The sequence below is a fragment of the Macaca thibetana genome, chromosome 9, assembly GCF_024542745.1.
Source record: "Macaca thibetana thibetana isolate TM-01 chromosome 9, ASM2454274v1, whole genome shotgun sequence".
Classification (NCBI taxonomy): Eukaryota; Metazoa; Chordata; class Mammalia; order Primates; family Cercopithecidae; genus Macaca; species Macaca thibetana.
This window is the reverse complement of record NC_065586.1, coordinates 72,857,016-72,929,104: the sequence shown is the minus strand read 5'-3', so window position 1 is coordinate 72,929,104 and position 72,089 is coordinate 72,857,016. Positions and strand designations below refer to the sequence as shown.

The following is a 72,089-nucleotide window of genomic DNA, read 5'->3' as shown; positions in this document are numbered from 1 at the left end:
ATGTTGAAGGGAAGGCAATGTGATTTATTGCTATAGCCATCCCTATTGAAAACTTCCACTTTTGGGATCAGGACAGTGTCATGCTGTTCTAAGCTTGATGCATCCATCTTTCATGGCTGCTGTAACAAATTATCATAAACTTGATGGCTTTTAAAAAGCACAAATATATAATCTTTCTGTTCTGCAGGTCAGAAGTTTGAAATAAGTTTAAAGGGCTAACATCAGGGTGTCAGCAGGGCAGGTTTCTTTTGGAGGCTGTAGGGGAAAATCGGTTCCCAGACCTTCCAGCATCTGGATGTTGTTCTCACTCCTTGGCTCGTGGTCTCACATCATATCACACTTTCTCCCCCACTTCTGTCATCACACGGCCTTCTCTTCCGTAGTCAAATCTTTGCCTACCTCTTAGAGGAATACCTGTGATTGCATTTGGAGCCTATCTAAATAAGACAGGATAATCTCCACCATCTCAAAATCTTTTTAAGATTACTCTTTTACAAGATAATCATATCTGCAAAGTTCTAACACCACAGAAGGTAACATTCACAGGTTCTAGGAATTCGGATCTGGGTGTCTTTGGGGTTCATTATTCAGCTGAGCATACCTGGTATGTTAAAGGATGACATGAACTACCTCATTTTGACACATTTGAGCAGACCTTTTAGTGTTCAAGTCAGCTATGTTCCAACCCTAGAGCCAGATCCTATCAGTGTTCTTGCTCAAGGAAATTTCTAGAATCGCAGCACTGCAAGAGACCTCTGAGAATAAATCTAAGTTCCTCATCTTATAGCTAAGAAGGCTGAATATTTGCAAAATGCCATGCAGTGACTTGCCCGGGTTGTTCCACCAGACTAGAGTCCAGGTGTTTACACTCCAAGTCTCCTGGTCTCTCCTTGATTTCTTTAGAAAGCTTTGAATGTAACTGTTACTTAATAAATGTCCATAAGGTTCTAAGTAAGCAAATGTTCTCTCTTTTGTGGAAAGACTGTGGCAAAACATTCCTCTAAAAGGCAGTACAGCTGGAAATGCACCTGTCAGAGGGTAGAACAACCAAAATGTATGTGTGTTATAGTATTGTGTATTTTTGTTTGAATCCATGAGCTTTGTTCCATAGCTTTGGAAATTTTTCATAGCCTTTTCCAAGCTCGGCTGGCATTGCTGGCAGGATGGAACTTGTCAAGACACATTGATCTTTGGGAGAAAGGAGGAAATAAACCCATGATCCTGCAGTAGGTGGGCACCCTACCTCAATCAGATTCACCTGGAGGGCTTTTTCCTCTGCCATTATACCTTATGGCAGTGGTCTCAAGATGAGATGACTGGAGCAGAAGCATTATCTGAAACTTGTTAAAAATGCAAATTATTGGGTCTCACTCCAAACTGGATTAGAAGTCTGGGGTTAGAGCCCAGCAATCCATGTTTCAGCAGGCCCTCCAGGTGACTCTGCTGTAAGCTAAAGTGTGAGAACAACTTCCTTAAAGTAATGCCAGTTTTCTCTGGGTGAAGAGGGGTGGTGGGCAGAAGGAAAGAGTGAGAACACAGCTGGCTTCCCGAGTAGAGAAGGACTGTGGAAATGATTATGGCTGAGGATGTTTTCTTTTCAGGAAACTCTATGACCGACTGGACAAAAAGCATTGTCCAGTCAAATGCTTGACTGGACAGCTCAAAATAAAAGGATGGAGGCATGCACATAATACTGTGTAATGCATTCAGGGAAACTCAAGAGTGTGGGTTGCGGTGACAACAAGGAGAACAATTCCAACCAGTATGACGGAGAGACTTGCACTATAGAGAAAAAAAAAGATCTCACTTCCCAGTAAGCCAGAGACCTTAAAAATAAAAATTTTTTAAAAAGTTATCGCTTTGAACAAAAGAGTAGGGAAAGAGAGATCGATTACCAGCAGCAAAATCATTAAAAGAGAAACTGGCAATCTATTGGGTAACAGCAAGAGAAAGTTGTTAAACTGGTTTAAAAAATGAAAGAATTTAGGAGCTTTCTGTTGGAGACTGCCCTGAGTTTGATTTATTATGGTGGGGTGTGAAGTGCAGTGACAAAAGGATTTCTTTCTCCTCTTAGGTCAAGGTGTGAAATATGGAGATAGGATACAGCACTCTTCAAACTTGCCAGAAAGCAGAAATTCCTCCTTATGCCTGATAGGACAGAGATCTAGCACAGTGGTTCTCAAGTGGGGGCTATTTGTCCTCAAGGGCACATTTGGCGAAGTCTGGAGACAGTTTTGATTGTCACAGCCTTTAGGGTTGCAACTGGCATCTAACGAGCAGAGGCCAGGGATGCTGCTAAACATCCTATAATACACAGAGTTAATATTATTATCCTCCACAAGGATTATTCAGTTCCAACATAAAACTAAAAAACTTCCACACAACAGTGGAAATAAGAGCGAAGAGACAACCTACCAAATGGGAGAAACTATTTGCAAACAGTGCATCTGACAAGGGATTAATATCCAGAATATATTAAAAACTCAAGCAACTCAATAGCAAAAACACCAAATAATGTAATTAGAATGTGGATGGAAGACCCGAAGACATTTCTCAAAAGATGACATACAAAAGGCCAACAGGTATATGAGAAAATGCTTAATATCACTAATCATCCCAGGAAATGCAAATTAAAAACCACAAGATATCACCTCACCCCAGTTGGAAGGGCTATTATCAAAAGGAAAAAAGTAAATGCTGATGAGGATGTGGAGAAACAAAAGCACTTGCACACTGTTGGTAGAAATGCAAAGTAGTACAGCCATTACAGAAAATAGTAAGGGTTCTTCAAAGAGAACTACCATATCATCCAGCGGATCCCATTACTGGGCATTTATTGAAAGGAAATGAAATCAGTATGTCAAAGAGGTGTCCTCACTCTTGTATTTATTACAGCATTATCCACAATAGCCAAGATATGGAATCAACCTAAGTGGCCATCAGCAGATGAATGGATAAAGAAAATGTAGTATAAATGCACAATAGAATACTACTCTGCCATAAAAAATAAAATTCTATCATTTGTGGCAACATGGATGAACCTGGAGGACATCATGTTGAGTGAAAGCCAGATACAGAAAGAGAAATACTACATGATCTCATTCATTTGTGGAATCTAAAATATCTGATCTCACAGAAGTAGAAAATAGAACAGTGGTTACCAGTGGCTAAGGAGAGTAGGAGGAGGGTGGCAGGAAGAGAGACTGGTCAGCAGGCACGCAATTACGGTTAGATAGGAGGAATAAATTCTGGTGTCCTATTGCACAGTAGGGTGAAAATAATTAAGAATATTATATTGTATATTTCAAAATAGTGTGGTGGCTTATGCTTGTAATCCCAGCACTTCAGGAGGCCGAGGCAGGTGGATAACCTGAGGTCAGGAGTTCGAGACCAGCCTTACCAACATGGTGAAACCCCATCTCTACTAAAAATACAAAAGTTAGCTGGGCGTGTTGGCATGCGCCTGTAATCCCAGCTATTAGGGAGGCTGAGACAGGAGAATCGCTTGAACCCGGGAGGCAGAGGTTGCAGTGAGCTGAGATCATGCCATTGCACTCCAGCCTGGGTGACAGAGTGAGACTCCATCTCAAAAATAAAATTCAATTAAAACTAAAACAAGAAAATAGCTAGAAAAAAGGATTTTGAATGTTCTCACCACAAAGAAATAATAACTATTTGAGGTAACGAGTAAGCTAAATAGCCTGATTTGATCATTACACAATGTATACATGTATAGAAACATCATACTGTACTCCATAAATATGTGTCATTATTATGTGTCAATTAAAAATCAAATAAAACTTAAAAGAATTGCCTGTAGTCCCAACTACTCGGAAGACCGAGGCAGGAAAATCACTTGAGCCTAGGAGTTCGAGCCGCAGTAAGAAGTGATCGTGCTGCTGCACTCCAGCCTGGGCCACAAAGTGAAACCCTGTCTCAAAAATAAGTAAATGCATGAATACATAAATAAAGAATTATCCAGCTCCAAATATCCATAATGCCAAGGTCAGGAATCCCTGGTCAAGGGTAAAGCACCGAGCCAGCACCATCTCTGTCACATATTAAATATCATGAGGAAACTATTGACATGAATCTTAGCTTAATGCAGATGCTCCTTTACATACAATGGGGTTTCGTCACAATAAACTCACATAAGTGGAAAATATTGTAAGTAAAAAATGCACTTAATGTATTTGAGCTTTCAAAGATGATAGTTTAGCCTAGTCTTCCTTAAATATTCTCAGAACATTTACATTAACCTACAATTGGACAAAAGCATCTAACACAAAGCCTATTTTATAATAAAATGTTGACCTGCATGTATTGCTAGCCTAGGAAAAGATCAAAATTCAAAATTCAAAATACAATTTCTACTGAATGCATATTGCTTTTGCACCACTGTAAAATCGAAAAGTCGTAAGTCTAACAATAGTAGGTCAGGGACTGTTGGATATCAGTCTTAATGAAAACTTCATGTCTGCAGGCAGCAAAAGTTGTACTTTGGAGTATTGAGGCTGGGTTCAAGTGACTGAGGTGCACAATTTAAGTGATTGGGAGACCTGGGGATGGTGACAGAGACAGAGGTAGAGACTGATTGCTGGACACAAAAAAGAGAAAATCATAAACAGGTCAGATATGCAACCCCCAAGATTCTCCGGCTCAAGGACATTGGTGCCCTAACATCCAGTCGCCTTATCCCTGTTCTTCCCCGGTGTGTGGGCAATGGCTGCCTTCACCTCAGCAATTCCAGCCTTACGAGGGGTGGTAATAGAGGATGCATATAGCTTTGGGATGGGAAATGTACTATTTAGCCAACCATTCTGAACATCAAACACAAATTATAGCCATCCTGAATCACTAGTACGATTTCATCATTTAACTAGAAAAAGTAATACCTATTCATTGTAAAAGAAGCCTTGTAATAAACTTCTCCATAACATTGCCTGATGAAAGATACAAGAGGCTAGTATTTTGCACTTAATGTGTGCCAAGAATGCACTGTGTATTAAACATAAAGATCTACCTACTTCCTGTCCAGGATCGCCCCAGGCTACCAGCTGTTCAATTAAGAGAGATTTGAAAACAATTCACTAAAGGCATAGAAGAAATAAAAATGAGATCATACACATCTGATCTGATAAAAGATACCATCTCTCGTACCTTTTCCCCAAATTGTTCATATTTAAATATAATCCCCTCCCCACCGCCACATACACACACATTATTTTTGTTTACTTAAATAGATAGTGATGATGTAAAACTTCCTTTTCAGGTAAAATGTAAGTTCATTGGATTATTTTGTTGACTTTTACTGCTCTCTTAATTAGAGTTGAGTAACAATTCTACATCTGTCTTAATTGTTTTTTAACCCCTTAATTAAAAATTGCCTGGAATTTAATTAACTTCTAATTAATTCCTCCACTCTAACAAGCAAAGTGGTTGAGATAAAGAAATTTGGGGTATGGTTTTCAGTATTTAAACTGAAATTAAAGCAGTTGTAATTTTTTTTAAATGGATGATTTGACTAAATGAACTCAGTCCTCTATCAGGATGTTTTTTCCCAGGTCCTCACCTGGTCACCTAGAGCACTTGTAGTAATTTTGCTTCGGCCTCTGGGCACCATGAAGAATAAGCCTAGGCACTTCCCCTGTTTTTAAAAGGTTTTTAAAATTAGAAGTTGTCATATATTTATGTTGTCTGAAATAACAAGGGCTAAAATTCTGTCTGGATAAAAAAAAAAAATTACTTTGAGGCTTGTTAATTTTTTCCCGGTCACTGAATAATGGGTCATCATACTGAGGACGTTATTCTGACTGCGTTCGCACGTGGTTACCAGAGTCAGTGAAAGGAAGTCATGTGCCGAAGCCAGAGCAGAGGGAACTGGCCTACTCACAATTACTGCAATTACTGTTAATAATGTCAGAAAACAAAGATGTGATGTGTAACAAGATTTAGTGTTCCACTAAATGTAACTGGTCTTTTTTTTTTTTTCATCTTGTACACTCACATAGGCTTGCGCTTCTGTCTGCACACAATTTCTAAATCCTCCTTCTCCCAGCTACTTGAAGAGACCCATCCACATAGAAAGGATTAGGATTCTTATCAGAAAAGTACTTTCTCACAATTTCAATTGATAAAACAGACTTCCCTTCACTTCAAGCTCCTATTAGAAGTGTTGCCTTACTGTTAGCCTCATTCCTACTCATCCTTTGAAACTCAGTGCAGTCACTGTCGCTTCCTCTGGGAAGTCTTCCAGGATACTCCATCCCAGTTGAAGTGAGTTATTCTTCCACTGGCTCTCAGGCAACTTGTGTGTTCTTCTATCTCTTTTGTAATGAACCAATGACTAGATAACACCCTTCCCCTGCCTCCTGCTCCAGCCTATGAGTTCCTCACAATCATAAACTGAATTTTTATCTTTGTACAGTAGGTGCCTAGAACACAGCTTGCTATGTGCTAGGTACTCAATACATGTGTTATAAATTTTCATTGGCAGGCTTAGTGATAGGATAAAAAATTATACCTCAACTGTACAGTACAGGAATGCATGACTGTCAGAAACAGGAACTTCAGAGTAATATGTCTGGACAGTTGTTTCTGACAGGCAACATAGAAGGAAAGCAACCTATACGATTAGGAACCATCACACTAAATCATATCCAGAGGGCCGCCAAAGCTGAACCACCTCACCAGCTTTAAAACAAATTCATTCATTCATCCAACAAACATTAAGTTGTGTGTTAAAAGCCAGGTGCTGAGCTAGTTTGCAGGAACCCAGAAATTAAAGAGAGTGTCAGGGTTGCCAGGATCGTATACTTACATTGAAGTGAGATAAGAACCCAGTACAGGTGCCTGTGGAATGTGAGAGCATAATCATGGCGGTTACATGTTTTAGAGTCAAACCGTCTAGGTTCATGATTCACACCACTGATTATATCCACGTGACCTGGACTAGGTAGATACCCTCACTAGGCCTTGGGATTCTTATCTGTAAATGGAAATAGAGTAACTCCTACTTCATGATACTGTTCTAATTATTAAATTATACAATTCTTGCAAGGTGCTTATAACAATAACTGGGACATGGTAAATAATAAATGTCAATCCTTCTACTACCGATATATGCTAGTAGTAGCAAATATGGAAGGACATACTGCTGAATGAGTAGAGAGAGGACAAGGGACAGTGAGAGGTAGTATTTTTTAAAACTTTTATTTACTTGATACATTAAAAAAAAAAAAAACTCGTTAGCCTTATTAGAAAACAAAGGTTAAACAAAAATCACCTGTATTTTCAAATTAACATTTTGGTGTATTGTTCCGCAGTTTTTCATTTGCATATATAGAGATCATACTATGTATACTATTTGGTATCACATTTTCCCACTATGACTGTTAATAAATATGTATTTACATCACAAGAACTCCATGTATTCACTGCATAATTGCACGTGATTGTACTTGATCAGTTGCCTATCACAGTTATTTTTCTTTGTTCTACTAAAAGCAACACTGCCATGAACGTCTTTCTCTCTCTCTCTGCCAGTTATCTGATAATCAACTGATAATTTTGTTTATGTTTCTAAGAGGTGACAGATATACAGCAATGGTTAAACAGTTTTATTTCAATAGATACAATATTTGCATATTTCAAATATTGAAACAATATCAAAAATCACAATTAAGATATCTTGCTTTCATTCACCTTGCTTTCTATTTCCTCCCATAATTAGGTTCTTATGTAACTTTTTAGTGTTGTTATGCAAATAATAGCAAATGCCCACATATATTCTTATTTTCCCATTTCTTACACAAAAGCTAGCATACAATAATCACTGTTCTGCATCTTATTTTATTTCCACGTAACAATATATTGAAGATGATACCATTTTGGTACAGAAAAATTTCTCTCTCTCCCCCTCCTTCCTCCCTTGAACCTTAATTTTTAATAGTAGCACAGGATTGTTTTGAGAAACTTCCGTTTGTTTAACAAGTCCTTTATTGATGTCAGCTCCCTGCTCTAATTCCTAGAGTAGGTTTCGATAGATTTGAGTCTGCCCTGTCTACCCAACTATCCCCTTGTCACCTATTAATGGCAAGGACAGGAAGGTCAATAGCAAACTGCCTGGATTATTCCCAACCCAGGTAGACAGTGAGCGTCTTTCCCAAGTCTAGGTTCTTGATTTCTGGGGTTCCTTCCAATAGCAACATGAGTATGAGAGACACTTAGAATCACAGGCTTTATTAGTTTTCACTGACTCTGACCAAAAATAGTGGGAAAAACACAGGTGCACAGTATCAGAAAGGTCTCCCAAGTGCAGGATCAAGTTAATCCGGTATATACATGCAACATTTCCTTTTCCTTCATGATTTTGTTTACCGTTTGCAGCACAGACCCCCTCCCAACATCATCCCCTGACTTTCTTCCAAGGATATGGTGACTAGTCCAAAATCCCTAATTATTATTTATTTCATTTGCATGTAGGTTTTCTCATTATGGAATAATTACCGTAAAATCATGACCCCATTGCCAGGCCAACAAGAACTGGATACTAGACAATGAAACTTTAACTAACAGTTCTATTTCCTCTCCTTGTTCTGCTTCTCACTCTACAAGGCTACTCTGTCTCATATTCTGGCTGACCTTCTGTTTCTCTTGATGTTACTGAATTTATTGCCTCCATTCTTACCACCTAACTTGAAACTTTCTCCTCCACCAAGTCAGATTTTTGCTGAACCTTCTTACTCAACAGTAGGTAAAGTGAGTAGACATTCCAGACAGAGAGAGTGCAATGTGACATGTTTGAAGGATCACAAGTTATTAACAGTAGCACAGGATTATGTTTTGAGAAACTACAGCTTATTTAACAAGTACTTTACTGATGGCAGCTCAGTAAAGAAGATATAGTAAAGAACTAAAGAAGAAAGAAGAAGGTAGAATGGACATGCTGAATTAGGTGTGACTCAGGAGGAAAAATGGTCATCAAGACCAGCATTGAGATTTCTGCCATGAGTAAAAGTGGTAACAGTTACTAAGATGGACAGACTATATTGGTGGGGGCAGATATTGGAGGTTAAGATGCCAGTGGGAACTCCCACCCCTCTCCCTTGATACTCCTGGGCTCAGTTATACACTCCTGCTTTCAGTAGAAGTGGTATTTCCACTGAAGGCAGCTTCATCTAGCCAGTCATGGACAGAGGAGTGCTTTTCTGTGACCGGTACTGTCTCCTCCAGGACTCCTCACACTTCCTCAACACCTAGTCAGGGATGGACTTTAACTTTTCCCAGCATATGAAGCTGGAGAAGTCTAGTATGTAGTAAACCTAGAACTCAGAAGAGAGGTAAGGATTGCAAATATGCATTTAGACAGCATCATTATGGTGGAGAAGTCTAGTATGTAGTAAGCCTAGAACTCAGAAGAGAGGTATTGCAAATATGCATTTAGACAGCATCATTATGTAAGTGATAGCTGTAATCTTGGGGTTTGATGAGACCATGCAAGGAAGGAGAATAGAGTGAGAGGAGTGCCCAGGACAGAACCCTGGGACCTATGGTATAGAGAAAAGAAATTAGTCAGTGAAGGAAATTGGGAAGCAGAAGTCCATGGTAAAATGGTCGGGCATGGCAGCTCATGCCTGTAATCCAAGTACTTTGGGAGGCCGAGGCGAGTGGATCACTTGAGGCCAGGAGTTCGAGAACAGCCTTGCCAAAGTGGAGAAACCCTGTCTCTACTAAAAAATACAAAAAATTAGCTGGACGAGAACAGCCTGGCCAAAGTGGAGAAACCCTGTCTCTACTAAAAATACAAAAAATTAGCTGGACGTGGTGGCACATGCCTGTGGTACCAGCTACTTGGGAGGCTAAGGCATGAGAATCGCTTGAACCCTGGTGGTTCAAAAAAAAAAAAAAGTAAAGTAAGAGAAATCAATGATAAGAGAAAAACCACGAGAGAGGCTGGTAGTGGAAAGAATGCATCTATTAAAAAGAGTTTCAAGAGAAAAAGTTTTGGCAATAATATTGAATGTCTCATAGCAGTAGCATAAAATCATAAATACATGTATATATACACATATATATGTACAGAAAATGAGTACTTCTTGTCTGACTTTTCTGTGTGTATGAATAATGAACAAATAATTTTTATTTCTGTAGAAACTGATGAACTTAATTTTTTAAATTTCCTTTATAGCCTTACCTTCTATCTTCAATCTTTGTTAAATTGTCAATACATGCTTGTAATTGATTTGTAAGTAGCATTCTTATGCCACCCCCAGTCCAATTAATAACTATTTCAGTTTATTTCACACTGCAAAAAAAAATTTTTTTTCAGCTTTTTATAATCTTGAGTTTTACTTATTTATTTCCATTTGTTCAAATTTATGGAGTACATGTGAACTTTTGCTACAAATATATAATAAGCATAGTGATTAAGTCAGGATATTTAGGGTATCCATCATCCAAGCACAATACATTTTTGTTTAATTATAGCCACCCTACTCTACTATCAATTCATTCCTCTGTCAACTGTGTGTGTATCCTTGAACTCACTTCTCTTCATCTTCCCTTCTCTCCCTGGCTCACACTTCCCAGTCTCTTTTCTCTATCTTTCTACCTCCATGTGATGCAATGCACTATAAAATTATTTATTGGACCCTTACCAAGTGCCAGACCCTATCCTGGTCCCTGTGGATGCAAAGATAAACAGTCTCTGTCTCCAGGCTCACATAGTTTGCATTCTTATCTTCTTAAATTAAACAGCTAGAAGACGTGAGGAGACTGGGGAGAAATGCTGGATCAGATTGTAGCAAAGAAGAACTTTGCAGGTGAAGAGCAGAGAAAGCGAGTGGGGACAGACTAGTCTTAAGCAGTTGCTTCCCCACCCCTCCCCCTTGATACTCCTGGGCTCAGTTATACACTCCTGCTTTCAGTAGAAGCGGTATTTCCACTGAAGGCAGCTTCATCCAGCCAGTCATGGAGAGAGGAGTGCTTTTCTGTGACTGGTACTGTCTCCTCCAGGACTCCTCACACTTCCTCAACACCTAGTCAGGGATAGACTTTAGCTTTTCCCAGCAAATGAAGCAGGCACTACTTGTAGGACATAGGATGTCACAGGCTAAAACAAGCAGATACCTATTTATAAAGAAAAATAGCAAGTGATTATAGACTTCCTCAGAAGCAATGTTAGAAGAGACAGTGAATTCAAAACAAACTTAAAACATGTATTAAGAGAAAAAAAATACATATAGTAAAAAAAAGAAAATTAGTGTAGTGGAAGGTCAGACTGAGGAATTCTCAACAAAGGAAGAAAAGAAAAAAAGCTAAAGAAAATAAAAATGTAAAGCTAGGTGATAAGATAGAGTGTAATTGTTAACATCTGGGTAAAAAGAGTCACCAAAGTAGAGAAAAATAGAAATAGGGAGGAATAAATATTTAAAGAAATAATGAAGACAAACTCCTAAAATTAAAGAAAGATGAAAGACCTAGAATGAAATTATCTATAAAACCCAAAACAAAAGAAATAAGGGGAAAAAAACACTTCTCCTGGATCTACTAAGTGAAAAACTTAAATATCACATGAAAAAGAAATTCTAAAAGCTTACAGAAAAAGCAGATATGTTTTTTGAAAAAAGGAAAATGAGGGGCCGGCATGGTGGCTCACACCTGTAATCCCAGCACTTTGGGAGGCCAAGGCGGGCAGATCACTTGAGGCCAGGAGTTCAAGAACAGCCTGGGCAACATGGTGAAACCCCATCTCTACTAAAAATACAAAAAAAAAAAAAAAAAATTAGCTGGGCATGGTGCGCATGCCTGTAATCCCCTCTACTCTGAAGGTTGATTGGCACACGAGAATTGCTTGAACAGGAGAGGCCAAGGTTGCCTTGAGCCGAGATCGCGCCACTGCACTCCAGCCTGGCAACAGAGCGAGACTCTGTCTTAAAAGAAAAAAAAGGGAATAATGAATCAGGACCTAGAATTTTTTACACAGCTAAAATATAAGGATCTGGCAAAATATTTTCAAGCATAGAAGACCTCAAAAAACTTACCGTGCAAAATTCTACCCTGAGAACAATTATAGATAAAGCACTCAAGTAAAAGACAAGTCTAGAAAATATGAAAGATATATATGAAGTAAAGGTCTTCAAATACTGGGTAAAGTTTGCGGTGTTTAAAACTTCTACTTGAGTTTTCTATTACTGCTGTGACAAATTAACACAAACCCGGTGACTTAAAAACAACACCAGTGTATTACCTTTCAGTTCTGTGGGATCAAGTCCAATGCAAGTCTTACTGGGCTGAAATCAAGGAATGAGAATGGTATCGTTCCTTTCTGGAGATTCTAGGGCAGCAGTCCTCAACCTGTTTGGCACCAGAGACCGGTTTCATGCAAGACAATTTTTCCATGGATGGAGGTGGATGGGGGGTTGGTTTTGAGATGAAACGGTTCCACGCAAGATTCTCAAGCATTCCACCTCAGAGTCTCATAAGGAGCATGCAACCTAGATTCCTCGCATGCACAGTTCACAATAGGGTTCGTGCTCCTATGAGAATCTAATGCCAGCGCTGACGTGACAGAAGGTGGAGCTCAGGTGGTAATGCTCTCTCCCCACCGCTCACCTCCTGCTGTGCAGCCTGGTTCCTAACTGGCCACAGTGTGGCCTAGGGGGTTGGGGCCCCCTGCTTTAGGGGAGAATCCATTTCTTTGCCTTTTCCAGCTTCTAGAGGACTGTCCCATTCCTTGGCTCATGGCCCTGTTCTCCATTTGCAAAGTAGCAACTTTGATTCTTTCCAATCCTTCTTCAAAATGGTCACCTCTGGCTTTGACTCTCTGACCCCTTCTCCTACTTTTAAAGATGCTTGCCTGTAGTCCCAGCTACTCGGGAGGCTGAGGCAGGAGAATGGCGTGAACCCGGGAGGCGGAGCTTGCAGTGAGCCAAGATCCGGCCACTGCACTCCAGCCTGGACGACAGAGCGAGACTCCGTCTCAAAAAAAAAAAAAAAAAAAAAAAAAGATGCTTGTGATTAGATTGGGCCCACCTGGATAATTCAGGACACTCTCCCTATCCTCAAGGTCCTTAACCTTGATCACATTTGCAGAGACCTTTCTGCCATGTAAAGTGACATATTCGTAGGTCCCAGAGATTAGAATACAGTTATCTTTGAAAGGCTGTGATTCTGCCTACTGTATATCTGTAGAGTAGAGGGAGGGAGAGAGAAATATCTACAAATGCCCCAAATTTAATATTTTATATATTAAGGAATGTGAGGACCTGCCAAAATGGAAAGATATATAAAAAGAGGACTATAAAAGGAACACTGAAAAAGTGTTATGTATTTAAATAATAAACTATGATTATAGAAATAGTTACATATATTAATAATTACAATAAATTTAAGTGTACAAAACGTACTAATTAAAAGAGATGGTCACATTGTATAAAGGCAGAACTGAGGCCTAAAAACCTTACTTCATCAAATCTAACATGTCATAGAAATATTATGTAAATCTAAGGGGAAAAGAAGAAATGCTATCAATTAATTATGACAAAAGCTTTCTGATCAGTTAAACTTCATTTTATGCTAGCTTAAAGGGTTCTTTTAGATATACTTAGGCATATATATTAATCATATATAACTAATGTATGCATAGAAAGTGAAATAGAAGCTGGGGCCGGATGCAGTGGCTCACACCTGTGTAATCCAGCACTTTGGGAGGCTGAGGCAGGAGGACTGCTTGAACTCAGGAGTTTGAGATTAGCCTGGGCAACATAGGGAGACCTCGTCTCTATTTTTTTTTTTTTTTTTAAAGAAAGAAAGTAAGTAAAATAGAAGCAAAAAAATAATAATTAAAGTGTTTGTAAAATTTCATCACACCCACTCAGCTCTCATGAATCACCTTTTTATTTCTCATTATAATTGTTCATGTTATCAAGAGCACTGGCAATTCAGCACCTCCTAAAATAATCCGTAAAATAACTAAAAACCACTGGTTCTGTGCTCTTTAGACAACCTTGCGATTACGTAGAGCTAATTATTTTGTTTATTCTTGCTTTATGAATGTTACCAAACATACTGGATTCACACCTTTCTCCACTCCTTTCCCACAACCATTTGAAGCTTAGGGGCTAAAAGAGTCCCACTATGCTCTTCTGAAGTTTGATTCCAAACCACTGACACCCGTTCTTCAAGTTTTGATATGCTTGTGCATGTACAGGCAATGACAACTATGATGCTTGTGAATGTACAGGCAATGACAACTATGTCACAAATGCCACCCGGCTGACAGAGATTATAACATTCCATTAATTATAAGATGCATCTTGATTTCAAAGTTGTCCCAATGCCAGATTTGATATTTATCTTAGAGTCCATAAAATAATGCATGTGCCTTTTACAAGGATACAGAGCTTGAGAATATAGTTTCAAATACAAGATGGAAAAAAAAGTAACAGACTAACATTAACTAAATGTAAGCTGATACAGCTATGTAGAACTGCACTGTCCAATAAGGTAGGCACTGACCACACTCCAGGCTAGTGTAAATTGAGATGTGCTTTAAGTGTACAATTCATAGCAGATTTCAAATACTTACCACAAAATATAGAGAATATACAACATCTCATTAATTATTATTATACTAATTATCTGTTTAAGTGATAATGTTTTGAATCTATTGAGTTAAATAAAATGTGTCATTGGCCAGGCACGGTGGCTCATGCCTGTAATTCCAGCATTTGGGAGGCCGAGGTGGGCAGATTGCCTGAGGTCAGAAGTTCGAGACCAGCTTGGCCAACATGATGAAAACACGTCTCTACTAAAAATACAAAAAAAAAAAAAATTTAGCCGGGCATGGTGGCACATGCCTGTAGTCCCAGCTCCTCAGGAGGCTGAGGCAGGAGAATCGCTTGAACCTGGGAGGCAGAGGTTGCAGTGAGCCGAGATCGTGCCATTGCACTCCAGCCTGGGTGACAGAGTGAGACTCTGTCTCAAAATTTTTTTTTAAAAAAAAGTAATATTAACATTGACTTCACCTGTTTCTTTTTACCTTTATAGTGTGGTTCCAAGAAAATTTGAAAGTACACATATGTCTCACATATTTCCATCAGACAATTCTGATATAGGCTTTAAGAACAAAAGCATTATTAAGAAAAAAGATGATTGCTACTTAATGATTAAGAGTTCAATTCACCAAGAAGTTATAGAAATACTAAATACATAGCTGCACAATAAAATATTCTTTAAAATATAAAGCAAAATTTGATAGAACAACTGCTGGTAGAAATTAATAAATTCAACTATCATAATGAGAGATTTCAACACATTTGTCTTAACTATTGATAGATGAGGCTGTCAGGAGTTCAACAGAGCTTTCAACCAAACAAGGATTGAAAATTAAAAGAAAAATTCGACAGTGATAAAGAGATATGAGTAACACAAATAGTGAGCCTGAATTTAAAGGACATATATAAAATTCTGTTTTAAATTTAAATAATTTTAAAATGATAAATAAAGAACATTTACAGGTTTTAAAAACATACTTCTAAATAACCCTGGGTTAAAGGAAAAAAATTATACTGGAAATTTAAAAATAAAATGTAGGATACTATAGGTGTTTCTGCTTGGAAGCCTGGAGTGACAGGTACTGAATTTATTCCCCTCCCTACCACCTCAAAGAATTATACAAAATAATAAGATAGACAAAATATATGAGACAATACTTTTCAAAACACTCGACATCGGGCAATTTAAGACAGTGATCCATGAGAGGTGAGAATCAAATGGGGTAAGCCCAATGATTGCCCCAGTTCACTGCCTTGAGACAGCCTGGTGCAGGAAGGGGACCCAGGCAGAGCCAGTAAAATCTCTGAGTTGAAGGGACAAAGCTGAGAATCCAGAGAGACAAACCAAAAAGTCTAGCATTTACAGGACAGAGTCCTGGGGAGGAAAGCACAGAAGCCCCTGCAAATGTGACGCTGGTCTCCCTTGAGAATTCAGGTGAATGAACTACAGAGGGCAGGAAAAGAACCATTGTAATGGTTAATTTCATGTGTCCACTTTACTGAGCCATGGGGTGCCCAATATTTGGTTAAACATTCTTCTAGGTGTGTCTGTGAGAGTGTTTTTGGATGAGATTAACATCTGAATTGATTGTCTGGGTAAAGGCGATGGCCCTCCCTAATGTAGGGAGAGGTTGAGCCTCATCCAATCAGTGTAAGTCCTGGCTAGAACAAAAGGTTGAGTAAAAGGGAATTTCTCTTACCTGAACTGGAACATCAGTCTTCTGCTTTTGGACTCAAACTGAAACATCAGCTCTTCTTCGTTGTAGAACCCCCTTCTGGCTTTCAGACTGGAAATTACGCTGTTGGCTCTTTTGGGTCTCCAGCTTTGCTGGCTGCAGATCCTGAGCCATTTCAGCCTCCATAATTATATGAGCCGATTCCTTGTGATACACACACACACACACACACACACACACATCCTATTGGTTCTGTTTCTGTGGAGGAGCCTAACTAATATAGCTGTAGCAGGGCGAGCCACAGACAAAACTCCTCAGACACTGAGTTAAAGAAGGAAGGGGTTTATTCGGCCAGGGGCATAAGCAAGACTCCTGCTCACAACTCTAAGGGGATCCTTGTGAGAGGGTTGTGATTGATTGAGCAAGCAGGGGGTACGTGACTGGGGGCTGTATGCACCAGTAATTAGATCGGAACAAAACAGGATAGGGATTTTCACAGTGCATTTCTATACAATGTCTGTAATCTAGAGATATCATAGTCAATTAGGTCAGGGGTTGATCTTTAACTACCAGGCCCAGGGTGTGGTGCCAGGCTGTCTGCTTGTGGGTTTCATTTCTGCCTTTTAGTTTTTACTTTTTCTTTCTTTGGAGGCAAACATTGGGCGTAAGACAATATAAGGGGTGGTCTCCTCCCTTATTCCCCCTCTTTGAGACTCTCACTCAATAGTGGAAGTTCTCACTTTCATTTTTACTACCCATGTCTTCTCACAAGACAGATCAATAGTGATTCATATAGTACACGTGCGCTGAAGCATTTTGGTGAACTAAGGTAGCAGAGAAGCTTTTTATCATTTCAAGAAATACAGGTAGAAAACAAGGGAGCAGTAAGCAGGTTCCTATTACTATTATAATTCTTATTATAAGAGTTTTAAATCCTCCTAGCGCTGGGAACCATTTTCCTAACATGGCCCCAGGATCAAATCCATGCCACACTTGCACGGACGCATGTGCCAGTTTTGTCATATCTCTATGTCTTCAACTACTTGCCCTTGATTATCTATGTGTAGGCAGCAATTAGTAAGGTTAAATTTCCTATAGACCTCTCCTTCAGCTGCTAGCAAGTAATCAAGAGCTAATCTATTTTGATAGATAGATAGCATTTCTCATCTGAGTTTCTTGCTGGGCCAGAATAGTCAAGGCTCTGCTGGTTTTATTAGTGATTATTTTTTAGACAGCTTGTAACCGTATGATTTGATTGATCATGTAAATGGGGGTTCGGTATCCCCACGAGCTGTCTTGTGCCTAAGTAGCAGGCCTATAATATTGTATGATTCTCTCAGGGGGCCATTTATCATTTTTTCAATTTCCTATAGCTATGCTTCTCTTTTCACGGGAAGCATAGACCAGGAAGCCCAGGAGTTCTCCTGTTTTTATGGGCAGTAGGAAGAAAGATGGTTTAATAGTGCCAATAACACAACTACCTGCCCACTGGTCAGGTAATTTGGCATAAACTTTATGCCCACATATCCAGTATAATCCAGTGGGGGCTGTCCATTCCCGATGGGACTCCTGGGTGGGTCCACACGGTTTGCAACTTTGGGAATTTACTAAACGGATTTCTCTCTGTGTGATTTGAACTCCACCAAGTGACTGTTTTTGTGGTACCATTATACAGTTTCTATCCCAGACAACTAAGTCGTCCTGCAGGGTGAGTGAATCCTTTTCCTTCTCTAGCTATGCAATACTGTCCAATAATTGAGGCTTTTAGGACCCAGAAATTATCAGAGTGATTCTTTTGAGCCGGGAATTCATCAGGAACTGAGTCTGTAGGTACTAATTCTTGGGCTTCCAACGGCCATTGATCTCCTTTTACAGTTCCTCCACATACATAACATGAAGTGACCTTGAGAGACTGGGCTACATGCTCGGTTAATTGCAAAAACAAATTTCTTATTTTTCCTGGAATTTCTGGTACTGGCACATTTAGTTTATCATAGAAAGTTTGAAACATTGGCTCAGGAGAGCGTTTGTAAACTTCTCGAACCAATATATTTACTCGAGGATCCAGTCTGACCCCGTAAATTCCTAAGGTCACACATTCCTCTTTTTTCCAGTGAGGATCAAGGGGATTGGTTATTACTAGCTCTAAGGGGTTACATTGTCCCTTAGTACAGGAAGGGTCATTTTTTCCTTTCTGAAGGTGGACTGGATCCTTTTCATTTTTCTTTTTATCGAAGTGGTCTAAATGACACAAGACCAGTATTTACATTTATTTCCACACAGTCCTAATTTATGACAGATGTACTTATTCTCTGCCATATAGCCTCTTTTCTAATTAAGAGAACCACACCTTATTCCTAACTTATTACTATTAATGACAGCACAGGTATCAAATTTTAAGGTGACTTGTTTGGGCACCCCTTTTTCTTCTGTTTTGGCTAACACTTTACTCATATCGTTTATGAGTCCCCGCCAGTCCTCGTCCTTAATCTTATTATTTTTTTTTTGGGGGGGGGACGGGGTCTCGCTCTGTCACCCAGGCTGGAGTGCAGTGGCCGGATCTCAGCTCACTGCAAGCTCCACCTCCCGGGTTTACGCCATTCTCCTGCCTCAGCCTCCCGAGTAGCTGGAACTACAGGTGCCCGCCACCTCGCCCGGCTAGTTTTTTGTATTTTTTAGTAGAGACAGGGTTTCACCGTGTTAGCCAGGACGGTCTCGATCTCCTGACCTTGTGATCCGCCCGTCTTGGCCTCCCTAAGTGCTGGGATTACAGGCTTGAGCCACTGCGCCCAGCCTAATCTTATTTTAAAAACTGTGGTCATGAGAGGATGGGTCATAACACACATCAGGTTGGTCATTTCCTGGGCTACATACCTTGTGTAGAATAACATTATACAAACAAGTTCTTTTTACAGTTCCAGTATACTTATAATAACCATAAAATAATAGGACCATAGAAACTTTTTGTCCTGCCTCAGTGACTTGATGTATACACTGGGAGCAATCCTCAGTCTGAGGAAGGTCAGTTGAAGTCCTTACTATAAAAGTCCAAATTTTAAGGAAAATGAGTCCTGCGATGAGTTACCTCATGCTTCGGCCATGTGTGGACCAGTCCGCTTCCGGGTGTGACTGGAGCAGGGCTTGTCATCTTCTTCAGAGTCACTTTGCAGGGGTTGGTGAAGCTGCTCCCATCCATGTACCACTCACAGTCTACTGATGTTTAAGAATGGTCTTGGAGGTTGGGCCTGCTAGAATAAACTGAGTCCAAAACCTCTACACAGTTACGTTCAACTGGGCTCTCTGATACCGGGAGCAAGATGGTGGGGTTTAGGGTGTTGCAAACTTCAATGGTTATGTGGGGATTTTCACATAGCAAGCTTTGGTACTTGGTTAATCTAGCATTTGTTAACTAATGATGTCCTTTGGTAGTCATTAAAGTTACCACAGCATGGGAGGCCTTTATATTCAGGTTTTGCCTAAGGGTTAGTTTATCTGCTTCTTGTGCTAACAGGGCCTTTGCTTCTAGGGCCCTTAGACCTGGGAACCAACCTTTGGAAACCCTGTCTAGTTGTTTTGAGAAATAGGTCACTGGCCTTGGCCAGGGCCCCACAGTCTGCGTTAAAACTCCAGCTGCCATTTTTTCTCTTTCTGACACATAGAGTGTAAAGAGTTTTGTCAGGTCAGGTAGCCTCAGGACTGGGGCCGACATGAGTTTTCCTTTTAACTCATGAAAAGCTCATTGCTGTTGATTGTAATAGATTTAGTTTATCTAATCTACATTTTTATTAACTGTCACCCACCAAAATATTGACTCAAATCCTGCAGCTATTTGATTTCAAGCTTTAAATTGATCTGGTATTCCTAGTGGGACTCCACTTGTGTCTAAATAGACATGAGAGTTGAAAGACCCATAAGGGGCTTCTCTTGCTTTACGATGTCTTATTTTTTCCCTCTGGTTGATGAAATGCCAGGGTGAAAGGGATAGCCAATTGGACTAAAGTACAAGTGCCACTTCAGTTATTCGGCAGAGTGCCCAGTAAAGGTCCACCACAATACCACCACACATCTGCTCGGGGATGAACAAGGGCTGACTGATTGATAAGCTCTTGAAAATTCTTAAGCTCACTGCATCCTTTCAGGTCTCCAAGGAATGCTAAGTTTCCTCCCTGTCGTGAGAGACACGAAGTGAACTTAGTGTTGAGAGACGGAGGCTGGATGATCCTCGGGGGCTGACCCGCAGGGTGCCAGACTTTGGGATATAACAGAGAGAGCTTGGCATGACTTATTACTCCAGGCTGTAGAATCCTGGAAAAGAGCTACCATGCAGCCTATGCCTGGTCGACTGGAGGACCACCTTAGTGGAAGGGGGACAGTCTGGGCCTCTGGCCTGCCATGTGCACAAGCATAACAATTGCTTGTTTAACGTGCAGATGGAATATTTGATCCATTTTAACCAGGCATTTGCATCTTGGCATCCTGTCTTAATTGCTAAAGTTTGTTTTAAGTCTTTAACTTCTATGATCCTCTAGTAAAATGAATGTATGATTTTAGGAAATTACAAAAACCAGTTGGGGCAGTCCATCCTTGCTCTTTAGTGGTCCACAGAACGTTGGACCAACTATGGCATGAAAGCTCTACATTGGGGGGCAAGACTCCTGTTTGGCACTGGGGTCTTTATTGAAATCTCCCTGGATTAAATGGTCCTAGTTTACTAATGCCCAGTCTGAGGAGAGTCAGGAGGGACAGAAGTACTTTTCTGAAGTAGAAAGCTGTCTTTGACTTGGCAAGTCCTTACAGGGTATAACAAGGCAAGCATTAAATACAGTAGTTTGAGGTGAACTTGACTTGGTTATGTTAATAACAAGATGGTCAGCAATAGAACAAGGAAAGAAGAAGGAGTAATAGAATAGATGAAAAGAGTTAAATTTTTCTTAGCTTTAGTTTGGTAGGGTTTTCCCCTGGGACTATGGCCCACGACTCTGGAGGGGGTGGCGCTTTCTTGACTTGGGTGTGATGAGTCCATCCTTTCTTCTTTTTCTTCTTTTTCTTCTTCTTCTTCTTCTTTTTTTTTTTTTTTTTTTTTTTTCTGTACAAACAGCAGTCTTGGTGGTTAGCAGCACAAGGTAGGGTCCTTCCCAGGCTGGCTCAAGTTTTTCTTCTTTCCACCCTTTGATGAAAACGTGATCTTCAGGCTGGTGCTGGTTTACTGGAAATTCTAGGGGTGGTACCTGCTAAAAGAATTTTAATTTTTGAGAGAAAGGAAAGTGGAAGATAAACCAAGTATATAATTTTTAAGAAATTGACCTTTTGTTTTAAATGTGGGGACCTTGACAGTGGACTTGATAGTCCTTAGTGCCTTTTTACTGAGAAATTTCCTTTAGCACCTATTTTTATTAGTTTTTAAACCAAAGAAAGCCAAATACCATTTTACATTTAACGATGCTTCTCATATGACTTTTATACCAGATAAGCTAAATTTTATTTTATATTGTTGTGTTATTAATGTTAAACCTAATTTTAATAAAACCTTGTAGGCATATTTGTCTAAATTTTAATGTTTGACCATAAGGTAAGATTTTACAGACTCTTTTTAACCTTTTATAATTTTTGCTAAAGAGCAGGTTAGTGCTTTAAGAAAAACCTGTTATGCTTTTACTTTAATGCCCAATTCACAGAAAAACTAGATGATATTTCTTTAACTTTAGCTAATATGTTTACACACAGAATTTTCTTCACAATTAACATTTTAAAACTTGCTTAAACCTTCAAAACAATAATTCTTTTTTTAACTTTTTAATGTAGGTAAAAATGTACATTCTCATGTCACCTTATAATCCTTTTACCAAAGATATATTTTACTTTTCTTATACACTTTGCACATAAAATTTTTTTTCAATAGTTTTACATTCAGGAGGCCTAGTTTCTTTTAAATTATACAATATTTTTTGCATAAATTCTTTTTTATAACATTTTTCTCTTTCATGACTTTTGCAGACAATTCTTCAACATGCCTTAACTTTCTGACTTACTACAAATATTTCTTTCTTTAAACAACCGGTTAATTTATTTCAGGACAAGAACTTACAATATAATACTGGTTTTATATAAATTCCATCCCCCTTTTTTTTCCTTTTTTTTTTTTTTTTTTTTTTGGATACTTCTGAACTGGTGAGGTGTGCTTACAATGAGGTTTACTCTAAAAGCTATTTTTTTTTTCACTTTGTTGTTGTTGTTGTTGTTAGCAAAGCAGTTGCCACTACAGATTGAATGCATTTGGGCCATCCGTGTGTTACTGGGTTAAGGATTTTTGATAGGAAGACCTCAGTGCTTTTGGGATATGCCCTTGTTTACGCTGACAACAAAGTGGTATTGGAGTGTTACAGGGTTACGGAGAATACCTTCAATTATCAATTACAGGTTTTAAATTTACCTTGGCTTTTAAAGGAATAGGGTACACTTTTTTTTTCTTAACTACTTGTATATCTCTCTCTTTCTTTCTCTCTTTTTGTCTCTCTCTCTTTGACTTTCCTTTTGCCCCGTCTCTTCTTCTCTCTCTCTGCCTCTCTCTTTCTCTCTCTCTCTCTCCTTAACTCTTTCTTTGTCTGTCTCTTCCTCTTTCTCTTTGCCTCTTTTCCTCTCTGTCTCTTTCCTTTCTCTCTCTCTGCTGGTCTTTCCTTGCCTCTGCCAGCCACTTATGCTACTGTTCTCTCAACCACTGTGTGTTGGGGGTGGGGGGTGTAAAACTAGCTGTAACCAAGTGTCTATGTACCGGAATTGGTCTGGGTTCCCAGGCTTACAGGTTACCTTGTGCCATACCTTTGAAACAAGGGACCTGTCCAGGCTTCCTTCTAATGGCCAGCCTACCTCTAATGCTGGCCAGTCTGTCTTACAAAAAGTTTTAAGTTTTCCTGGTGTCATAGTACTCCATAGTCTCCCTTAAATTCTTTTTTTGAAAATTTTCAACATAGTTCCTAGTAGGGTGGGCTTATTTGTGCCTGACCCATGCTTCTTTGAGACAGAACACCATGCTTGCACCACACGTACACTACAAAACAAAGAACAGGTAAAAAGGGCACACACACACTTTTGCAGTTTGAATCACACCAAAATCGAAACCAAAATCAGAGTATCCAGAAATCCTAGCCAGGTCAAAACCAAAACCAAAGTATCAAGCAATCCAAATCAAAAACAAAAACCAAAGTGCCAGTACAGGCATACTGTGGGTGATCAGGCCATGCTTCCACTCAAATGGAGTAGGCAAGTTCCCAAGACCAATCCTGTCAAGCAATTCAAACCAGGTCAAAACCAAAACCAAAACCAAAACTGAAGTGCCGATAAAGGCACACCATGGGTGATCAGGCTACGCCTCCACTCAAACGGAGTGGGCAGGTTTCAAATACTAGTCTTACCAAGTTTTAGATGTCCAGACTCCAAGTGCCTGTTCCTTCCCAGTGTTCAGCCACTGTGTTGATCCTCCCGGAGGGCCTGCCACACACTGTTCTGGTGAGGCGTCCTACCAGGGCAAATGCCTACCTGGGAGTGCTCTCAGGATCTGCGTCGCTCGGGCTGGTCGGAGTCCCCCGCGGGATGTTCCACAGGGCAGGCTTAAGCCACCTAAGGAGCTGCCTCGACCATCCACCATTCACCTTGCTTCCCAGTCGGGGAACCAAGAAATGTAGCAGGACGAGCCGCAGACAAAACTCCTCAGACACCAAGTTAAAGAAGGAAGGGGTTTATTCAGCCGGGGGCATCGGCAAGACTCCTGTCTCAAGAGCCGAGCTCCCCGAGTGAGCAATTACTGTCCCTCTTAAGGGCTCACCGCTCCAAGGGGGTCCACTTGAGAGGGTTGTGATTGATTGAGCAAGCAGGGGGTATGTGACTGGGGGCTGCATGAACCAGTAATCAGATCGTAACAAAACAGGATAGGGATTTTCACAGTGCATTTCTATACAATGTGTGTAATCTATAGATAACATAACCGATTAGGTCAGGGGTCGATCTGTAACTACCAGGCCCAGGGTGTGGCGCCGGGCTGTCTGCTTGTGGATTTCATTTTTGCCTTTCAGTTTTTACTTTTTCTTTCTTTGGAGGCAGAAATTGGGCATAAGACAATATGACGGGCGGTCTCCTCCCTTACAGCCACCCCAAAAGATTAAAGGGATTAGTACCTGCTACACACCCAAGGCCAGGAACAGTGTCTAGCTCTGCCTACCAGAGTAGAAAAACTCATAATTTCTGGGACAACCAAAAGAGTAACCAGGAGGGTCTTGCCTCAGACATGGGGAATAATTAGCTCTAGACTAAACACAGCTCTGGTTCTATCTATTTGTTCTATCACAAATCATAAAAGCAGGACTGGAAAGGATCAGAATGTTTCCAAGGAGCTTAATCTGCACCTCAGAACAAAGTTCAGATATATTTATAGCAATACAAAGGGATCCGGCCCCCAACAAGGTAAAAGTAAAGGCTGATGCAGTAAAAATTACTGCATGCAAAGAAACAGAAATTACAGGCATGTAAAGAAGCAGAAAAATACAACCAATAATAAAGAGAAAAATCAACTAAGAAGGAAGATGAACTGATACAGATGTCAGAAGTAGCAGACAATGATATTTAAACATTTATTTTTACTGTCTCTATACATTCAAAAAGTTAAAACCCTGTATATCAAATCTCATAGTATACAGCAAAAATGACATTATGAGGGACATTTTAGATGTTAATACTTATATTAGGAAAGCCAAGATACTAAATGTTAATGTGTAGGAGGAAAGAGATAATACAAATAGAAGCAGAAATTAATGAAATATAAAATTATAGATACAATGGAGAACGTTAACAAAGGCAAACATCGGTTCTTCCAAAATAATCAGGCCAGGTGTGGTGGCATGTGTCTGTAATCCCAGCTACTCAAGAGGCTGAGACACGAAATCGCTTGAACCTGGGAGGCAGAGGGTGCAGTGAACCAAGATAGTGCCACTGCACTCCAGCCTGGGCAACAGAGCTAGACTCTGTCTCAAAAAACAACGATAAGAAAAAACAAACAAAGATAACCTTCTGGCAAGATTGTACTAGAAAAAGGAGAAAAGTCACAAATAAATAGTATCATGAATTAAAACAATGTATGGACCTGCTGGAGATATAAAATGTAATAAGAGAATTCTATTATCACCGATATACCAACAATTTGAAAAATTGTACCCAATGGAAAAAGTTCTTGAAAAATATGACTTAATAACCAAATATTGGCACAATATCCACTTCCAAGCTCATTCACTAGCAGAACTAGTTCATTGCTGGCTCTTGGAAGGAGACCCAAAGGCCACTCCAACCATGGCCCAAGTGTTCTCATGGCATAGAGGCTAGAGGGAGAAGAATTAAGATCCACCTCATGAGTGGAAGAGTGTTAAAGAATTTATGCACACAACTATAAAGTGGAAAAATGTATATGTAAAAATTTTATTTTATTTGAGACAGTGTCTCGCTTTGTCATCTAGGTTAGAGTGCAGTGGCATGATCATGGTTCATTGCAGTCTCAAACTCCTGAGCTCAAGCAATCCTCCCACCTCAGCCTTCCAAGTAGCTGGGACTATAGGCACATACCACCACACCCAGCTAATTTGTTTGTATTTTTTGTAGAGATAGGGCTTAATGATGTTGCCCAGGCTGTTCTCAAACTTCTGGGCTCAAGTGATCTGCCCTCCTTGATCTCCCAAAATGCTGGGATTACAGGTGTGAGCCACCATGTCCAGCCTAAAATGAAAAGATTTAATTAAAAGTTACAATTAAGTGAAGTGGGCCACCTGAATCATGTCCCTCTCAACAGAATACAATGTGAAATGCACGACTTTGCTATTAAGTATCCTTACCAAAAATGCATAACCTGAACTTAATCAAATGTACCAGACCAATACACAATACAGAAAATATTGTATGCAATACAGGGATATTGAAACAAGTTAAATGACCCCAAGAAGAAATTATCAGATAAATGTACCACGTGGGAACCATTTTGGAATAACCAGCTTAAATATATGCTCACAAAACCCAAAACAGAAGATGGAAAACTATTAAAATAGAATTAGAGATATAATAAACAGATTCTAAAAGACTTTTTGGAAAATTATGGATATTTGAATGTGGATAATATATTAGAGAGTATTATGGAATTGGTGTTACTTTCCTTAGGTTTTGATAGTGATGTTTGGTTATATAGGAAAACATCATTCTCAAGAAATGCAAGTGAGTCATTTGAGGAAGCCATGATGTCTGTAATTTACTTCAAAATGGTTCAGGAAGTGGGAATAGAGAAAAGAAGAAGAAGAAGACGAAGAAGAAGAAAGCAAAGAAAGACAAAGAGAAGGTGAAGAAGGGGCAGGAGGAAGAGGAAGGAAGAAGAATGACAGAAGAGAGAAGAGAAAAAGAAGAGGAGAGGAGAGAAGAGAAGAGAAGAGAAGAAAAATCAAATTTGGTCAAATGATAATTGGGAAATCTAGAGTAAGGGTGTATGAGTTTTATTGCTACTACTCTCAACTATTTTCAGGTTTAAAAATTTTTAAATAAAATTCGAGGGGACTTCTTAAGACTCTACATTCTTAAAACTATACAGATAAGACAAAACTAAATAAAAAGGTAAGCAAAGGAATGATGATTCAAGATAACAGCAGTTACCTGAGGTTTGGGCAGTGGTCAAATGAGATAATGCAAAGAGGAGCACACACACACATAAATTATTGTTCTATATCCAGTTTTAATGTTGGGTTAGGGTTTCATGGGTGTTTATTACATTATTTCTATAAATTAATAATTATATAAATAAGGATGCCCATAAATGCACCAATAGTGACAATGTGTCATGAACTAAGGATTACATTAGTCCACTTCTGTGTTCTTATGTCACCCCCTGCGTACTCCCACAAAAGCAGTGAAAATAAACAACTATGTATCTTAAGTGGAAAATTCTAGTGATTAGCCTGGACTATGCAAGAATGCGTTCTAAAGTGTCTCATCCATTTCATCTGAAGCTAATGATTGTGATGTTCCAAGAATAATGAACAACTATTTTAAATACTCTACTATTAACCAATGATTCAACCTTCTGTAATCATTTTCTTATTTAAAGAAAATGATACACTTCTGCTGTGATTTAGGGAGATATTGGTGAGAATGTAATTATCATTCAGACACAACAGTGTAAGAGGACAAAATATGTTATTTCTAAATATCAAAATTAATATTAATAATATTTCACGTAATTTATCATCTTAATAGAGTGCCATGTATTTGTTTTATTGCACATAAGTAGAACATTGCGGGCAGGTAGAGAAGCTCAGCTTTGAAGTCAGGAAAAATCCTGGGTTCAAGTGTCCATTCTACCCCTTGCTAGCCGTCTGGCACTGCACAAATTATCTAAACTCTTGAGATGTCAGTTTCCTCATCTGAAGCTGGCTCTGCACCAGCAGAATTGTTGCATCTTTAAAGATAGTCGATTTAAAGTACTTAGAATAGTACCTGGCACAATTCTAAATATCATAAAAGATGGTTATTATTACCATCTTGAAACATTTAACTGATTTCTTTTTCTATCTACCTACTTACCTACACACAGAAACACACACACACACATACACACGCACACATCCTACTTACTGACAAAGTTACACTATTATCAGAAGCTTAAATAACAAAACAAATTTAGTAAGTACATGTTGCTCTAAAAATGTAAGGAATGTAACACTCCTTAAGACTCTCTTCCCTTTTCATTAGGAAAATTAGGGTACTTTTCATTAGATGATTTCTAAGGTTCCAACAACTCTAACATTTTATTATTCTATAATTCTATGCTTACTGCCTTTGAGAGTGTTTAGAAGCCATTAGAATGAAAATGAATTTAGTTTTAGTTTAGAGTTTTGTTATGTTTTTGTTGTTGTTGTTTGGAGACAGAGTCTCACTCTCTCGCCCAGGCTGGAGTGCAGTGGTGCAATCTCAGCTCACTGCAACCTCCACCTCCAGTGTTCAAGCAATTTTCCTACCTCAATCTCCTGAGTAGCTGGGATTACAGGTGCCCGCCACAACACCTGGCTAATTTCTACACTTTTTGTAGAGTTGGGATTTCACCATGTTGGCCATGCTAGTCTTGAACTCCTGGCCTCAAGCCACCTGCCTCGGCCTCCCAAAGTGCTGGGATTACAGGCGTGAGCCACCACACCCGACCTGTTATATTTTTAAAGATGGAAGAGGATGTTCAACTTCAGCGTTTTCATGACTGAACAAGTTTACAAAGCTTCTACTTCCTACAGTAGGACACACCCATTTAAAATTTGGTAATACACTGTACTTCTGGTATATGGACAAATTCCATTTCAGAATTCTGTTTGCTCTGCTGGCCTCTTTGCACTCCTTTCCTTAAGCTATTGAGGAAGGTACTTAATAAATCTTTTGAAATACTATAGCTTACCCCAGAGATATTTCATTGTAGATATGATAACAGATGCATTCTAGGAGTCTCAGTTCCCTCCTCCATCCCTCCCTTCCTTCCTTCCTTTGCTTCCTTTTAACAATATAAAGTTCTCAGGCACGATGGCTCACCCCTATAATCCCAGCACTTTGGGAGGCCAAGGTAAGCAGATCACGAGGTCAAGAGATCAAGACCATCCTGGCCAACATGGTGAAATCCCGTCTCTACGAAAAATACAAAAATTAGCCAGGCATGGTGGCACACACCTGTAGTCCCAGCTGCTTGGGAGGCTGAGGCAGGAGAATTGCTTGAATCTGGGAGGCAGAGGTTGCAGTGAGCCGAGATCATGCCACCCCACTCCAACCTGCCAACAGAGCTAGACTTTGTCTAAAAAAAAAAAAAAAAAAAAAAATGAAGTAATCAAAGAGAGTTACTCAGATTAAAGTGTTAATCTATCATAGTGATCTTTGGACTGAAAAGTTGTAAGGTGTTAACTAAGTGGCAACGTCTTGAAATTGTAAGTAAAATATTATTGACAGTATATTAACCTTTTTGTGTGTGGTCATTATAAAAACAACATAAAACTAGTTAGAAGAAGTGTTTTTAAATGATGACATATCCCGTAACACTAAGTGAACAATTCTGTATCTACTTTTTTTAGTATAAGTTCTTGCTTTTATAAACTTGCTATCACAGTATGTATGTCTGTGTATGTGGTATTTGATTAAGAAAAGTACCCTAATTTTCCTATTTAACCATTTCCCTATTAGAGTCTAGGTAGCCTCTAAATTTTTGTTAATTTAGAAATGCTATAATGAACTTTTTCAAGTATGTGGTTTTATTCATATAGAATTATTTATTCATGATAAATTAACAGTAAAGAAAATACAAGTTGAAAAACAAAACAATATATGCATTATAGATCTTTATTGCTTATTACTTTCCAAAAATATATGTATATGTGTGTGTGCTAAAATATAGCAATGTATACAATATAGCAGTATCTATTTTAGGATATTATCTGTAGATGAGTATACCAAAGAAATGCCTTCTCAAATTACTTAACTAAGAGTGCACACCAGAATTAACTTTTACCAATCTTTTTTTTTAATATAATCAACAAGATATTTGGATGTAATTTTCAGCATTCAATTTAAAAGAAGGTTTTCAGTTCAATGTCATAATGAGATATCGGTTATTGTAACAAGGCTAAAGGCCATCTAGTTTTCTGATTTTGTCAATCCAGCTTTATTGTCTTCTAAAAATTGCTACCTTGAACTTACTAAACTGTCTAGAGCTATAACCCACTAAATGTACTTGTCATATTTTTCTTAGCCATGGAGTAACTAAATTAAACGTGCAACCAATACAAAACATAGACAAGAAAATAGTTGGCCTGTAGCAGGTAGGGAAAATAGCAGCCTATTTTACCAATTTGTCTCTACTACCCTCTAGTGGAATCACAGTCATAATATCCTTATGGCATAGCCTTCGGATTAAACACACACACACATACACACACACGCACACACAGAAATCGATTTTAGCTTTATAGAGTTGGTCCCAGACTTAGATGTTATGAACTCCTAGAGAGAATTGTCTTTTAAATGGCATTCTTGCTCCTCTGTCTTCCCACACTAATCCTTTCTGAAAGTACTGTCAGATTAATCTGTATAAAGGGAAAATGTGATTCTATCATGTCCCTGCTCAGTCAAAGAAAAAGAACCTTCCATTCTTCCCATTGGATTGCTTGAAGTGCTGCCGGTAAACTCCCCATGGTGGTTTCCAGAGCTCTTCACAATGTGAATCCAACTCTCCTTCCATTCCTCTAAGCCCTTCACCCCCTGTACCCACCCTACCCTCCAGACAAATCCCACTTCTGGATGTTGTCTCACCCCTCCCCATGTTTCCCTCTTTCTGCCCAGAATGCCACCCACCTGGTCGTCTCCACCCCACTGACTTCCTTCTTCCATCTCTACTTGCCAAAGTTGTGCTCATCTTTCAAGAATTATTTCATATGCACTCTATTCAACTGTAACAAGCTCCTTTCCTCAGTCCCAAGCAAGCCAGGTGCCTTTATGACACTGCATAGGCACTGTTGCATATGCTGTTCCCCTTACATGGATGTTTAATCCAGTCCCACTCTCCCTCATTCCCATTTAAAAGGATAGCATCATCTTTCCTTCCAAACCCACTGCAGGGATGACATCATTAATGAAGCTTATCTGCCTTCCCAAGAGTTATTTTCCTTTCTCCTGTGACCCCGTACCAATGTATGCAACTTTCTGTTCCAGTACCCACTACACGAGCTATTTTTGTAAGAATAGATAGTAATCAACAAGATTAAGAAAAAGAAATCATGTGTGAAGAGCTTACCTCAGGCTAAGCACTGATCTAAGTAAATGTTATATGGATAACTCATTTTATGATCAAAGCATTACAACTGGGTACTATTATTATCAACACTTGAGTGGAGAAGGCACAGAGAAATGAAATTATTGCCCAGAGTCACAGATGACGTAAGGCGGGAGCCAGGAGTTAAAAACATTTGAGTCCAGGTGGTCTCTAGATCTGAGCTTTGAACCACCATGATGGCATACCCATTTTAGAAGGGCCCTTTGTCATGATAGCACAGCCAACATGCCTTTTGAGTCTCTGGTTTAGGGATTGGCTGCAGAAAGAAAATATGATTCCAGGGTTGAGAAGAAGTTTTGGTTTTGCCTTGTTTAAGAACAAGTTGATTTTTCTCTTTAAATTATTTTTTTGTGTATATGTCTCCCCACCTAGATTCTGAAGCATGGAAGGACCACCTTGTATCTTAATCTTGTTTCTGTAGCCATTATTTAAGCTAGTGCTTGCTGCATAGGAAAGGCTCTAATAATGTTACCAAATGTTGTTGATACAGCAGATGAAACCTTTTCCTTTTTGTCCCATCTGGATGTGACCTCTTTTCTTTGTATCCCCACTGCACTTGGTTCAAAAACCCAGCTGAAGGAAGATAATCAGCGTAAAGGAAGTATAATCATTTGTTGCATTATTTCTTATTTCGGCTCCTTCTCTCAACCTCCAAAATCTCACAAATCACCACTAAAGAATTTACTCATGTAACCAAACACCACCTGTTCCCCAATAACCTATGGAAATTAAAAAAAAAAAAATTAAAAAGAACCGGTAGTCTAGTTTATCTTTGTATCTTTAATGGTCCTCAGATAATTCCCGGCAAACAGAAGACACTCCGTATTTGGTGAGTGGAACTGACATAGTTTGGAGCTTTTGTATAGTGCCATGTGTTGTACTTCAGCAGCACATCCCTGCTATAAAATGATGCACAGCACAGAGCCAGATAAGGGACGTTCATAAGGAGGTCCTCAGGCACTACCACACTCTGAAGTGCTTGTCTCATTTTTGAGGAAAGAATACATTATGTTCCAGATGATTTTAGCAGTAAGAGAAATGTCATTGTAGCTTTGCTCTTTGAAATTTGTTAATTATAGTAAACATTTAAAATGAACTGGAGTATTTCATGATGTTAAATCTTCAGGCCTGTTTCATTTCAGATGACAGAATAGTGAGTTAAATTAGGACTTCATTTGTTTAACACCATTAGAAAATGAGCTTTTATATGAATTCCTTAACTTGCTGATTAGAGATCTAATCATAATCCATTGCCTTTGTTCAGTGGGATGACTTTATAAAGATAAAAACTTAAAGAATCACTTCTCACTCTGCATTTTTAGTCCTGGAAGAAAGGCCTATCTTAGGCATAAGTAGTATTGTGATAAAGTTTAAGGGACATCAGGAATCCATAAAAAATATAAAAAATACCTAAGCAATTCAACTACAATGACTGCCCTGATCATTTCTCTCAGCTTCAACTATATATAAAATTGTCCACAGGTTTCAGAGTTAGATGCACCATGATTCTAATGAAGCTTAAGTGTCCCTCTCACGGCTCTGAGAGGGACACTTAGCAACATGCTCATGTAGTCATGTTTTTGTAAAATGTATACAGTAAGATATTTTAACTACAATTGATTAAGGCTTCTGTTTGTTTCCACTTCAATTCTCTATCAGTTATATTTCCCCACCTCTTCAATGGCATTGAGTGACTATGAACATTTTTGGGGTTCAGCCCAGGGGAAGTTGAGTTGAGGATACATTGCTGCGACCTAAATGTTTATGTCCCCTCAAAATTCATAGTTGAAATTCTCATCCTCAAGGTAATGATATTGGGAGGGGGGTCTTTGGGAAGTGATTAGCTCATGAGAAGGGACCCTGAAAGAGGCCTGAGAGAGAGCCCTTGCCCCCTCTACCATGTAAGGTTCGAGTGAAAAGAGCTGTCTATGCAAAATCAGGCCCTCGCTATACACTGGACCTGCCAGAGCCCTGATCTTGGACTTCCCAGCCTCCAGAACTGTGAGAAATAAATTTCTGTTGTATCTAGCAACCTAGTCTATGGCATTTTGTTACAGCAGCGCAAGTGGACTAAGACATACTTTAGATTGGAATTAATGGTATCCAGTTGTTTATCCACAACACTTCCAAGGTATTGCCAGCAGTCCTAATGTAGGCCCAGCTCCCAGGAAACTCTTTCCACCTGCTCTGAAAACTCTCTTGGCATCTGGAAGTGAAGGTGTAGGGTAAAAGATCTTAACTGAACCAGAAGTAAGTAAGTAGTGGGTAACAGGAGAAGCTAACCTGCGGAAAGTTCTTTCAATTATCACATGTGGCTGGGCATGGTGGCTCATGCCTGTTAATTCTAACATTTTGGGAAGCTGAGGTGAGAAGACTGCTTAAGCCCAGGAGTTGCAGACCAGTCAGGGCAACAAAACGAGACCCTATCTCAACACCACCACCACCAATAACAAAAAATTAGCAAGGTATGGTGGCATGTGCCTGTAGTCCCAGCTATTCAAGAGGCTGAGGCAGAAGATCACTTGAGCCCAGGAGTTCGTGGTTATAGTGAGCCATGATTGTACCACTGCACTGCAGCCTGAGTGACAGAGCAAGACCCTGTCCAAAAACAAACAAACAAACAAATAAACTTAGATGTATAAAATTATAAGCAGACAGGATTTTGATTTTCATCATTACCTCATATAAACTGAACTTCTCTTGTGTCAGGAATACACTCATTAATATACGATAAAGAATTATAAAAACATAAGATAATTTTTGGAATCTGGAATATTTGGAATCAACAAATCAGGATTACCATAACTCTTGCATTTGTAGGGCACACACTTAGAGCAGCAGTACAAACAGCTAAGATGTGAAATAAATGTTTCCTCAAATTGGACAGAAATTCTAAAAATTTACATGATATAACCAATAATGAGATAGGAAGCCAAAGAAACTTTTTTGAAATGATCAATCATTCAAAGCCAGTTTGGATTAACCATGCTAGAGGAAAGACTAAATTACCTTTTTTCTCTTTTTTTTTTTTTTTTTTTGAGACGGAGTCTCGCTCTGCCGCCCAGGCTGGAGTGCAGTGGCCGGATCTCAGCTCACTGCAAACTCCACCTCCCGCGTTTACGCCATTCTCCTGCCTCAGCCTCCCGAGTAGCTGGGACTACAGGCGCCCGCCACATCGCCCGGCTTGTTTTTTGTATTTTTTAGTAGAGACAGGGTTTCACCGTGTTAGCCAGGATGGTCTCAATCTTCTGACCTCGTGATCCTCCCATCTCGGCCTCCCAAAGTGCTGGGATTACAGGCTTGAGCCACCGCGCCCGGCCACCTTTTTCCTCTATATAGAAAATATTATAAAGTTGCATCACGAAAAAACAAAGATGAAGGAGCTTGTAAGGTGAGTAGATAACAAAACAGTTAAAATATGATTCTAAAAAATGTAGCTTAAAAAAGTAGACAAAAAGCATTATAAAGATATATCAACTAATTAATAAAAATATAATTTGTGGATTTTGTGATTTTATATGATTTTACAACTTAAAAAATTCTATAATTTTGTGATTTCTTATTCTCAATACATATTCTTCCTCACACTTAATTTTGGATTCCTTTTCTTGAAAAGGATCCCTTTTCTAAGTTTGTTCCTGCTGCTATAACAAAATACCATAGACTGAGTAACCTATAAACCATGTATCACAGTTCTGGAGACTGGGAAGTGCAAGACCAAGGCACCAGCAGATTTGCTGTCTGGTGAGGCCTGCTGTCTGTTTCCAAGATGGTGCCATCTTGCTGTGTCCTCACATGGCAGAAGGGCAAAAAGAATGGACTCTGGGTTCTCACACAGCAGAAGAAATGGAAAGATACCAGCAGCTGTCTGCAGCATCTATTATAAGGGCATTAATCTCATTAATGAGGAAAAAGCCCTCAAGGTTTAATAATCACCTCCCAAAGGCCAAACCTCTTAATACCATCACCTTGGGGTTTAAGTTCCAACATATGCATTTCAGAGGGGCACATACCTTCAAATCATAGCAATCCCCAAGTGATATACACTTCAGGCCCCATGGAACCTACACCTACCCTTGGCCATATCCAGCCACATGGATGTCCCATAGTACTTCACTATCAATATGCCCAAAGTGATGCTCCATGCCCCATAGCTGCCCCTTAGCATCTCTCTAGAAGAGCAGGACCCTCAGCCTGTTGCAAAGCCACACACCCAAGTCATTCCTGATGATTCCTTCTCCCTTGTTTAACCCAGTCCCAGCTCCTAAAAATATCTCATTGTCATTTCTTCCTCTTGAAACTGACTGCCATCTCCCCGTGTTCCACACCTGCTGGGACTGCTGCAGAGCCCTTCATTGTCTGCTGGCTCTCATGCTGCGTCACCAGTCCTCCTCAGGACTTTTCCCTCCTAACTCCCACTTATGCCCATGTCACTGCCTTATTCACATTTTTTTTTTCAAGTCCAACCTCTAATCCAGATCTTTTAGCATGACCTTGAACATTACCTTCAAGGTATAGATATTATTTAACTCCCTAGCCTAATGTTTAAGACCGTTGCTCAGCCTCCAGACTCTGTTTATGTTCCAGTGTACTGAATTAATTTCAGTCTGCTAACTCACATTGTTCTTTGTTGTCAATGGATCAAGAAGCTCTCCACATTCATTAGTCTTCTTGGCAAACTCTTTTCATTCCTTAAGACTCAGTTCAGTCACCTTTGCTATGAAGCCTTGCCTGATGCCCTCTCCCCATGTCCTGCACACAGCAGTCTTCCACCATATTGCATTGTAAACATTTGCACCCCACCTAGGTGGAAGATCCATAGCTACTCACCTGTTACCCTTGATCCTCATTAGTCCCAAGGTTGTTGTATGAATCTCTTCTCCCTACACCATGCCCAGTTTCTAAAATTCCAATGAGAGATTAAGGTGGGTTGACATGTATGCATTTAAATTACAACCACCAAGAGGTTTAGAGTGATCTCTTTCTCTTTTTTGCGGGGGGATGAAGATAGGGTGCATGGAGGTTGTATATGACAAACTTTTATTATCTGTATTTTACACGTTGGATTTTTTTTTAAATTTACAGAAAAATCACATTACTTTTATAATCAGAAAATGCCCAACTCTGTCATAGCAACGATAGATAGTTCAGTATTTTCCCTTGTGGTGAAAAGACCTGAATCTCTCTATCTTGCATTTTCTATCACTTTCCTTTCTGATTTAACATGAAGAAAGATCAATCTTCTTCTTTTGCATATATTTTGCAGCAACTTTTACACTTTATTTTCTTTTTATGTATTTGTCTGTATAGAGACAGGGTCTTACTATGTTGCCCAGGCTGGCCTCGAACTCCTGGCCTCAAGGGATCCTCCACCTTGGCCTCCCAAAGTGCTGGGATTACAGGTGTGAGCCACCGCGTCCGGCCAATTTTTACAATTTTTATCCAGTAGCAATGGAGGCCTTGGCAAGACTGATCCATTCATTCATTTATTTATTCTTTCATTTTTGGGCTAGGGTAGTACATTCACATGGCTCAACATTCAAAAGGTAAAAACTCTCCTTTCCACCTCTGCGCCAGGTCACTCTTGTGTTCCACAGAGGGCACATTTTTATTAGTTTCTTCCACTTCCTTCCCAATGTGTATTTTCTTTTTCTTTCTTTTTCTCCTTTCCTTTTTTTTTTTTTTTTTTTTTTTTTTTTTTGAGATGGAGTCTCGCTCTGTCGCTAGGCTGGAGTGCAGTGGTGCCATCTCGGCTCACTGCAACATCCGCTTCCCAGGTTCAAGTGATTCTCCTGCCTCAGCCTCCCTAGTAGCTGGGATTACAGGCACGTGCCACAATGCCCAGCTAATTTTTGTATTTTTAGTATAGAGATGGGTTTTCGCCACGTTGGCCAGGATGGTCTCGATCTCCTGACAACGTGATCCACCCACCTCGGCCTCCCAAAGTGCTGGGATTATAGGCGTGAGACACCGTACCTGGCCCCGAGGTGTATTTTCAAGTAAATGTTCTCCAATTTTTCTTATCTAAAAAAAAACACTTGTCTTGACCAGGGCTGCCATAACAAAATGCCATGGACTAGGTGGCTTAAACAACAAAATTTTATTTTTCCTTAGTTCTGGAGGTTCGGTGTGCAAGTTCAGAGGGCAGGCAACATCAGGTTCTGGCAAGGGCTCTCTTCCTCACCGACAGGTGCCTTATTCTAACCTCACATGGCAGAGTGAGAGCTACCAAGCTCTTGGGCCATAGCAATACTTAAATATAAGAAACAAAACCAAAAATACTTATGTGCAATACCAACTGATCTTTTTTTTTTCCTTCCAAAATGGAGTTTACCAAAATACAGATATGAAGTTTTTCAGAGCACATACCTTCCCCTGCTCTCCTCTTCAGTTTTTTATTTTTATTTATTTATTTTTATATCACCTCTATGGTCGTTTTCCTAAAATACGATTCCAAGGCTGTGTGTACCTTTCCTGCTCAAATCCTTCAGAACATTGTTCAGGGCTCATCAGGAGTCTGACTGCAGACTCCCTTCTCTGACTTTAACATCACAGGATGCAGCACTTCCTGCATTCTACTATGGGTGGCACCCTGAATTACTTGGGTTGACTTTCTGGCCTCTGTGCTTTACTCATACAATGTCCTCTGTTTGGAAGGCCCACTCCACAATTCTTTCCCCAGTCTTTGTTCAAATGTCACTTCTGCTAGCATTAGCAGTTTCCTCCTCCAGGTTCTCACATGGCCCTATAACATAAGTTACAAGGTAAGTACCGGAAGAGAATTCTCAATAATCATTGTGCTTCCCTACCCTCCACACCTCCAGCAGTAACTGTATCTTATTCATTTTTGTGTCTATGAAGCACAGTGTTGCACTTTAGAGACACTACATGGAAGTTGGCCCAAAGGGCAATAAATTGTATTTGCCAAGATGATAGCATGGATTTATAATAACCTCTGAAACTTTATAAAGAAAGATGATTGAGTTAAATTGATACACCTAGCATCACAGCTGTGGAAGCTTGTGGTCTTCTTTATGTTGAAGGTAAAATGGATATAATGAATTAGTTGCTGTTTTTAGATGATACAGAAGTTGAATTCCTTGCTTAAGCCTCTCAAAGAGAAAGATATATTAAAATTCATTAAAACCAGTACCGTAAACTGCACAGAACAGCCTGGTTCCCTAGAGCATTTCTCTGGGGCAGTCAGTTTTCATTTAAAAAATGAAGTTTGGATTTTAAACATAAGTTTTAAAAGTGATTAGGCTCCAGCAGGAGTTCTTAAATTCCTGCCTATACCATGAATCCCAAATGCTCTGCCTCTATCACCTAGGAACAAAAATTGTCAAGGTTGAGCCAGATGCAATGTATAATACCAGATGATAGATGCAGCTCATTGTGTTAAAAGGTATTAAACACTTAAATGCATGTGATATATTCTATATCACAAGGGTAAGGAAGTTCCATTCCATATTCTAATTTGGGTCTTCTAATACATACTTGTGGTGTATGTGGTAATCAATCTTTGTTCTATGTCCTATTAGGATCAATGCAACCAGAAATCCTTAAAATGGACTTTTATTATCTCTAGCTCTGTTTTACTGTTCTATTTGTTTATTTTAAAAAGATTTTAGAATGGTGTTTAGGTTGGGCTGGTGGCTCACACCTGTAATCCCAGCACTTTGGGAGGCCAAGGCAGGAGGATTGCTGGAGCCTAGGAGTTGGAGACCAGCTAGAGCAACATAAGGAGACACCGTCTCTGCAAACAAACAGGCAAAAAAAAAAAAAAAAAAAAAAAAAAAAAGTAAGAAAGAGAGAAAGAAGGAAAGAACAAGAAAAAAATTAACTGCATTAAATGCAGAAATCTGTCTTAAGGATATTGTGGATGGCAATGAAGACAGAGTTTTTGACACTGGATTATTTAAAGCATAATTTAAACCTCTTTTTCTCCCCTCATAGAATTGTGAATTTTTGTGTTTTAATAATATTTAAGCTGGTCATGGTGGCGGGTGCCTGTAGTCACAGCTACGCTGGAGGCTGAGGCCGATTGCTTGAGCCCAGGAGTTGGAGGCCAGCATGCATAGCATAATGAAACCCAGGCTCTAAATACATGCCTCTCTATATATATTTAAAATTCTGATGTGAAAATATTTTAAAATTTACATTTCAAATGTTTTTAATTGCATAATACACAAAATGTAAATAATAAAATAATTTAATATTAAATTCAAAAATGAGGTAGAAACAAAGCACAGCGATATAAATAATAAATTTTCCTTTACAGTTTTGAGACCGTCTTTTAAGTTTTCCATTACCTTCTTAAGGTCACTGAAAGGTGCTCCTTGGAGCCAGCCCGCAAATCACGCATTTAGAAAAACATAACTAGACACTCCTAACCCTAAGTATTAGAAGTGAAAGTAATGGAATCTCGATGTAAACCCAATATCACTTTTTTGATGAGCTATTTTGAGGATAATAATTTTGAACTGTGCCAATGCTCGGAGAAAAAATTTAAAAGAAGAACGGAGCGAACAGTAGTTTCCTGTTCCGCTGACTAGAAACAGTAGGACGACACTCTCCCGGCTGGAGGAGAGCGCTTGCGCTCGCACTCAGTTGGCGCCCGCCCTCCTGCTTTTTCTCTAGCCGCCCTTTCCTCTTTATTTCGCGCTCTAGACACCCGGGAAGGCCAGGCTAGCGTAGCTGGGCTCTGATTGGCTGCTTTGAAAGTCTACGTTCTACCCGATTGGTGGATCCGGGGTCCTTTAGCGCGGTGAGTTTGAAACTGCTCGCACTTGGCTTCAAAGCTGGCTCTTGGAAGTTGAGCGGAGAGTTACGCGGTTGTGGTAGCTGCCGCTGCGGCCGCCGCGGGATAATAAGCCGGGTACAGTGGCTGGGGTCAGGGTCGTGTCTAGCGGATGGCCCGGGGACCTCGAAGGGCGAGTATTGAGGAACGGGGTCCTCTAAGAAGGCCAGACTGGAGAGCAGGGACCTGCGCGGAGCCAGGCTGGGCCTCGGGGTGGGGTGGGCAGGGCCTTTGCCTGGGCCTGGGCGTGTGAACCACACTGTGCCGGCTTTAGAGGGAGGCTATGGGAGCCCAGCCTGGCGGGGTTAGGCGGCGTGGGGTTGGGGGTGGGGGTTCGGGGCTGCAGTCGTGAGTTCAGGTCGGCTGTTTAGGAACTGCCTTAGGAGGCTTTCGGGTCTTGATTGAAGCAGAATCCGCTCCCCCACACTGAGCGCCAGCGGAGTGGCAGGCTCCTTCCTGGGCCCGGCCCCTGAGCGCCCTCCCATCCCGCCTCGGAGGTGGGAAAGCGGGACCGCGCCTGGGCCAGGTACAGGCGCAGATTCCTAAAGCGAGGCTGCCCTGAGAAACCGATCCCGGAACTCGTGGGCCTTCTGGGGCTTGCTCTGCCCACGGCCCCGGCCCACCTGGAGCTGTTAAGAACATTCAGCCCAGGCACTTAACACTCATGAGCAGTGTAGTGCAGTTTTTTTCATTTAAAAAGATATATCTCTGCTTCTTTCTGGATTGATTTTTTTCTTTGAAGATGAATGTGGGAAATAGAACTTAAAGGTCTGTTCAGAGCGGGCTTTATAAATGATCTTATCATCAGTGATGGGTGTTAGAAAAATCTAGGTAATTATGCCTGGAGTTCTGACGCTTCATTGACAAACTTCAGAGGAAGTCTTGAACTTCTGGTTGTTTTTTGTTTTTTTTTTTTTAAACCCATTCATTGTGATTCAGGTATACAGTTTTTCTGCTTAGTCCTTGACATTGTGTAGGCTATAATTAGAATTTTATCTGTGGAATTGCACTTTTCATTCTTTTGTTTTAGGGTGCTTAAGTGATATTTCCGACTCTTGGAAAAAGTACCTTGAAAGTCTTGAGCATGTTTGTGACCTCTGCAAGCAGAGGAAAAAAAGATTAAAATTGTCACGTGGGCAACTGGAAACACTTAAAATGTTTTTGCCGCTTTAAACAAAATTTTCCTAATGAACAATCTGAACACATTTTAGTTCTCCCCTTATAACTATAAAAAAATAGTGTTTTGAATAAAATTAGAAATATCATAAAGCGGTATAAATTTGTTGAAATATTTGGGTATAACTTTGGCACACTCAGATACTAGTGTCACAACAAGGGAACATAATTCTGGTTTTTCTTTGGAAAGAATAGACAAGTTGATATCTGAATTTGAGGGTTATTTTGATTGGAAGAAGCTAAATAAATACTACACTAGTATAGAATATACACGTTTCCAATGTCTCAGGAGTCCAGAAGGATGGAAAGTTATTGTAGGAGTCCTTACCCTTGTAAATATTGTTTGAATGTAGTTAATATTTATGGAATAGTTATGTACTGCAGTAGGCACAGTGGAAAATGCTTTACATATAGTGTAATGCTTAAAACTACTCAAGTTAGTGGCATGTAATTAAGTCAGTTTTTCCTTCATTTTAGGATCTGCCATACCCATTGACTAACTATGGAAGATTATACCAAAATAGAGAAAATTGGAGAAGGTGAGTGGTTTTAGTAATATAAATTTTTGGGGATGATTTAACAATGCTACAACTTCTGTAATATGAACACATGTAAATATTTATTAAAATTCAACCATTAAGATGTCTTGTAGTACCAGTGTGCATTAATATATGTTCTTTACTTAATAAACGCAAATTTGTTCACATTTCAAGAGAATTGAAATTACTGAATCCCTAATGACCCATCCCTTCACCCCCATAGTCTTACAGTCTTCTGATACTAAAGAAGTATCAGAAATACTTGTATTTTGAAGACACTATTGATGACTTGCACATGTGTTGAGGGGCAGAGGTTAGGGATGCAGAATTATGCTAATTTCATAATCTATTTTTAGTCTCTTTCAATTATTTTTAGGATGATAAATATTTTTATCCAGCCTTTATAGACTGGTTACAATAATTGACTTAATCTAATTTAAATAAAATTTCTATTTAGTTACCGTAAGAAAAAAATGACCTGTCATATGTACATGTTTAAGCTATTCTAAAACTATAACTTACGTATATAATCATTCCCTTTCTGTGGTACTTGAAGGAATGATCAGATCTATATATGGCACAAATGAGGGGTATATCCCTTCGCCTGTTCCTTAACTCCAACAGAACATTCTCAATTCTCCAGGTACAAAATAATTTGCTAGTAGAATCCAGTTTATATCGGTTCTGCCAGAAGGAAATTCACAACTATATTTTTAATGTGATCAAAGACCTCACTTGACAAGAAATAGTAAAAAAACAAGGGGGGAATACTGGAGGGAATTTAGTGAAATAGGAATGACAAGTTAGTGTGGTGTTCGATTGGAGGGGTGTGTGTGTGTATTTATTTTTATTTTTAAACAAATTAAATACCTCATACCCATTCTACTAAACACATTTTGCTGCTGAATTAAAAATAATGTGATTAGTATGTCTAATGCTTTGTAGTATGTTTCTTAAATTCCCAGGGAATTTGTGTTGATTTCAGTTTGGCATAAAAAGAGACCTTCTTAAAGTATAAATATATTTTTCTTTAAGATGATAGAACTCCAAACCTATAGGAAACTACAGATTTGACTTCTGAGAAAAGTACTTTAATTGCTACCATAAATAAGAGCAGTTAAGAATGTAATTTTAAATGTAATCCATTACATGTATTAAGTCATATGACTCCCATTCTTTATTTCTATAAGTGTGACAGTGGTAAACCCTCTAACTTTTCTGGATCTCGGTTTCTGCCTCTGCAAATGGTGATAATTGGACTTGACACGAAAGATACGATTCAATTGAACAATATTATGGAAAGCATTTGTTTGAGTGCTTTAACTCAGAAAACCTTCAAATGTTTATCATTTGAACATTGTGTTATTACTATGAACACTGTCTCCAAAACTGTCTCTTTACCAGCCTCATCTAATGCCACTCAACTCTAATTCGGATTTCTTTGATGTCCTCAAATGTATCCTGTGATTTGGCCTATGAGTTTTGGCAATGGCTGTTCTTTCTACCTGGAGGCCAGTCTCTACTGGCTTCATTTTTTATCTCCTCCTCTAGTCCAAGAGCATTTTGTAGTTCCCTTTGCATCATGCTTAATAGCCATTTTAATTATTATACCATAGTATCCTTGAGGGCTGGGATTTTTGTCTTGTTCACAACTGTTTGCCCACTGCCTGTCAGTAGTGCCCAACCCACAGGAGATAGCCAAATAGATAATAATAACATCTGTGTTCCTTGTTTGTTCTTCTGAACACTGTTTCTTTTTCTGGCTTGTATTGTTGTTTCTACTCCAAGCCTGATTGTTTTGGATTATGTGCTGGATGTTGTTTTGGAAAAAGGAACTTGTGAAAATAAATGGAGGCCTAAATGATCCACACAGAATTTTCTTTTGGTTCTGCTAGGTATCTGGTTAAAGTCTAGAATTAAAATACTACTTTAAAAGTTATATTTTTTCCCCTCAACTTTTCATTTTGAACATTTCCAAATCTATATTGAAAGGTTTATGCAATGAACTTGTAATAGTTTTACCAAGGTGTTGGTGTTTTGTCATATTTACTTTATTATCTGTGTGTATGTTAGCATTGTTTATTTTTTATTTTTTTCATTGACACATTTTAATTGTATGTATTCATGGGGTATGTTTTGGTGATTTGATACATGTATGTGTTGTATGATCAAATCATACAGAGTAATTAGCATATCCATCACCTCATGCATTTGTCATTTCTTTGTGGTGAGAACATTCAATTGTTTTGCGTTTTAATCCATTTCAAGTAAGTTGTAGAAATGTTCTACCCCTAAATCTGCATGTATATTCTGAATATCCACCCAAGGTCATGCCTTTCATTTGGCAGTTAATGCCTCTTTAATTCTGATTTAGAAGAGTCTGCCTTTTCTCTCACTTGACAGTGAGTCTTGACAACCTAATTCATTTCTTAAATATATCCAGACTTTACTATTTTAAATGTTACAAAAATTGTTCTCTGGTTTCTTCTGAATTACAGAAATCTGAGTGTTGTCATACTAATCTTTGAACTCCTTCCTGTCTTAAGAAAATGTCTTTTTGGATCGTAGAGTAGCTGTATCCATGATGGTGGAACCTTACCTGGCATTTAGTGGGCATTTGATAAATACTTGCTTAATGAAGGTTTTCTGCTTAAGGGCCTCCATAACTTGATCATATCCTACATATTTTTCTTTTGTTTCTTTTTGTTTCCTGGGATAAATCTTCCATTCGATTTACAGTGATCTTCTAGGCTTACCTGTGTTATGATTTTTGTCTCCTTAGTTATTTATATTTATATTTAGTTAAATACCCTAGAGTATTTCTGTCTTTAGAATTCCAAGTTCATTTTGGAGCATATACCATGTATTTCAAAAACAATTTTGGATGATTAACCAATAGAATAGTTCTGCTTTGTTTAACCCCTCTTCCAGTAGTTCAGTGAGAAGTGATATTATCTCTAAAATTCAACACATTGAGTGTTGGCCCCTGGTTAATTGTTAATTCTGAAAGCTATTTAGGATTAGGTGATATTGTACACTTGAGGGAGAAGAAAGGATGCTAGAAAAAAAATTAGTTCTGAACTTAACATTAACTGCTTATGTTACTACATTATGCAAGTGACTGATTTTCCTGAGATCACTTTAACAGTATGCCAGATGATTGTGCTACTGGTTTACCTACTTTTTGTGTTTAATGAGAGCTTAATTTACATCCCCCCAAAAATGTAGATTTTAAGTTTATGAAGGTTATCTACTTTTAAGGATGACTGTGAGGATTAAATATAGTCAATTCTCCTTTAACATAGAGTAATTTTGGTTATCAAAAAGTTATACATTAATCCACAATTTAATCACAATAGTATAAAATGGCTTTTATGTCAGTTTATAGTTTTAAAATGACACCAGTATTTAAGAAAACATAGACTTTTGTATAGAGGTTCTGTCAAAAAAATTAAGCTTAAGTAACATCAATTTGCTACTGCTCAAACTGTTTAATATTCTAAATAAGCAGTTGGTAATTTGTTGGTTTGTTAGCCTTTTTTGCAATATTGCTACCTTCAGAGAAACTCATAAAAGCTATAGAAGAGGCTTTTTTTTCCTAGAACAGTGCACTCTAAACACTTTTGGAGTTAAAACAATGCCGTGGAAAGCAAGCTATTCAACAAAATTTTGTGTGTACTTAAAGGATTCAGGACCTCCCTAAACTCCAACTCAAGTTTAAAAAGACTTACCTAGGGAATTCAGCGTTGCCAGATATATGATGCATTTTAGCTTGTCTTCTCCCTTATTGCCATTTCATTCCCTGTATATCCCCTCCCTGCTATTCCTTATGATTGATACTGTTGCTCACTACCTGAAGCCCAGATATCGAAATCAGTATTTTTATCAACTTGCAAATGGGTGTGAGGCTTTCCTAATATGTAGTACATACTATGTGCTTTATTAGGTTTAATAAACAAACATCTGGTTTTTTTTCTCCATTCTTTTGAGAATGAGGACTGTTGACTGTATTTTGAGATACAGATAAAAGTGTTTTGAAAAGCATAAAGCACTCTACAGTATTTTCTGGAAGTAGCATAATGACTCTTATCAGTAATATTTCTGGAGCCCAAATTTTTACACTATATTTTATGCCTGCTTTATTGCTGGGTAGGATATTGGCAGAAGGTTAATTTTAATTTGCAAATGATCTATTTTGTTCTGTAAAATATGCTGGAACATTAATGGTGATTTAGATGTATAGAAAACTTGTGATGACTACATGAATTTTATTTTTAAGCCATACAGATTGTAGTTACTCTCAATTTCTTTTTGGAAGCAATAAGGGTATGAGTAAGATACTTCCCATATGGCCACACCAGACATTTCTATCATGTGACCCTTATGAGATTCAATAATCTTAAAATCTTTCAGTTTGACTAGGTATGGTGGCTCACGCCTGTAATCTCAGCACTTTGGGATGGCGAGGCAAGTAGATTGCTTGAGCTCACGAGTTCCAGAGCAGCCTGGGAAACATGGTGAAACCCCATCTCCATCAAAAAGACAAAAATTAGCCGGATGTGGTGGCGCGTGCCTGTAGTCCCAGCTACTTGGGAGGCTTGGTGGGAGGATCCCTTGAACCCAGGAGGTGGAGGTTGTAGTGAGCTTTGATTGCCCCACTGCACTCCAACCTGGACAAGAGAACAAGACCCTGCCATAAGGAGAAAAAAAAAAAAAAACTCTTTTAGTTTGTGAGTGTGTCACACAGCATATTATTTACTTTGTTTCAGGTACCTATGGAGTTGTGTATAAGGGTAGACACAAAACTACAGGTCAAGTGGTAGCCATGAAAAAAATCAGACTAGAAAGTGAAGAGGAAGGGGTTCCTAGTACTGCAATTCGGGAAATTTCTCTATTAAAAGAACTTCGTCATCCAAATATAGTCAGGTATGGTATAATATCTGAATGTAAGCCATTTTCTGCATGCTATTTCAAATACAAATTTCAACTTGGAAATCTTTACATTTGCTTAATTTCTTGGTCTAGCCTTACCGAGTGGACTAGAACCCTATTTTTGTTAGTTGAGAATGCTGCACACATGTAAAAGAGAATAGGCTGTTAAAGCAAGAACAGAGTTAGAGGAGATTGGTGATGTAGATTAATATTTGGGGCTGGAAAAGCAAGGTAAATTGGCCATGGGAGTAAAGCCCTTTTCATAGAGCTTTGTCAACTCTCTCCTACTTGAGGAGCTCTAGTTCCTGAAGATCCTTTAGTCAGAGTCTTAAGAAAGGTAGCTAGGTCAAATGAAAAAGATTTTTTTCCTTAATATATTTGCATTGGGTGTTTTTGGAGAGCTGTCTTCCTAACAGTCCAAGTTAAAATCTAATTGTATTTGTCTGGGGCTAGAGATTAGAAGTAGCTTTTAAGGTCAGATACCACTTTAAAATTTATTTTTATAATTCACTTCGATGAAAAAATAAGCTCTCAGCAATTAGTAGCCAACCTAGATAATGTTCTTTTGGAATACAGGCTCCTTATAAACAAGCACCTCCTGTACTAGGCCTAATTTTAAATAGTTGCCCTGAGATTCCTTTCTTAAATTTGAGTTTTGAGTCTCAGCCATTAGGGAAGTTACTACATCTTCCCCAGTTTTTATTATAGCAACTGAAATTATGGAAGGAGTTTTATTTTGTGAAACAGGTCAAAAATGTTTGCTGGATTTTTCTTTCATATATATCTATTTTTTTCCAGTCTTCAGGATGTGCTTATGCAGGATTCCAGGTTATATCTCATCTTTGAGTTTCTTTCCATGGATCTGAAGAAATACTTGGATTCTATCCCTCCTGGTCAGTACATGGATTCTTCACTCGTTAAGGTAAAAGCTTATCTAATTTTATTAATATTTATGCACTGTGGATATAAAGCGACTATATACAGAAGTCCCTGGGTTTTGTGGGAATATGCTTGGAAAAAGTGTTACAAAATAGAATAAGAAAAAGTATTTCATTTTTCTCCCTCATGGTTATACAGGTTAGAGTTACCCATGTTATTACCAGATACTGTTTCTAGTAAGTAAAAAGTAGTGCCTGAGATAACATAGAACTGATAAGTATTGTTGGAAACTAGGGTAGTCTGGTCTTTCTTTGGCTGTGAGATATATGTAAAACAAAGTAATGAAAGCCTAGGGCAGAGTAGTGGTTGTAGGTGTTTTATTCCAGTTTTGAATATGTTTTGCTCAATTTATTGTAGACATTTATTATATTTCAGTTAAATTATAAAATTGTACAGTTTTAAGTACTAAAGTATATAAAAGTATCTTATTCTTACACCAGTTCTACCAAACCACTCTGCAGAGGTAGTGCTGTCGTTAGTTTTATTCATAATCTTATACTTGTATGTTCACTTTGTATGTATATGAAGACTTTTTTACACAAAATGGACTTATTTGCATATGTATAAGTATACATATTTTCCCCTTTTTGTGTAAAACATTATGAAGACATGTAGATCTACCTATGTCTAGTTACATTTTTGATATAATTATTTAAACCACTTCCATATTGATGAACATTTAAATTATTTTCCAACTTGGTTATTGTTGCTCTTATTAACAGTACTGCACTGAATGTCCTTATAGATATTTATCTTTGTATGCAAATTTATAGGATAAATTTTTAAAGTGGGAATGATGGATTGAAGATGTTTATTTACATTTTGATAGATACTGCCGGTTGCCCTCTAAAAAACTTGTAGCAATTTACTCTTAAGTACTCATGGTGTATAACACTTATTGTTTTAGTACATCATTACCAAAACTTGGTTTTATCAATCTTTTAACTATGTGAAAAAGGCATATTAAGATTGTTTTAATTTTATATTTCATGACAATTTAACACTTCATATTTAGCTATTATAAACCGCCTATTCCTATTCTCTACTATATTTTCATTAGGATACTGTCTTTAACAATCTTGCATGACTTTTGGACTTTCTGCTTTTATGTCTTGCTTTTAAGTCTTCCTCACTCAAAGATCGAATGTATTAGAATAATACATGTCAGTATTTTTCTGGTAGTTTTAGTAAGTCCTGTCTTCTACACACACTTTTTTTGTCTTAAATTCTGTATGGGTCAAGATTTATTTTGACTTAAAAACTGGGATACAGATTCGGCTTTATGTTTTTCCAAATGACTAGCCAGTTGTTCTAACTGGTTTTATGTACAGGCAACAATGGTTTTACTTACAATTTTTCAATTTTACAATGGAGCAGAAATGATGCACATTCACTAGAAACCATACTTCATTTACCCATACAACCATTCTGTTTTTTCACTTTCAGTACAGTATTCAATAAATAACGAGGTATTCAACACTTCCAACTATATGCTAATGTAAGTGTTTCGAGCACATTTAAGGTGGGCTATGCTTAGCTATGTTTGGTAGGTTAGGTGTATTCAATGCATTTCGACAAGGTCTTTTCAACTTAGAATAAGTTTATCCAGATGGAGCATCCGTTTTGTTTTGTTTTTGAACGCCACTTGTCCCTCTAAGATGGAGCATCTGTATTATTTCCCAATTTCAAACTGTAAGTCATTTTTCTGTGTACTTTGTTCTTGTAGTATTCATGTTACTTCAAATGTCAATGACATTGTCTTTGGCAACAAATGTCTTGTAAAGCACTTTTCTCTGAACTAAGCAGCATTTTATGATAATTTTATCCATTTCAATATATAATCATAATATCTTTGCCATCACTTTTAGAATCTAATTTTTTCAAAAAGGAAATGAATATGTAAAAATGAAAGATAGAAAAGGCCAACTGTATTGAAGATAGAAAATAGAGTTGGTAGAGGTATATGGAAGAAAATTCAAGAGGCTTCTATGTAGAAAACCAACTTGTAATTTAAGGATGGGGACCAAAAATGTTTAAAGACTAAGTGCATTGACTTGATTATAGATATGTCTATAAGGTGAAGATCATTTTCTTAGGTATGTGATGTTGTATGTAAACGGCTTCCCACCCACAAATGCTTATTAGCCTAAAATGGCCTGAAAGCTCCAGTAATTAAATTATTTCTCTGGAACCTATTTTTTTGTCTTTGAAACAGATTATTTAGAAAATCATGTACTTTGCTTAAGTTTCTAACTTTTTTTGCTTTTTCCAGAGTTATTTATACCAAATCCTACAGGGGATTGTGTTTTGTCACTCTAGAAGAGTTCTTCACAGAGACTTAAAACCTCAAAATCTCTTGATTGATGACAAAGGAACAATTAAACTGGCTGATTTTGGCCTTGCCAGAGCTTTCGGAATACCTATTAGAGTTTATACACATGAGGTAAGTGGAATAGTGGTTTTTGATGGCTTTTGAATGTGTGTGATTGCTAGATTATTTTCTGTATTTGTGAAGTCAAGAAATAATAAAAGATATCTACTCAGTGCCAGTATCAATTTATTGCCTCTCAGCTCCAAATTCATTGATGCTATGTGAAAATGTAACTGAAGCCTTTAAGTATTTTTTCTTTGCCAGCTGCTATGTTAAGGTAGAGGGTACTAGAGAGACACAGCAGGAGGAAAGGATTTTCCTATCTACAGTTTTTACGTTCTCATTATTTTTTACTTTATTTACATTATTCCCATCCTTTGTTGTACTTTAATTCTTTATATTAAACTCTCCCTATGCAAGTCACCACCTCGGTTTCTGTCTCCTGACCGAACCCTTCCTGATTATAGTCAGATTGATTCAAAGACAGGTTTTGTTCCTTAAGGTATATTATTTCTGATACATTTAGGAATTAATTTGTTTAATCTGTGTTATATTGCTGACTTGGCATTTAGTGTTTCTGAAGGAAAGGGAACATTTTATAGTAAAGGATTACTGAAAAGCTTTCTTCTGTGGAGTTGTCTACCCTTGACCCAAAGACTGCCTCCAGATCAAAACTAATAACAGTGCTCATCTGATTAGTTGTCTTGGCTTGTTGTTAGCTCTTTTTATCTTTTTTTTTTTTGAGATGGAGTCTGGCTCTGTTGCCCGGGGTGGAGTGTGTGGCGCTATCTCTGCTCACTGCAAGCTCCGCCTCCCGAGTTCATGCCATTCTCCTGCCTCAGCCTCCTGAGTAGCTGGGACTATAGGCGCCCGCCACCAAGCCTGACTAATTTGCTAATTTTTTGTACTTTTTTTTTTAGTAGAGATGGGGTTTCACCGTGTTAACCAGGATGGTCTTTATCTCCTGACCTCGTGATTCGCTCGCCTCGGCCTCCCAAAGTGCTGGGATTACAGGCATGAGCCACCGCACCCCGCCCTTTTTATCATTTTCTTACATGGCTATATAAATAAGATTATTTTGTTTTCTTTGTCTTAAACAAATGATATTGATCTCATTAGCTTTGTTCTAAGAGGCAATATTTTTACCATATGATAAATATACTAAAATGGTTGGTTAGTTCTGTATCACTAATAAGCTCTTATTTGACTTATTCATGTTTTTTAAATAATGTAAAAATCGTTTTTTATGGACACATTATACATATTTATGGGGTACAGTGTGGTATTTGGATACATGTATGCAATGTGTGTTAATTAAATTGGGGTAGTTAGCATATCCATTGCCCCAAGCATTTATTATTTCTTTTTGTTGGGAACATTCAAAATTCTTTGTTCTGGCTATTTGAAAATTTACAGTAAATTATTGGTAACTAGTCAGCTTACAGTGCTATAGAACACTAGAGCATATTTTTCTTTTTGAGCTGTAATTGTATCCATAAACCAACTTATCTCTATTTTCCTCTTCTAAGCCCTGAATAACCACTATTCTACTCTATGGCCATTAGATCAACTTTTTATGTTTTCATGTATGAGTGAACACATGTAGTATTTATCCTTCTGTGCCTGGCTTATTTCACAGCTCATCCTTGTTGCCTTAAATGACAGGATTTCATTCTTTTATTGTGGCTGAGTAGTAGTCTAGTATTCCATTGTGTGCACCCTCACATGTATGTGTGTGTACACTACATTTTCTGTGTGTGTGTGAGTGTGTGTATACACCACATTTTCTTTATCTGTTGATGGAAACATAGGTTGATTCCGTATCTTGGCTATTGTGAAGAGTGCTTCAATAAACATGGGAGTGCAGCTATCTCTTTGACATAATTGATTTTATTTATTTTGGACATACACCCCCAGCAGTGGGATTGCTAAATTATATGGTAGTTCTAGTTTGTAGTTTTTTGAGGATCCTCTGAACAGTTTTTCACAATGACTGTACTGATTTAAATTCCAACCAACAATGCATAAAAGTTGCCCTTTCTCTGCATTCTTGTCAGCACTTTTTGTCTTTTGATGATAATTACTCTAACTGGGGTGTGATAGATCATTGTGGTTTTGATTTGCATTTCCCTGATGAATAGTGATGTTGAGCACTTTTTCATATACTTGCTGGTCATTTATATGTCTTTTGAGAAAGTTTTATTCAGATCATTTGACCATTTTTAAAATTGGATTCTTACTATTATTTTTTTATTCTGGATATTAATTCTTTGCTGGATGAGTGATTTGCAAATAATTTCTCCCATTCTGCAGATAGCTGCTTCATTCTGTTATTCTGTTATTTGTTTCTTTTGCTGTGCAGAAGCTTTTTAGTTCAATATAATCCCGTTTGTCTATTTGTTGTTGCAGAGACAGGGTGGAATGCCTATGCTGGAATGCAGTGGCGCAAACAGGGCTCACTGCAACCTCCACCTCCTGGGCTCCAGTGATCCTCCCTTGTCAGCCTCCTGAGTAACTGGGCCCATACACTAGGCGTGCAACACTATGCTAGGCTAATTTTTTAAATTTTTGTAGAGATGGGGCTGTCAGCATATTTCCCAGGCTGTTCTTGAACTCCTGGGTTCATGCAGTCCTCTCACTTTGGCCTCCCAAAGTGTTGGGATTATAGGCATGAGCTGCTGCACCTGGCCACCTCATTTGTCTAGTTTTGATATTGTTGCTTGAGCTTTTGAGGCCTTACCCATATGATTTTTGTCCAGGTCAATATCGATAACAGTGTTTGCCCTGTTTTCTTCTAGTAGTTTCATAGTTTAAGGTCTTTTTTAATCCATTTTGAGTTGATTTTTGTGTATGTTTAGTTATAGGGGTTTAGTTTCATTGTTCTGCATATGGATTATCCAGTTTTCCCAGCACAATTTATTGAAGAGATTGGCTTTTCCCTAGTGAATGTTCTTGTCATCTTTCTCAAAAATGAGTTGACTGTAAATACATGGATTTATTTCTGGATTCTCTATTTTGTTCTATTGGTCTATGCATCTTTTTTTATGCTATATCATGCTATTTTGGTTACTATAGCTTTGTAATACATTTTTGAAGTCAGGTGGTATGATGCCTTCAGCTTTGTTCTTTTTGCTCAAGATTAGTTTAGCTATTTTGGGTCTTTTTTTGGTTCTATATGAATTTTAGGATTTCTTTTTATTTTTGTGAAGAATGTCCTTGGTATTTTGATGGAGGTTGCACTGAATTTGTAGATTGTATTGGGTGGTAATATGGTCATTTTTATATTCTTGCAGTTCATGAACATGGGATGTCTTTTTTTTGTATCTTCCTAATTTTTTTCTTCAATGTTTTATAGTTTTTGGTGTAGAGATTATACATCTCCTTGGTTAAATTTATTCCTAGGTTTTTTTGCAGCTAGTATACATTAGATTGCTTTCTTGATTTATTTTTCAGCCAGTTTGTTATTGGTGTATAGAAACTTTTAATTTTTGTATGCTGATTTTGATTTTGTATACTGCAACTTTGTTAATCAGTTCTAAGAGTTTTTGGTGGACTCTCTTCAGTTTTTCTGTATATCATCTCTGCACACAGGGACAATTTGACTTCTTCCTTTGCAATTTGGATGCCCTTTATTTCTTTCTCATGTTTCTTATTCATGTTATAATGGTACTGTTATGTACCATCTTAGCAAGTGAAAAGTACCTGCACTTTGTTCAGTATCACCCCAAATCTATTATCAGTGGGTTTGGTTTTTCAGTGAGGGGGAAGGTAAGGCTGTATAACTGTCTTGATCTTTAGTGATTTGAAAAGCAAAAAAAAAGATTTATTATGCTTTTATCTGTTTTGTCTTCTAATGAATAAAACTTAGAAATGAAATATTTATCTTCAATTTTGTGTACCTTTAATTGACTTAAACAATATTATTGGTGGCAGTCATACAGCCTTTAAAGGACAGTCCTAATGAAAATATAGATGTTCAAGTTTAGTTAATTTTATGCACCACATTTATTCATTGTAAAAATTTGTTTTCTAATAGGTAGTAACACTCTGGTACAGATCTCCAGAAGTATTGCTGGGGTCAGCTCGTTACTCAACTCCAGTTGACATTTGGAGTATAGGCACCATATTTGCTGAACTAGCAACTAAAAAACCACTTTTCCATGGGGATTCAGAAATTGATCAACTCTTCAGGATTTTCAGGTAGCTATTAAAAACTGAGATAATAAAGGTAACATATGTAACAATGAGATTACATTTATGCTTTAACTAAGAAATTTTTGTTTTCCTGTTTTTTAGAGCTTTGGGCACTCCCAATAATGAAGTGTGGCCAGAAGTGGAATCTTTACAGGACTATAAGAATACATTTCCCAAATGGAAACCAGGAAGCCTAGCATCCCACGTCAAAAACTTGGATGAAAATGGCTTGGATTTGCTCTCGGTAAGGAGTGCCCTTTATACTGAATTCCAAATTATTGATGATTCAGAATATATTCAGTTCTTTCTTTTACCTAGAAAATAGGAAGAATGCTCACATTTTTTACATTGTATTATGCTAGCTTCATTTTAGATATCAAGAGGCACTAGTGGCTTTGAGAGGAAGATTTAGCATTAGTTTTTGTTTTTTATCTGACAAGTAGCTATGGACATTTTGAGGGAGAGACCAGGATTAATACACTTTTTTTTTCAAGTTGCTGAATTGTAGTGGCTCACTTTTCTAGCATTTTTGTCATTACTAAGCCCTCTTAGTTTATGCTAGATGTAAGCGTTTTTCTTATTGGTTGATATTTTAAATTATTAAAGCCATCTTCAGAATAAGCTTTATTCGTACTTTGTACCTAGCTTCTCCATCAGAAGGATCTATTGCTATACCATTGTATATGTTTTCTCATTGGTCTTTGGGTTACTTTCAGAGTGTGAAAACTCCTTATGCCACAAAATTAAGCTTAGATTTCCCTCAGATCAAATACAATAAATCAGATTCCTTAGTCTAGCCACAATTGACATACCTTGGAGTGGATAAATCTTTGTTGCTGGCATTGTTCTGTGCATCATAGCTTGTTTAGTGGCATGGCATCACTGTCTTCGACTCTCTAGATGCCAGTAGTATACTCTTCACAGTTAGGACAACCAAAAGTGTCTCCAGATATTGCCAAATGTCTCCTGATGGGCAAAGTCTATCCTAGTTGAGAACCATTATTGTAAATTAAACTTGGTTTCAAATTTGAACTTTATTCCTTAGCTCTGTGAACTTGGGCAAGTTACTTCCCTTTGAGCCTCAATGTCCTCATTTGTAAAATGGCACTAATACCTACTTTTAGCTGTGGGAATTGAGTACCATGATTTATCCAAAGCAGTTTGTATGGTGCTGGTTACATGAGAGTTCAGATGGTAACTAGTTAGTAAAATCTCTAGTCTGCTTGTTGATTTTATTTTATTTTTTTAAGATTAGTGTTTCTTAAAGATCAAATTTACAATCCTAAACTTTATTTAGCTTTTTCTGGTGCATAAACTAATTTATACTAAGTTGTCTGACTGTAATTCTTTTAGTGACTCAATTTTAGCTATTTTTATAACACATTGTGCTGTGAAGGGTTTTATTTGGAACTTGTTGGAAGCTACATCAGAAACTGCCATAGTTAATTGCCATTTAAAGAATGTTGTAAATAACTCAGGTGGCCATTTAATTCTCAACGTAAATATAATTAACTAGACATCTTTCCTATATTTATGTCTTAGTTTTAAAGCTATTTCTGAATGCTTGAGTCTTACCATAATTGATAACAAAAAGAGGTTATCGAGAGTATCTGTGATTTACGGAGTAGGTTATTCTAGACCTCAAGGGTGAAATGTAGGGGAGGAGACATTTGTATGTTAAACTAGTGGAAATGCTCATTTAATAGATATTCACTGAAAGTATTAGTTTTCGTTTATTGCTAGAAAAGTTGAGGTTTTATGGAGATTTTGTAAAAAATGATTTATTTCCTAAATAAATATCTCTTTTTCTTTTTTCTCCCAGAAAATGTTAATCTATGATCCAGCCAAACGAATTTCTGGCAAAATGGCACTGAATCATCCATATTTTAATGATGTGGACAATCAGATTAAGAAGATGTAGCTTTCTGACAAAAAGTTTCCACATGTTATAACAACAGATAATTGTGTTTTTATTGTTAACTCTTGTCTATTTTTGTCTTATATATATTTCTTTGTTATCAAACTTAAGCTGTACTTCATCTTCTAATTTCAAAAGTATAACTTAAAAATGTAAATATTCTATATGAATTTAAATATAATTCTGTATATGTGTGTAGGTCTCACTGTAACAACTATTTGTTACTGTAATAAAACTATAATATTGATGTCAGGAATCGGGAAAAAATTTGAGTTGGCTTAAATCATCTCAGTCCTTATGGCAGTTTTTAGTTTCCTGTAGTTGGAACTACTAAAATTTAGGAAAGTGCTAAGTTCAAGTTTCATAATGCTTTGAAGTATTTTTATGCTCTGAATGTTTAAATGTTCTCATCAGTTTCTTGCCATGTTGTAACTATACAACCTGGCTAAAGATGAATATTTTTCTACTGGTATTTTAATTTTTGACCTAAATGTCTGAGCATTCGGAAGGAGAAAACTAGACAGATTTGAGAAATGATGCTAAATTTATAGGGAGTTTTCAGTAACTTAAAAAGCTAACACGAGAGCATGCCAAAATTTGCTAAGTCTTACAAAGATCAAGGGCTGTCCGCAACAGGGAAGAACAGTTTTGAAAATTTATGAACTATCCTATTTTTAGGTATGTTTTGAAAGCTTTTTGTCTAAGTGAATTCTTATGCCTTGGTCAGAGTAATAACTGAAGGAGTTGCTTATCTTGGCTTTCAAGTCGGAGTTTAAAACTACACATTTTGACATAGCGTTTATTAGTAGCCAAAAGGCTCTAATGTATATTTAGCTAAAATTACTAGCTTTGGGAATTAAATTGTTTAACTAATAATGCTGCTCATTGTGATTCTTATAAGCAGCCTAATTTGAATTATTTGCTGCAATCAAGAGAAGTGTACAATAGTTTTATTACTTTTTTAGCGTACTTCTATCCTTTTTCCAACCGTATCTCCTCTATTTTTCCTCCTGGTTAACAGGCTAGAATGTGCATTCCTGGATTACTGATTTTTACACTCGACTGGATATGTAATGAGGGATCTATCTAATTCATCTTGTCTTGGAAATGTTGCACCCTAGAAGAAAGTGTGTGTCACGTTCTTCAGCAGCAGGACCTCTTATGATTGGTGGTTTGGTTGTCCTGTTCTGTAGTCTTTGGTGGAAGCCAGTTTGTTCTTAAGAGAATCTAGAGCCTATTAATGGAAGTCATTTAGGGTTATATTGTGGAGGGTTCTTTAGGATTGCATGGCAGGAATTGGGTAAATGAAAGGTAACACTAAAGACTGGAGATGGTATAATGGCGTATCTATAGGTCTGTGTTCCCTTGTCTATGAAGTGAGGCATTGAACTAGATCTGTTTTGCAAATTGTGGCTTGCAACCCGTTAGTGATTTACAGCCAGCATTAATCACAATCCCTTTCCTACCCCAGTGTAGAACAGAAACTAGCAATGTATCCTATATAATTATTTACTTATTTATTTTTTCGGTAGTATATAGATACATGGGTGATACAAACGTTTGGGGCCTTGTAGATAATGTAGAAACAGCATTCAACCTCCGCTCTAGCTCCACGGAGTCCAAGTGTCTGAAGAGTTGACAGTACATCAAATTAGAACTGACTTGGTAGACCAGGGAAATGAGACAGATGGTAGGACACTGTCATCTCTTGCTATAGTGAGTGACCTACTTTTGATCCTGTGTCAACCAACTTCAGTGACTAGGTGAGAAGCTACTGAATTGTGTCCTCATCTCAAATGTATGTTTAAATTAGTTTGTGCTGTGGTACTTCTGACTAATTTTAAAAGGGAGCTTGTCTCTAGGCCAGTGACCCTTAAGTCTGTTATGTGCTAGAAAAGCCCAGAAGCTAACTCTGGCACTACCCTGAATTCAGATTTTGAAAATTGGGAAATGTATCCCAATAATGTGTTTTTTCAAAAGCTCTCCCCAAGCTGATTTAGATGAATTCCATTGTCATCAGTAGTGGTGAGTTTGACCATTTGGGGCCTATATTTGGTTTTAGTTGTCTTAAAATTTAATGACATCATGCAATATCTTTAAAGTTACTCTATTTCTCTGAGTTTGCACTCTTTAGTGGAGGGGAGAAAGCTGCATATTTCGTACGTATACTAGTATAGGCTTCATATATGTGAGCACAGCAGTGAAATCTTTACTAATTTATTTGGGCATGGCCTATATAAAGTAAAAGTTTTTGAAAAAATGGTATTTGAGAGTTTAATAAAATGGCCCAATAAAGCGTCTTTTGGGGACTTAGATTAACAGGGTAAAATAGTTTTTAATTTTAGCAAAATATTTTAAAGCACTTGAGGAGATTTGAAAACTATTAGGCAGAACTTTTTTTTTTTTTTTTTAAACATTAGTTCCTTTGGCAAACTAGTTCATATGTCAACTTCAGTTTCATTCATGTTTAAATAATTTCCATATTCAAACGAGTCAGTGAGTTTTCACAGGACCATACTCATTTTGCATTGTGGACAAAGACGTGTGTGGGATTTGGAGTGAAGAGAGTAGAGGGCATTGTTTAAATGGGTTTGGGACAAGATGGCTAGAGTGAAGCATGACTAATGGGGACAGTGAAAAGATAGAGGGGTAAATTAAAGCTGAGAAGACTGAAGAGGGAGAGGTATTTCAGACTAAAAACTAGGGCCCAGGAGAAGGAAAAGGTAGGAAGGAAAATGGTAGTGGCATGGATTGTGACTAGTTTGTTAGGGGTAGGAGATGAAATTTAATGGATTTGGAAGCAATAGTATACATTGTCATCTCTGTGCCATAGTATAAATTGTATGTGTCTAAGATGCCTTAAAATCTTCGAAAGAAATGTACCTGGGCTTGGGCACAGTAACTCATGCCTGTAATCCCAGCATGGTGGGAGAATCACTTGAACCCAGGAGTTTGAGACCAGCCAGGGCAACATGGCAAGACCTCATCTCTTTAAAACAAAATTAAAGTGTACCTGAGAGTCATGGACTAAGGAACCACAAACAATAGCATTTTAGAAGCAATAGCAACATTTGAGAATCAATAGCTGCATTTTAGAATGCTGGTTTTCACACTCGGATTAAGATCTCCTGAAGAACTTGTTGAAACAGATTGCTGAACCCATTCTGTTTTTCGATTCAGTGGGTCTGTTGTGGCCTAAGAATATACTTTCCTAGCAAGTTCCCAGGTAATGATGCTGACCTGGTTAAGGGACCACACTTTGAAAAATCACTACATAGGCAATTCCCAGAATTACAGAGAGCTAAACAGAAGCTCAGCTATTTGGTCAGCTTGCCAGGTTTGTAGACAAAAGCACAGAGGTACAGAAGGAGAAATCAAAGGTCAGGCTACATTTAGAGGCTGAACTGGAATCAGAACCTAAATCTTTCATTGTCATCCCTGAGAAGTGTGTAGTATAATGTGAAGATTCCAGGCTTCAGAGTTAGATAAGAGCAGTTCCTAGTTCTACCATTTCTGTCTGTAGTTGAACAAGTTAGTCAGCATCTCTCTCCTCTATTGTGCAATGGGAATGAGTACATACTTTGTAGGTTTGACATGAGGGATGGAGATAGGGTTGCTGAGCATCCTGCATATATAGGACGTCCTAAATATCCTGCATTCAGCGTTTTTCAATGCATTACAATTGGGCAGTTACAGCTGTTGCTTTGCAACAGTAATTGGCACTTAAATCCCTTAAATTGAGAGTACAGGTAAAGTGCTTGGCATGTGATAATATATTTTTCCTTTGAACTCTCAGCCCTTTTTCCTTATATTACCTTTTATAACATTTTTTTTCCTTTCATTACACATAGGCACATCCATTTTCTCCCTTACTAAAGTGTAAGTCCAGTGACGGAAGGGGCTGTGTCTTTTTCATTCTTATGTCTTTGTCTAATATCTTGAGCCTTAGATCCAATTCCAGTCCTTAATGTCCAAAGGTAGAGACACCTCACCTTTAGTAATAACTACTAATTACAGCTCATCCATTAGGAGCTGCCACTATGCTTTATATACATTTCGTTTTTTTCTTCCAACCATATCAGGGAGTGGGCACCTTCATTTTACAGAGGATGAAACTAAGACTTAGAGATTAAGTAACTTGTGGAAGGTCACAAGGCTAGTAAGTGCCAGACCATGGGATTTCAGAGCTTTCTGAGTTGAGACTGGTCTTTGCGTCATCTTGGTTCCCAAGGTAAATCCCTAAAGAGAATGTATATTTAGTTTCCAAGACTTAAGAGGAAAGGAACAGGCAAATGCTAAAGTTAATGCAGGCCAGGTGCAGTGGCTCATGCCTGTAATCCCAGCACTTCTGGAGGCCCAGGCTGGTGAATCACCTGAAGTCAGGAGTTTGAGACCAGCCCGACCAACATTGTGAAACCCTGTCTTTCCTAAAAATACAAACATTAGCTGGGTGTGGTGGCAGGCACCTGGAGCCCCAGCTACTCGGGAGGCTGAGGCAGGAGAATCACTTGAACCCAGCAACGGGGGGTTGCTGTGAGCCAAGATCATGCCACTGCACTCCAGCCTGGGTGACAGAACAAGACTGTCCCCTCCACCAAAAAAAAAAAAAAAAAAAAAAAAAAAAATGCAATCCAGACAGGCCCAGAAGCACCAAAACCAATAGCACAAACCTACAGACCTCTCATTAGCACTGAATCTCCAGACAAATCATCAGAAACCTGCCTGAAGATTGAAAAGACCAAGGTCATCAAAGTAAGATGCAGTTTCCAGTCCAGCTGGTTTTCCTATCTCGTTTAGGCAGCAATGTCCCCTTTTAATTGTGGAACTCTACTGTTTGTGGTCCTCATGGGGCTTTAAATGCCGGCTCTCCACTCCTTGTTCACAAGGGTGACCCAGGTTGAATCCATCACAGTATGCCATAACCCAGCAGCAGTAAATCGGTGCAAGGCATAGGCAAATGACCTCACAAGACCCAGGGCCCTTTTTGCTATAGAAATGTTGAGAATGAACTTCAGGAGACCAGGCATGGTGGCTCACACCTGTAATCCTAGCACACTGGGAAGCCAAGGCAGGAGGATCATTTGAGCCTAGGAGTTCCAAGATCAGCCTGGGCAACATAGCGAGACCCCCCTCTACAAAACAGGAATGAAGTTCTACCGACCTTGCTAAATTAGGATGACGTAACTGAAGAGCCTGAGAAACATCCCTATTCTGGAGCTAGCTGAGACGAGAAAGATCCCTAGGAGCATGATGTCCTTGGTCTGGTCCCGAGGCCCTGGTTCCTGCAATACTGCCTTACTATTTGTGAGCTGCCCGGTATTCCTCCTAGGTGCAGGAGGGTGTGTGTGTTGTCTGAACCTACTTTCAGTTGGATTTCTGTCATTTAAACCTCAACTAATCATAACTAATAGTTAACGAGTAGAGCCCCAACAAATACAGCTGTCAATACTAAGATAGCAATTGGATAAATAATTTTTTTAAAACCCTCAATTTAAGCACTCTTGTAGTTATAAATCATTCCATAATTAAACATCTCAAATTCCTTCTTTAAAAGCTTTTTGTATATTGCTCATACCGTTTTTGTTCGTTTGTTTGTTTGTTTTTGAGACGGAGTTTTGCTCTTATTGCCCAGGTTAGAGTGCAGTGGTGCAGTCTTGGCTCACTGCAACCTCCACCTTCTGGTTTCAAGCGATTCTTCTGCCTCAGCCTCCCAAGTCGCTGGGATTACAGGCGCCCGCCACCATGCCCAGCTAATTTTTTTGTATTTTTAGTAGAGACAGGGTTTCACGATATTGGTCAGGCTGGTCTCGAACTGCTGACCTTGTGATCCATCCGTCTCGGCCTCCCAAACTGCGGGATTACAGGCATGAGCCACTGTGCCTGGCCTAGTTACTGTTTTTAAATGCAGCTTCTAGTATTGGTTGTGTATGATGGTACTGATATAAGTTGATTTTATACGTACTGATCTTTCAAAGGACCTATTTAATACAAACTTCTGAGGAATGTTTATATATGGTACCTACTCTTTACCAGTCAAGAGTAGAAATCTGTAAAATACAGTTTTCTACAGGCATTCATTCCTTATTATGATTTCAAAACCATGCTATACTTCTCTGTTGAGGAAATAATGCAATTACAAAAGCAGAATGTATTTGGAGAATTTATTTGCTAATGAGTATTAGTAGTTCTTTATATTTGTAAAGAGCTTTATAGTAATTAAGGGCCACATGCTATTTCAATAGACAGAAGCTTCCTATACTCTAAAAATGCTTTGAACTATAAAACCACAAGAATAAGTACACCATAACACATTCTTTCTAATGCAGAGATAAAAGATACATTTCCCAACTGAACATAACCATTTGTCTCAATGGTTTTGGTATCATGACAAATGTATTTATGTGCAAGAAAATATAAATGTATTCTTCATGAAGTGTGTTCACTGCTTCTAGGATCCAAATGGGAAGCAGAGCATTTGCTCCATCTTAAATCTTCTTGCTAGAATCTGAACAGTTTTAGAAATGTGCTTTGGCTTCTTGTTTAAAATACTTCTCATGCACACGCAGTAACAGAAAATGGCTCAGAACATAAAAAGATTGCAATTTCCCAGATGAGCACAAAATGCTAAATTTTTGACCATTCAACATTGGTCTGAAACCCCATGAACTAGATGACAAATGCAATGTTTGGGAACTCTTAATTATCCATGCTAACGAAGGTCATGGCAGCTAGGATAACCCCCAAGAGCAAACACCTCGCCTCCATTGCGCCAAATTTTGGCATTCACTATGTAACCCACCTGCTTTTAGCAATAAATCTCATTTCCTACTTAGTGAAATCAAAATTTTAAAATGGAATTGGATGTTGAACATCATTCAATGCAGTCTTTATTTTCCCAGTGAGGAGCCTTCAGATCTCAGCAACAGAGTAAGGAATAGAACCTGGGTTTTCTGATCTCCAGTTTAAAAAGATTTCTACTCTGTTTTAGATTGGCATCATGAGGTCAAGGAAGAAATTGTGTATTTTGAGGATAAAATGTCCAGGCAAAAGAGAATTCAAATGACCAGTGAGGAGAAAATGGAAGAGAAAGTTGCATAGAATGGGTTTTCAGTGAAATTAGATGTGTAAAAGCATTCACAGTCTACAGTGCAAATAGCTATAGACCAAGCATGTTGCAATGCTAAGTACTGGGTGTGTTCTCTGTAAAAGCAACAATAATTTTCATTCTCTACCTTTCTTTGGAGGGTAATTGGAGATTTAACTCATATACCGCAGGTATTTTTAAATAGCCATAGTCCAAACATAGCAACAAAAAGCTAACTTTATCCAACTTCAGTTTAATTAAAAGCATGTACCAGATAAGAGGTATTGTGATAGTTAATATTGCATATTCATAAAGTCACTGGCACAGAAACATCTAACGTATGTACAGTAAAGGAAAAAGGCAAAGAGCTCAACTTCATCTCTTTTATCGTTTTTTCAGGAGAAATATCTCATGCATTACCATGTTTGGAATATTTCCTAGCATGTGCAAAAAGCAAGGAATAAACAATAATTCAGTGTGCCTAATGGCATAAAATAAAAGGATTATTCACAAACAGAAAACTGGACTTTTGAGCAGATGTTTATTTAAATACAAACAGCAACTCCTACTTTTCCTGTTATCTCCAATTATGTGATGCAACATTTTTAGCAGAAGTGCTTTTTAAAAACAGCCTTCCAGGGAGTGAATAAACAATACTATATTTGGCTAGCAGCTGCTTTTGGAAAACGAGATGTCAGCAAAGCTGAATGTTGTTTAAAGAAAACTAATTATCCAGCTACCTTTGACTTGGATCAGAGTAAATAAAGCACTTCCTGATTTGCACTGAAATGTTTTGTCTAGAATTTAAATATTAGGTATTAGTCAGCTATTTATCTTCTTCCATCACTTGCCTTATGGACCAAGTGGATTTAAATAAGTACCCTTTGTGTTTGGTTGTGCTGCCAGTACCTCTTTATGTTTTCTGGAGTGCATAGCATTTGTTGCTTCTTTTCTTATTTGCCAACCACTAGTTATTGGGCTTGGTGTAAAGCAATGTGTTTATGGATACATTAAAAACTAGATAATCTATGATAATAGAGGATGGTTGCATTTGTATATATTTATGCAAATGTAAAATATAAAGTTTATGAGTAATTTTTAAATTTTATTTTAAAATTATGTGTAGAATTTGAATGAATGTAAATACCCCCCATTTTTGAAAATTCATTTCAAGGTTAGCAAGCCAAAGAAGCTGCAAACTGGTTTATGCCGTTGCCACATGTCACTTTGGCCAGTAAAGAGAAATTCCTGCAGCCCTTTTTCAGGGTTGCATGCATCAGCCTGCAGTGTCCCTGGATCACAGCTCCTGCAAGTACCTGTGGTGATGCCTTTCTACTTGTTTTAACATTTACTATAATTTGAAATACTTTTATATTCTAAAGCAATCTCACCTGAGCACTCATTAAGTGTGGATGACAGTGGGCCTGAGAATTAGGAAATTTTGAAGAACTTGAGATGTTATTTTAATGTCACAAAGAAGGCCAAACAACTTCCACAGTACATTTTACAGTGAGCAATCCATACAACAGTGATGATTTTGAGAAAAATAAAAAGCTGCATTAAAGTACACATATACAATAGTTACAGATTTCAAGGAAGCATCTCCCTACTCAATACTTTACTGTGGAAAAATTTGTGTTGAATTATGCAAGTTCTTCAATAATATATTCTCTGTATAAAATCTGGTATATGATATTCATGTAAGCAGTGTTAATAGAAAACAATTCTAGGACAAGCAGAGATTTAATGGTTCTATAAATGTTTGTTCATCTGATGAGTATTGAGCACCTATTATGAGTCAGATACTGTGCTAGGACGTGAGGACATATTAATAGTGTTGAACTTAATAGATTTGTAGTTCTTTACCTCCATTCATGAGATATTATATGCAAGTGAATACATGTAACAGGATCTTAGAATGGAACTCTTCCTGCCTCAGTTTTGACTAAAGACAATAAGGTAGTTTCCAGAATTCTATATCTGATATACATATTTACAAGGCAGTGGCTCTAAGAACCTGTCCCACAACTTGTAGGTTCAGGACAAGCTACACAATTTGTAGGGCCCAGTGCAAGATGAAAGTGCAGGGCCTCTTGTTAAAAAACTATTAGAAATTCCAGATAGCAACAGCAGAGCATTAAACCAAGCATAGGGCCCTTCTACGTGCCCTGTGTGACTGCACAGGTCAGACATCCATGAAGTGTCACTCTGCTTGGATCCTTCAGCCAAAGAAAGAAAATGAAAAGGGCTTAGAGTGAAGAAGGGAGATTTGGGGGAGGGTGATTTTTGGAAGCTGTTGCATGCTTTTAGAATGCTGCCACCTAACATATGCTCAACGGAGAGTGCTTCAAAGGGACCCCTTGAGGAGCTCTGAAGCGTGCCTGTTTGAGGTCTCATTTACATTCAGACTCACCTGGGCTGTAGAGCCTACCCACACGATCTACAGGACTGTCAGGAGAATGCCACTGTGGTAGAATGCCACTGCTCGCCTAGAGGTGATGGGCGCAGGGGTTAATTGCCTAACCATGTTGGGTCCGAGAGAGAGAGAGTTGGAAAGGGGATGTCTTGGGCCAGTATGCACTTGGCAATTGCATCAAGTCCTGCCTCCAAAACAGAGATAATAGAGTCTCTTCCTACCATTTAAAGTAGCCAGGCCTGCATCACTCATACTCCTCTAAGCTCCTTTGGAAAATTAAAATTTAATGTATTATGAAATATTTTAAATGCAACATTATCAATAACTGTACAGTGACCTCATGTATCCATCACTCAACTTCATTATTATTACATTTGAAACCCTCAATGTCTCTCTCCCTGATTACATCCCCCTTTTGCCCTTACAATAAAGATTGATTTCTTTATTCTTTTTCAGCTTTTACAATCTATCTAGCTATCTGTCATCATCATATTGCATATAAAGGGTATTACACTATACATTTTGAAATTTATTTGTCTGGCTCTGCTTTGTGAGAGTTCTCCATGTTGATAAATGTAGCTATAGTTCATTTGCTTTCACTGCTGTAGGGTATTTCACTGTATGACTCTACCACAATTCATTGATCTCTTCTGTTGATAGACACTTGTTTCTCATGTTTTGCTTTTGAGAACAATGAGGCTATAAGTTCGAGTATATATGTCTCCATTTTCTTGGGCAAGGTTGTGTTTGTTTCTTTTGCAGATCAACTCCTTGCCTTTATCCTGCTGTGCTCTGTATCTCGGGACCAGACCCACATGGGTTTCATTTCCCAGGCCCCTGTATCTACCCGGCTTGTTTCTGGGTTTAGGCACTGGTGGGAGAGGGGAGAGAAAAGCCAGAGTGCTTGGCTCCCTGTCTCCCAGTCTCAGATGGCCTCATTCTGCACATCTAGCACCCACCCCAGTTCTAGTCTTCTCTCAGCAACTCCAGTTAACTCCTGGTGGGGCTACCCTTTTGTCTTAGACTAGGGGTGCCAGCGGTTTCCCGAAGTTGCTCATTCCTGGTTGCCTCGCTGACTACTCTTTGACTTAACTCTTTCAATTCCCAGATAACCTATTCTGTGGATTAAACCCCTTCTGCTTCAATACTTGGAATGATTTTTTTTGTTTTCATGGTTGTATGCATGGTTGTATACATCTTCAACTCCAAATGGCTCTCCACACATGCCGATTTAGACCTCTGCCTTCAGTGTGTAAGAGTTCTCTTTGTTATAATCTTCACCAATACTAGGTATTGCCAGACTTTTTAGGTTTTACTAATCTGACTGGCCTGAAACAGTATTTCACTGAAGTTTTCATTTCATTTCCTTTATATAGTATTGACCATTCAGGTTTTCCCTTTGGTGAATTGCATGCTTGCCCATTTTTTGATTGTTTGGTTCTTACTGACTTACAGGAATCACTTATATCTACATGCAAATCTTTTGTTATATGCGTGGCAGATATCTTCTCCCATTCTTTGTCTTGTCTTGCCATTTTTCAGTGGTATTTTTCCGAGACAGAAGTTTCTAATTTTAGTGTGGTTCTCAAACACTTTTAATGTTTCCCTGTGTGGTACAGAAGATTGCTGATGGGACAGGATTCTCCAATCATGAGCTAAGCTGTAGACCAGACTCTGTGTTGACAAGTCTTCTGCAACCCAATCCCCTGGACAGGGCATGTGCAGAGAAGTGGTTCATGGCTGGCTAGCCAAGGAACATAGATGGCTGGACTCAAGAAACATCAGGCTCTATTGGTGCAGATCCCAGCCAGGAGACTAGAGGAGGTATGGCTTCGCTAGGGGCAACTTCCAGGCTTTTCTAGCCTAACTGTACTCCAGGTTCAGCTGAACTCAAACCTATAATGGGAACTTGTTTCTTTCCGTTTTTACTGAGCCTGGTTTGGAAAGTTTATTGGATAGGGCAAGTCCCTGAAGCGTAACCAGCTCCATGCAATGTGGCCAACTGGCAGCCAAGAGCCATGCTGAGTTGGAGCAGAGAATACACAGAACTGTATGGCCAGAGCCTAGTGCTGCCACAGGAAGCAGAGAGATCTGAGCACGACTCCTCAGCAGGCTGAGGAATGAGCTTAGGACATGCCTGATGCTTCCCTGGCTGCACAGGCCGGGACATTCATCTCTCCACTGGCAATGGCAGCCTCGAGCACAAACCCACTGCGAGGACTGACTCCCCAGAGCAAACGTCAGGAACTTGTATAACGTGTGTATTTTAGATTAGTTATTACTCGCATATGCTATTTTTAAAATTCACAGAATATCACAAAAAGAACACAAATTCTTTATTCTTCTCATCAGCTGGGTTCTCACCTCTCGCTCCTCTCTCCAGCCCCTTAACATTTTCTTTATACAAATTCAAGCAAATTTGAATATATCTTGTTATACTTCCCAATTTTTACACAAAAATAATATACAGGCAGTTTTTTTTTTAAACTACAGATTTAAAAAATGTAGTACAGATGTTTAATCAATAGTTTTTAAACTCAGGCTTTAATTTTTAATTAGATATTTCCTAATTAAAAATATTTAATTTTTAAATATATTTATTTTAAAAATAAATAATTTTTAAATAATTTATCTAATATTTAATTAGATAGTGGGTTGACTATCATTTGGATAATTTTTTCCTTATCTTCTATGACAATTTTGAAGTTTTAAGAGTCTGTGGTTAGTCATCAATGCAAGACAAGTAAGTCTGGGGTGTCTTTGTTTTTATTATTTCAGAACCAGAAAAGTTTATATGTGTTTGGTAAAGAAAATTTGAAGAAAAGAGAAAAGCACAAAAAAAGTAATTCTACTACTCAGAAATATGTAATGATGACTGTTACTGTGTTTAGGACTTTGGTACTGTATAATAGATATCTTGAATGTCCCAATAAAACACATACAAAATTAACATTTACTTCAAATTGTAAGGTGGAAAAGCATTAGTTTACCATGAAATCACAAATGTTCAGCATTTCCAAGTTCATGGGTGACAGCAATGTGATGTGTTTGGCGGTGTGTGTTAACTTGCTCTCTCTGTATTTTATTTTTATCTGTCTATATATCCTCTTTATTTTTATTTTTATTTTTTTGAGACAGGGTCAGGCTCAGGTTGGAGTGCCATGATGGCTCACTGCAGCCTCCATCTTCTGGACTCAAGCTATCCTTCCTGCCTCAGCTTCCTAAGTAGTTGGGACTACAGGTGTGCACCACCATGCCCGGCTAATTTTTAAATTTTTTGTAGAGACGGTGGTCTCACTTTGTTGCCCAGGCTGGTCTCGAACTCCTGGGCTTAAGTGATCATCTCACCTCAGCCTCCCAAAATGCTAAGATTACAAACATGAGCCACTGTGCCCAGCCTTATTTTATTTTTAAAAGGATTCTTAAATAGAGGTACATATTGATTGTGTGCCGAGTGTAAGGAATTACATCACCCCTCTATTCAGTGCAATGTACTTCAACAAGTATGTATTCACTACTTTAATTGTAATAGTAATTCTTTACATTGATATATAATACCATAGTTTGCAAAAGTCATTTGCTTTTCTCAACATTCCTTTGAGGGAGGTAGTACTATTCTCATCAGTTGGATGAAGAGACGGAGGGTAAGAGAGGTTAAGTGCCCTGAGGAGTTGGTGATTTGGACTCCAAGTCTAATTTTCATTCCACTAGACCATGCTGGGAACAGAAGAAAGGAGAGATGCCCCACATTCCTCGGCCTCTTTAAGCTTACAATGTAGTTGATAAGTCAAAACCATTAGACGCCCAGGTAAAAATACTTAGCCTAATGGAGGAGAAGATGGCCATCCTTGTCAGTCCTTAAGCACTCTCCATTTTGACAGTTTGCACTACTTCTCCCTGTTGCCTTTCTTGATCTTCTTTAGGTATATATGGTACCTGCCCAGACCCTGAAGGCCTTTGAAGGAGAGCTCCTGATAAGATATGAGGAAGAATTTGGCTGAGTTCTGGTCCCAGTAGTTCTAAATTGTAGGCAAGGCAGAAGTTGTGCATTCTACCTGTGAAGGAGACTTTTCACTGACAGGTGAGAGTTGCATCTTAATTGTGTTTTTCGTGTGGCTTAAAAATGTTTTTCACACATTCGGTCATTCATTCATTCATGTTTGATTTAAACAGGCATCCCTGAGGACCCAGTATGTCCCCTAGGGCTAGCCCTAGAGGGAGGCAAGATAAATAAAGCATGGCTTATCTCCTTAAGGATCTCTATTTCCAAGTCATTCTTCTGGTTACTCAGGCAACAGACTTCAAGTACAGCATTAGTAGATAATATGCAATCCACACTCTCAACCTAGACACTGAGGGACAACTCTTTAAAAGCATCACTTTAGTGTCACATAAGCCAAGAGTTTTTCATCTCTTTTTGAAATGACAATCACTCTTTTAAAGACAAGGTCTCTGTTCTGGGACCAGGATTTAAGGTCATGGTGTCCAACATGAGGCGCACAAGACAATTCACATAAGGCATAGGAAGAAAATGTTATATCTTCTTTAATGTTTCTTTTAATGTATCCTTTTAATATTTCTATGATTGGGAAGATGTTTTGTATCATGTATGTTAATACAGTAGCATATACAAATGCTTTATGAATAAATAAGTATACATATATTGTGCTGCGTGCTCAATAGTATTTTATTGAGGAGGCAGGCGCTCAAGAATTTGGAGTTTACTGCTCCAAAGCCACAGCCACACTGCCTCTTCTTTCCGAACAGCATATAAAACTCTGCTGAAAAGCTCATGTGGGAAGCTTTCCAAAGTCATTGAGTTCAGATTTGACCTGATGGCTGAGGAGATAATTAAATAAGGTTTCTAGAACGGTGAAGTTTGAATACAACATGGTAAAGTTCTGCAGACTGTGCCAAATCTTCTCTCTGACATAGAGGAAGGATAGATTTCTTCTTACCTGGATATGCCCTTTCCTGTCAGGATCCAGAGTTTTAAGAATTTCCTTCTTTTTCTTATTACTTGGAGAATCCATTTTATGTTTATTTTGTTGTTGGAGCTCTTCTCCACAGTTATTTCCCAGCCATTTTCCCAAGTCAGTGCCAGACATCGTTACTGCTTCCTGTAGCCCTGTTCCTCTTCTGGCTGCAGTTGGAGGAGCATCAGTTGGGCTCTTGAGTTCCCCTGTCTTATACCGCCAGACATTTACATTTGGCTTAAAATGTCTAATAGAGTCTTCCATTTGTCAATTCCAGAGAGCATTCTACCAACTTCACTGACAAGTGTAAGATCTTCTCATTAACCTAATCTGTTCATTGAATATTCTTTACCTGCTTTCTTGCCCAGAAATCCTTTCTGCTGTGCAACTGTTGATGTCTGGACTGAATATTATTTTTCACTTTCGTCTAAAGCAAGTTGTCCAACCTGTGGCCCAGGATGGCTTTGAATGTGATCCAACACAAATTCTTAAACTTCCTTAAAACCTTATGAGGTTTTTGTGCGATTTTTGTTATTATTTTTAGCTCATCAGCTATTGTTAGTGTTAGTGTATTTTATGTGTAGATATAAAGACAATTCTTCTTCCACTCCGGCCCAGGAAAGCCAAAAGAGTGGACACCTCTGATCTCAAGTGTTCTCTTGTCTTTTTCTTCATTCTGCCCCTGCCCATGCCTCAGTAGAATCATCATTGGTGGCTTCTGCAAAATGTAGGTTGTGTTTAACTAAAAACAAAACAAAACAAATCTATGATAATTCAAAAAATACTTAGGTAGAGAAAGTGGATTGTGATGATCTGAACGGCAAGAAGGTCTTTAAAGACAGATTCTTCTTAATCTTCTTGATGTATCATCAGGCTCATAAAAATCTCAACTTTGTGTGACTGTTCTAGGAAACCACCTGTTGTGCAATGCAAATGTTGTGTAATGCAGTCTAGTTGAAGCATCGCTTTCCTCCAGTTCGGGCCATTACAAAAGCGTTTGCTTGGAGTGTCCATGTTTTGATACGAAATTTGGGAAATTGCCTCATCTACATCAGAGATCAACTAGATGATCCTTGGAAACATCCACTCCTGGCTTTAGAGTGTTAAGAATGTTAAATGTATCAAACCCAGGGCCTCCTGGGGACAAAGGTAGGCTGGCAAAATAGCTTTTGGATAGGTCATTCAGAGTGATCGTTTCTTCCAAAGCAAATGAGGAATTCCTGTCCTTGAAGCCCAAGTATAATGACATGTTAATAACATATGTATAATTAGATGGGAAAGGCTAACCATTGTAAGCAATAGACCCTATGTTGTATAGTGGCTCAAACACAGAAGTTTATTTTTTGTTCTTTTGTTTGTTTGTTTGAGACAATCTGGCCCTGTCGTCCAGGCTGGAGTGCAAGGTTGCGATCTCGGCTCACTGCAACCTCCTCCTCCTGGGTTCGAATGATTCTCCTGCCTCAGCTGCCAGAGTAGTTGGAATTACAGGTGCCCGCCACCACGCCCAGCTAATTTTTGTATTTTTAGTATAGACAGGGTTTCACCATGTTGGCCAGGCTGATCTCTAACTGCTGACCTCATGATCTGCCTTCCTCAGCCTCCCAAAGTGCTGGGATTACAGGCGTGAGCCACCGCGGC

General features: G+C 38.4%; 1 protein-coding gene across 2 annotated transcripts; it reads left to right on the top strand.

Annotated features, from left to right (window-relative positions):
- The first annotated feature begins 39,743 nt into the window (after positions 1-39,743).
- CDK1 (cyclin dependent kinase 1) lies at positions 39,744-56,851 on the top strand. 2 transcript variants are annotated; one of them, XM_050803070.1, is made up of 8 exons: positions 39,744-39,873; positions 41,560-41,621; positions 46,391-46,547; positions 47,352-47,475; positions 49,765-49,935; positions 53,900-54,063; positions 54,160-54,301; positions 55,880-56,851. In XM_050803070.1, the coding sequence occupies exons 2-8, from the start codon at positions 41,585-41,587 to the stop codon at positions 55,976-55,978; spliced, it is 894 nt and encodes a 297-aa protein (XP_050659027.1). In that variant the 5' UTR covers positions 39,744-39,873; positions 41,560-41,584; the 3' UTR covers positions 55,979-56,851. The 2 variants fall into 2 exon arrangements, with proteins under 2 accessions (XP_050659027.1, XP_050659028.1); XM_050803071.1 differs by having other exon boundaries at positions 39,865-39,984.
- The last annotated feature ends 15,238 nt before the right edge of the window (positions 56,852-72,089 follow it).

Bases quoted from the DNA above. Each gene is read 5' to 3' on its own strand.
- CDK1 (XM_050803070.1), top strand. From the start codon at position 41,585: ATGGAAGATTATACCAAAATAGAGAAAATTGGAGAAG. The intron at 54,064-54,159 runs GTAGCTATTAAA...CCTGTTTTTTAG, and splicing joins CAACTCTTCAGGATTTTCAG to AGCTTTGGGCACTCCCAATA. The intron at 54,302-55,879 runs GTAAGGAGTGCC...TTTTTCTCCCAG, and splicing joins ATGGCTTGGATTTGCTCTCG to AAAATGTTAATCTATGATCC.